The sequence below is a fragment of the Enhydra lutris genome, unplaced genomic scaffold (assembly GCF_002288905.1).
Source record: "Enhydra lutris kenyoni isolate GAN:26980312 unplaced genomic scaffold, ASM228890v2 scaffoldscaffold26, whole genome shotgun sequence".
Taxonomy (NCBI): Eukaryota; Metazoa; Chordata; class Mammalia; order Carnivora; family Mustelidae; genus Enhydra; species Enhydra lutris.
In genome coordinates this window covers 19,291,104-19,363,192 of record NW_019154110.1, presented here as the reverse complement: position 1 = coordinate 19,363,192, position 72,089 = coordinate 19,291,104, and the positions used below count along the sequence as shown (strand labels likewise).

Below are 72,089 nucleotides of genomic sequence, written 5' to 3'. Positions count from 1 at the left end.
TTGGCATATTGTTGAATATTTGTCAGAGGTAGTGAAAAATGGTTTAATTTACTGACAATGCAAAGGCTGTAATGATTATATTTAGTCTTTGTGTAATTATTTGTGTAACGACAAGTAACACTGTATATGTTTGAAGTATATGGCGTGATGACTTAATACACACATACACTGTGGAATTTTTGCCACAATTAAGTTAGCATATCCATCATTTCACATAGTTACCGTTTTGTGCATGTGCATGTGCGGTGAGAGAATGCTTTCAACTTTTGTTTTTAAAACGCTAAAGTTCAGAAGCATTTTAGCTTTCATTTTCTGGATTTCGTTCCAAGGCAGTGCTATGTTCACTGCATGATCGGTGACGTTTTCTCTAGCTTCCCGTTTTGTTTCATCTGCAGTGCTCCAGTTTTCAGTCTGGCAGCTGAGTCTCCATGAGGTGCATTTGACGTAGATCTGGTTTCCCCCGTACTATCCTCACTTGCCTAAAGGCAGTGGCAAACTTGTCTGATTCTTTGTATTCACAGTGACTGGTACAGAGCTTTGCATGAAGTAGGCTGTTATCAAATGTCCATTGAATTGCTGAAATGAATTCCAGTAGTATTTTTGGAAGGTTGAGTGCACAGAGTTCTCAGAGCATGCTGCCAGTAACTACTTATGAGATCACAGACAAATCATCATCTCTTTGAAGCTGAGTTTTATTTGTAAAAATCATGTGTTACACCAAATGCTCTCAAAGGATACATTTAGCTAGACTGACCATATAATATATAGCCCAAACTGGGATTTTTTAAGAGTAAGAGTGGGTGCCATTAGAAATTACACAAAGAAAACAGGCCAAAATCCAGTACTGTGATATACAGACGAGGCATCTGATCATACTATTTCTAGCTCATAAATTGTAAAGTTCCATAATGTTCCATTTTGTTCATTTTTAGCTTATAATATTAGCAATTAAGAATATAGAATGTTCCTTTCTCTGGCATATTTCATTTGGCATAATGTTCTAAAATATTCTATGATCTTACTCATGTGGAATCTTAAAAAAAAAAAGGCAAACTTTCATTTAAAAGTTGAATAAGTTCTAGGACTCTGATGTAAAGCCTAGTAAACTATAGTTAAGTGTGTTGTGTCACTGATATTTGCTGAGATCTTGAGCATTCTTACTACACACATAAACACACACACACACATACACACAATGCTATGTGTGTAGCACATAGCTACATTATGAAATTATTTCATAATGTATGTTATATAATAATTTCATAATGTATGTTTATATGAAATCATCATGCCATACACTTTAAATATATGGAATTTTATTTTTCAGTTATACTCAATAAAGCTGGAAAAACAAGAATATAAAATTTATAATCCAAAAGTCCTGAACAGCTTACAGACACTGTGATCTTGGGCAAATTTTTTTTGTCTTCATTGAGTCTCTATTTCCTCCATGTATGAGAAAAAATAATAATGTGTTTTTTCACATGGATATAACAAGAGTACAATAAAATCAGATCTATAAAAAGTTTAACATAGTGATTGCCACATATTAGTCAAAATGAATAACAAAAGTTATTGCTTTACTGCTATTATTAGTCAAGTTATTATAATAATTAAAATTATTATTTTTCTTTGGGCAACCAGTGTCTTTACATTTCATCATTGGCTGCACATATTACTTAATTTGATCTGCATATTACAATTTCATATATGGATTTGAAACAGTGTCAGTTTTTGGGCAAAATGTGCTGGTTACTCCATCTTAGGAGAATTTGTTAAACTTCTCATTGTCTGTCCAAATCATACATTATAGTGTTCGCTTACGGTAACCACTGTTACTATGACCTGCTTTGCAAGAATGTCTTCCTTCAAAGCACACTTCTTTTTGTACTTGTTTCCAAGTTCCTTTGTGAAAGAACTTCACCAGTCCATTGGGCGAAGCTAACTGTAGGCCTTATGGACCACCACTGAGGAGTGAATGATTACACAGTCTGGATTAAAGTAGTCCCAGGGAAGTGCAAATCTAGTGAGTCAGATGCCTCAGCTTATATCAAGAAGGTAACTTCTGGGAAGGAGCTTTTGTGTGAAACAGTCTTCAAAAAGAATTTCATGAGATAAGACTTTCTATAAGAAGACCCCAAACACTGATTGTGCAGAAGTGATGTATTTTTCTTACAAAATGTTCTAGTGCATTCACTTTGTTCTTTACTATCACTTTGAGAATGCTGAACTCCTTAGTGTTGGTGCTATAAATCTTCAACAGCAAGAAGGGATATCAGTCAATAAATACTTAACAACAGTATAAATTATGTACAGTAGAATAAGTGAGTATTTCAGGGAAACCCATAAACTAATGGGCCCTGCTTACAAAATGCCATAAAGGCTAAACATCCTGAATCTGTACAAATAGGGCGACATTACCTGAGAGAAATAATCCTTATAAAATCAACATTTCACAGTTTAGGAATGATTTTTGAAAAGCCAGTGGGTGATGGGCGTGAAAATCACTTGGTAACTGTAATCAAAATGTCTTTAAGTATATAACGTATAATATATTCTTTAGTCAGAATTTGGCTTGTAAAGTGTAAGGCAGTTTGGATAAACTGTGCAAGAGTTTCAATGAGAGTTTATATCTTACTATTTGAAGTATCTTTAGCGGGTTTACTGTTGAAATTATGCTGTAATTGATTCATTTGTCTTTTAATGCTTAGATCTGATTTACTAAACAAAGATTACTAATTGTTTTTTAGAATCATTATTTTTAGTGGTTTCTTTAATATCCAAAACAATACCAATGTTCTTAAAATTTATTACATTCAGGGGCGCCTGGGTGGCTCAGTCCTTAGGCGCCTTCCTTCTGCTCAGGTCATGATCCCAGGATCCTGGAGCCTCTCCTACTCCCCCTGCTTGTGTTCCCTCTCCTGCTCTCTCTCTCTCTGTCAAATAAATAATAAAATAGAATTTAAAAAAATGTATTATACTCAGCATGACAATAGAACATTTAATATTTAATTACAGTAATTATCTCAGCCCTTAAAGTTTTTCACTCCTTCCTTGAGATAGATAGTTGCTCCCTTTTACCTTTGTTTTATATTGTGTATCTATTTTATTATGAATTTTCCACTGTATCTCTTTTAGAGGAATGTTATGAGGCATATATTATAAGGTGCAATCGGCATCAGCATAGATCAAATGATAAAGAGTGGTTTCTAAGGGATTCAGAAACTGTCAGCGCCAAAGTTTTGCTGCCAACCCCAGAAATATTTAAATGAAGAATTCTCTTCAAATTAGTATTGGTAAAGAACTATAGCTAAGTACCTGGTGATTTAATAGCTACAGTTTTGCCTTTTCAAATGTTGACTCCCAGAGTAAAGTTCAGTAATTTCTTTGTAAAGGCATTCTAATAATCATCAGTGACTTTGCTCCAACGTGTTTCTGGGTTTGCTTTGAAAATTGAAACTGAAAATTTGAAAATCCTCTTAGATTAATTAATTAGATCTATGTTGTAAGCTGACTGAACAAGTGATGAAAACGTGGGCTAGGTCGCTTCATTTTACTTTGCCGTGGTCAGAACAGCAAACGTGTGGCGCAACTGAAGCAAGAATTTATGACTCCTTGGTCAGAATTTACACTCCTCAGTTAAACCTGTTGTAAGGTCCAAGAAAAACATGGTGTTCACACATTCTTAAATTGTTCTTTACATTCGGTTATCTGGTTAAAATTACTATGAAAACGTTTAGTAGGTAATAATAAACTCTTTGAAACTAATAACATTAATGAAAAGGGAAAGCTATACTTCTGTATTTATTACTCATAAAGTAATTCCATCTTATATTAACTAATTTTGTTTTACAATTTTTATTCACTTAACTATTTTGTGCAGATAACACAAGTACAGGGAAAATTGTACACATGCACGTGCATACACACTAACATGTGCAGTTCAAGGATTTGTCACAAAGTCTGCCGTCACAGGGTTCAAGAAATAGAATGTTTTGAGGACTTAGAAGTCTTCCTCATACCCTTCCTTTCCTCCAAAGGCAGCCCACACTTACAGTACGGGAATCAGTTTCACACATTAGTTTGGTTTTACCACATGCTAAATACTGTGATTTTGCTTGTTTTCTAAATGTTATATAAATGAAATCATGCAACAACTTTTTATGAAATTCGTACACTTTGTGCATTTGCATTGCTGTATAGTATTGAATTATATGAAGGTAGCACAGTTTATATATACTCTGTGGAAATATAAAGGTTATTTTCAGTATGGGGATATTATGAGTATTGCTACTATAAATATCTTGTTTGTTTATTTTGTGCACATATATGTGCTTTCAGGTTAGGTAGATAGTGAGTAATGGAGCTTAGGGTCTGTGGGTATGACTTTAATTCAGTATGGGTAGACGATACAAAATTATTTTCTAAAGGGACTGTGTACATCGATGGTCCTCCTAGAATTATAAGGGTTGTCACTGGTCCTCAGCCTCTCTGGCACCTGCTATTACTTTCTTATTTGTAGACATTCTGATGGGTGTGTAGTGATATCTCAATATGCTTTTAACTTCCAATTCTCACTTTTTCTAGAGATTGAACACTTGTATTTATTGGCCATTTGTATACCCTTTTTAGTGAAAGGTATTCAAATATTCAATCTTTCTGTGAGATGGCTTGTCTTTTTCTTGTTAGACACGAGACCTTTTTATATTTTGGAAGTGATTCTTTTGTGGATGTACAGCACACATAGATTCCCTCCCTCTGTGAATCACCAGCTTAAGGGTGACTTTTTTTTCAATGAAAAAAACTAAAAAATTTAATATGGTCAAATTGACCAGTATTTCATTTTTCCCTGGGTGTTTTTGCTGTTGTTCTGTTTACTAGGTTTTTCCCCACTCCAAGACATTAAAATGTTCTTCTGTATTAACTTCTAGAAACTTAATTTTTCTCATTTACAATTTAATTTGCTATATTCAACAGTTAAATTTTGTATACAATGTGAGATAGAGGTTAATTTCCTTTGTTGTTGTTCTTGTTATTCCATATAGTATTGTCCTGGTATAAATTTTTTTTTTTTAAACTGACTTTCCCAACTGTTTTGCCATGCCATTTTTATCATATATCAAGTGGCCATATATGCATGGGGCTTTATTCTGTTCTTTTGATTGGTTTGGTTATTCCTAAAAAATACCTCACTATCCTAGTACCTGCAATATTGTAATAAGCCTTGATATCTGGTATAGCAAGTCTCCCACCCTTTCTCTTCATTCAAATGTATTTGAGCCACCCTTAACCCTTTGGGTTTCTACGCATTTAAAAATCATCTTGTCAGATTTCAAAACAAAAAGTGCATGAGCTTTCATTTTGAATAAACTTTCCATAGAAGTAGGACATATGTGAAAAATATAAACAGAGTGTCCAGTTAGATTAATTTTTACCTGGTAAATATACCCATTTGGTAACTATCCCAATTAAAAAAAAAAGACTGTTGGGGCACCTGGGTGGCTCAGTGGGTTAAGCCTCTGCCTTTGGCTCACGTCATGATCTCAGGGTCCTGGGATCGAGCCCCACATCAGGCTCTCTGCTCAGTGGGGAGCCTGCTTCCCTCTCTCTCTCTGCCTGCCTCTCTGCCTATTTGTGATCTCTCTCTGTCAAATAAATAAATAAAATCTTAAAAAAACAAAACAAAACAAAACAAAAAACTGTTAGCCAGTATGCCAGAAGCTCCCTTATGCCCTTGGTAGTCAATATCGTCCTGCAAAGAAAACTGCTATTTTGATTTCATCACTACACTGTTAATTTCTCCTAGTCTTGGACTTTCTATTTGCTCATGAGCAAATGTATGATGTATCTAGGTGTGTTTTGTTTTTGTTTCTGTTTTGTTTTATTTGCTTGTCTTTTGCATTTAGCCTGGTTACTGTTTGCTGACCTTTTACATGTGTGGGTGGATGTCAGTGATCATATTTGGAAAATTATCTACTGGTATTTTTTCAAATTATTTTACCTGTTCTGTTTTCTTTCTCCTCTCTGTGTGAGGCCCCAGCTCCACGTATATCTTTCTAACCTATTTTTATTTCTCTTTCCTTTATTTTCTTTCCTGTGCTGCAATCTGTGTTTTCTCTACTGTCCTATCGTTTAATAATCTACTTTTTGTTGAGGCTAGTCTAGTTTTTCAAATAAGTTTTTGTAACTATTTCATGTTTTTCCTTTTAAGTCTTTTTCATGTTCTTTAATAAAAATACTCATGTTTTCTCTGTTTTCTTAAATATTTTGTAATTTAAAGAAATATTCCTGTCTGATAACTCTCATATCAGGATCACTTACTGGTTCTTTATTTTATTTCATTTGGGGATGGGGGAGATCATCCTTTCTTGGCATGCCTGGCAGTTTTTATTGAATGTCAACCATTGATTATGGGTAATCAATTAGGGGTTCAGGATGATAATCTTTTTTTGTTTCCTTCAGAGAGAGATTTAAAAAAAAAAAAAAAAAAAAGGCCTGGAAAGGAGATATTGTGCGGATGGAGTGTGGCGGATGGTTTCCTCTTACTCCTGAAGTTAAGACTTATTTCTAGTAAACGTTTTAACTTTTGAGTTTCCACCAAAAGCCTGGGGTATTACCAAGTTTCTTCCGCCCTCTTGGTTCTGAATCTCCACCTTTGTCTCCCAAATACTGTAAGATTCCTAAAATTTCTGCTTAGCTCTTTACGCAGCTAGTTCTATCTGCTTGTTCACATATCTCAAAGGAACAGGTTGGCAATTTTTCTCTATTCCAGGATGTTGGCTTAGCACCTCTGAGCTCCGACTTCCACATCTTGAGTCCCGTGAGGCTACTGAAGGCCTAAGCTGCTGAATTTTGCTTGGCCTCTGTTTCTTGTGCTGGAAACTAGCAAATGCCCATCTTGGCTCTCTCCAATCCTGGCTCTTTTAAATCCTCTTTTAAGTCTTCAGATATTTTTGTTTGTTTGTTTTCAGCTTTCAAAACTGTTCTGACTTGAAGAGTTGGTGTGGTAGATGCTTGTCTGTTAAGACCTGAAGCTGAAGCTTCTCATCTCTCCATAATCTAGATCATACCATTTCCCTCCATCTCAAGCACTTCACTGACTTCAAGAATTAATCCTTTTACTTTCTGTGCTTTTGAGTTTTCCCCATTCTGTATGCTCCTTCTCATAAATACTTAGGCAAGTCCAAAGCTCTCCAATTTTAAAAGTCTGTTCTTTAAACGCTCCAGGATCAGTGATTACCCTTTGACTCTTTTCTTCCCACTTCCTCACCTTCTGTGTATTCCTCAAAAAAATACATTCTGGCTTCCAATCCATGAACTCTAATGAATTTACTCTAGTTAGTGTTATCAGTTACCTATTTGATGCTAAACATCTTAATAGTTTCCTGATTTATTTTTCCTGATAAGTTATCAGATTTTTTTTTTTTTTTTTTTTTAAGAGAGAGTGCAGGTGCATGCAGTGATGCGGGAGTTGGGCAAGAGGGAGAGGGTAAGAGAGATGAATCTTAAGCAGCCTCCACTCCCAGTGCAGAACCCATCCCAGACTCTGTTTCACAACCCTAACATCATGACCTGAGTGAAAATCAAGGGTCCCATGCTTAACTGACTGAGCCACCCAGGTACCCCTTAGTTATGAGATTTCGACAACTACTCTTTCATCTCAAAATATTGCCATTCTCTGGACATTGCTTCCCCAGTAGCGTTCTCTGACTCTTTGTCTTACTTCTCTGGTAGCTCTCTTTCAGTTTTCTTTGTGAGTTCTCACTAATTTTCCCTTCTCATTTTTTTTAAGATCTGCTCTTATTTTCTAATACTTCATTCATATAAAATAATGTGTTCTCTGTATCTTTCTTCTCTCCCAGCAAAGTTAATTATCATTCTGATATTTGTGATTCTTGTTGTGTTTTTCTTTATAGTTTTCTATATATCTAAATATGTATCCAAATGCTGAAAGTTCTACGTGCTTTCAGTTTCATATTTATGGCAGCATGCTCTATGTATTCTTCCCTTTCTTTCCCTACTCCAGATAATTTGAGATTCATTCATCTTGAAATTGTAATTAATTTTCACTATTAGATGTTATTGAAATTCTACACACTATCAGGTTTTTTTTTTTTTTAGATGACCCCTTGGATTTTTTTCATTTTTTTCTTTGATGAAGAATACTAATATAAATGTTCTTATACATGTCTGGTATAAATGCATAAACATTTAGGTATGTATTTATTTTTTAAGGTATATACTTATAGTAACAATTGTTAAATTATGTGATATGAATACTTTCAACCTTACAAAAGAATTCCAAGGTGAATTTTTAAATTAATGTACCAATTTTCTCTTTTATCAGCATTATGCAGGAGTCCCTGTTGTTGTAATTGTTCTACGTCCTGACCAACACGTTGTATTCTCCTAACTTTTAATCTTTGTGAATCCATCGTTGCTCTTCCCATGTTTAAAATACTGGTATTTGGGGTGCCTGGGTGGCTCAGTGGGTTGGGGCCTCTGCCTTCAGCTCGGGTCATGATCCCAGGGTCCTGGGATGGAGCCCCACATGGGGCTCTCTGCTCAGCAGGGAGCCTGCTTCCCCCCTCCCTCTCTGCCTGCCTCTCTGCCTACTTGTGATCTCTGTCTGTCAAATAAATAAAATCTTTAAAAAAAAATGCTGGTATTTTTACTCATCACTTTTTAAGGTCACTCTGACATCATTCACAGGTGATAAAATCCTTTCCCACTGTTATACTTACCACTTAGTTTTTATGGCTATCAGTGCATACTTCCAGCTCAGAGTTTCTTGCTCTTAGTTTTGCATCCATTTCTAATTTTTTTTTGACACCTTCACTTGGATATCACACAAACAATGAAATTTCATTTTGTCCAAAAGTGAAGTTTGGTATCTCACAAGAATTGCTCTTCTTACGCTATCTAACTAAATAAATTGTACCACTGAACCCAAGTCACCCAAGTTAAAAATCTGGACATAATCTTGAATTTTTTCTTTCCTTGTTCAGCTACATTTAGTTAACCGCCAAGAATTCTTTGTTTTATCTCTAATTGGTCCTCTAATCCATTGACTTTTCTACATCTCTACTGAAAATACTATGCTTTCAGACATAAATAACCCAGATATCAGTCAATTATAATAATGATAGTGCAGAGGGACTTCCTGGTAGGGGATGTGCCCTACTCACATCCGAGTGGAAAAGATACTTTATTATTCTCATTAACTGAAAGAACTAAGAAAAAGTATAGGAAATAACTGAAGTTTATAGAAAATAAACTTAAGTTTAGATATATTAATATTTTGATATTTAAAAAGTCAGAATGGATTAATAAAGATAACAAAATTAAGTAAAGAACAGTGCAGACTATCTTGCTGTAACATGCATGGTGATAGCATTTTAATCACAGCGTCAAGCTACTTTCCTGCCTTGCCCTCGCTATCTTGTTTGGGCTGTGAGTGCTTATATAGCTTTGTAAATTTAAGTTTATGTGCTCCTTATTTTCCTTTGATAGCTCAGTATTTCGACTGCCTTTATTTTTTACCCCCCGCAAATATGATTGGTTACTCTTTATTGCAAAACGAAAGTCTCTCTCCTTGAATCTTGCTGGCAGGCTGTCAGCAATTACGCCTTCCTAACAGCCTGGAACCACTGGTATCTATCTTTCTGATCCTCTCCTTCAGTTTTTCATTCTCTCTCATTCTTACTCCAATACTCTCCAAAGAAACATCTGAATACAATTTATCTTCCCACATATGTCTATTTTCAGGGAGGAAAATGCACTAATGATACAAGAATACTTTTGTCTTTATATCAATGAATGATTTATAGTGGGTTCTCTTAATACATTATTCATTTGTATTCGATTTATGCATTAGTCTTGCTGATCTATACATATGTATCTATATAAATATAACTATGTATGAATATATATACATATATACACAAATACACATGCAGATATAAACACATACATACATACATATGCACACTAAAGAGAAAGATGGGTTCTCTCATCACTCACCTATTCTTGTATTACCTGTACTATTTAAGGCATATAATACCTGCTATTTTAACAAACAGATCCCCAAATCTTAGTGATGAGTGATTTAATCCAACTCAAGTTCATTTCTTGGTTATGTAAAATCCAATAGGATTAGCTTCTGTATAAAGCTTTAAAAGATGTTGCAGGCCAGTTAGAGATGTCCTGGTGGTCTTCCTGCTGCCTAAGACAAACCCTGTATTTAAGTTCCCTTGCTTACTAAACCTGACACCTACCAAAAAGAAAAAAAAAAAAAAAAAATCCAACAGGGTATGCTCTGCTATAAGCGAAAACTCCAGTGACTTCCACTGCACCAGTGGATTCTTTTGGAAGATGAGGGCGATGAGGGTGAAAATGATTGCATGTAAGGTTTTGATTTTAATTTATTTTTTTAATGGACCAAGAACAGAAATGACACCTATCAAGTCCGCGGTAGTTAAATTGGCCAAAACTGCATGAGAAGCTGTCAAAAGGTTTTCTGATTTGTACCAAGGAAGAAAGGGGAGTGAGTCCGTCTCTGCCACAGTGGAAAAGCAGCAAGCTGGACTCTTATTTGTGTTAAATCATTCACCCCATCCATCCCATACTGTCTTTTGTCATAATATCTATTTAAACCTCAACATGTATTTATATCCCTGATACTTGGGCATTACCTTTATAAACCCTGTGTTTCCTTTTTTTTTTTGGGAAGGAGAGCACGTTACTCAGTGGATTTGTATTCTGCTTCCTGTAAGTCTTTAGTATCATATTTTCTTGGCCTCAGAGTAATGACTTATGTTTGCTTGCTAAGTAATATTCTAAAGATTGGAGTATGAAATGTATTACTTTCTATGAGTTATTCAGAAAATATATTAATATGTAGATATTCGTATCTATATGGTGGTGTCTAGCTAGAAAAGCAGAAGAGGATTAACAATCTGAGCCTAAAAAAAAAAAAAAAAAGACTAGGAAAACACCGTGGTAGAAGACTGAATTATTCTGCTTGGTTTTGCCAATGATCAGATTCATGGGATTTGCTATTTTACTTTGCTTTATTGACATTGGCTAACCCCTTCATCAATTTTAGCTCATCAAATGTTTCCATATTTATAGAAAAAAACCTTTACTGGAATTTAAAGTAATCGACATAGTTGGGGGGGGGTGGTTATTATTACAATAGCTACCTAGTTTGAGTCTATTCTGAGAATAACCCATGGTTTCAATAAATTATGAAACAAACTTCAGTGTGCTATAAGTAAATCTTTTGATTGTTTTTAGTGTTTTATGAAGTTTATGTCTCTCCCCAAACTATTAAAAAAAAAAATTGCCTTCCAAAATTTCCTTCATACTGTCACCAGAGTGATCTACCTGGTATATAAATCTGATTATATTTTTTCTCTTCATAGAAACTTGTAGTGGCTACGTGTGATTACAGAATAATGGGAAACCTATATAATCCTGTCTCCTGATAGTCTGTGCTTTATGTGTCATAACCTAACAGTATGGGATTACTTACAGCAGAACGGGATGTTACGTTGAATCTTCCTGCTGTTGTTCATGATGTTCTCTTTATTTAAAATTTATTATCCCCTTGCCTGACTTCCTACCAATTCCTACTGATTGTTCACAGCATGAGTGCCACCTTCCCAAAGAAGTTTTTTTCTTATACTCCTGCTGACATAGGTTGAGTAATATTTTCCTTCATGTATGTTCCTTGTGTGATGTTATCATTTTATTTTGGAATTATTTTGCAATGTGTCTCATTGTTCTTCTAGACTGTAAACACTTACAAAATAAGAAAGGATCATTAATTTATCATAACTTATCCATAATTATATTCCTAATACAGAGTAGGTGTTCAATTAATATTATTTATTGAATTGTCTGAACCAATAGAAACATATCACAGGACATGGAAGTACTGTCCAGTGTTACAAAGATTATTGAAATCTCTATTTAATATCTCAATAATGCAGAGATCCCATGTATCTATTACTCTAAAGACAACAATAGTTATAATTTGGACTCTGATTTCCAAAATCAACAGCAATTCTTTGGCAGAATAATTGTTGTATCAGGTCCCCCGGGACAAACTTGCTTTTGGTTTGAAACTATAATAGTTAAAATTCTCTTCTCTCTAATCTGAATTACAAATAATACTATGAGTTGACCCAGTCTTATTTTAGAATGTCTGAAAGAAAAAGCAGCTATCTGTTGGGAGCAAGACTCATTGCATAAAACAGGCACAAAGGCAGATGCCTAAAATTTCTTACTCTTTGGAAAGAGGCATATAATATTTACGTACACATATATATGTAGTAATACACTGGGGGATATATTTCTTTTAAAAGGTATCAAGTTATCATTTGCCCATTGCTGCTGCCTTAGCCATGATCATCTAGGTTGTGTCCTGCTAACAAATTAACTCCTGGACATGAGTGATTTTGCTCATAAGATTTATTTCTCATTCATGCTAATTGTCCAGCTCATACCTGCAGAGTGCTTGCTCCACGCAGTCCCTCCGGGACCCAGGCTGACGGATATTCCCCAAGATGGATATTCTGCCTGGTGAGGTGAGGAGGATCATGCATGGCGTTCTCACACTGTTTTAAATATTCTTTAACAGCAAAGTGACATACGTTACTTGCACTTACAGCCGTTCGCCAGAGCTGGTGAGATTGAGCTAGGGACTCTGGAGGCCTATATGAAATAAATTGCGATCATTACTAAAGCTACCAAAGCTACCAAATAAGATCTCTGGAACAATAACTTGTATTTTAGAAGGCTTCTGTAGGTAGCAGAGGTTGCTTGCTATGTCCTGTTCTTGTACTATGAATAATCAATACATGTCTATAAAGAGAATAAAGGAAATGCTAGACTTGGGGGTCACAACAACTTTGTGAATAAACATTTAATTCACTAAAAAATGTTTAATAAGTTCTATGAATTGCAGAAGGAGGAAGGATTTAGGACCCAGACAGGCTGGTGAAACAGCATATCTAAGTGACTTGAGACAAGTCCTTTGACCACTTGAGGCCTCAGCATCTTCCTCAGTAGAATGTGGTTACTTTTACTTATTTCTCAGAATTAAAGGAGGGAACATGATGTGCCTAGAATAACTTTGTGGAAGTGTGACAAACAGAAATTACATCAACTATTCCCATATACATCTTTACTCCGGTCCCCTTCTGCGCAACAATATCACTAACCAAAATGTGGTGGTATCCTTTAGTGAGTACACAGACAAGGGGGAGGAGAGGCAACATACATCACACAACTGAATATATTACAATACAATGAGTACCCTAATAGGGGTAGCTGCTATTAGAATCCAGAGGAAAGAGTCATTAATTGGGAAAAAGTGAGCAGTAGAGATAAAGAGAAAGTCAGGAACATTTCAGTGATGAATATAAGTAAAATAAGAGACAGAAAATAATAAATAAGTAATAAATAAGTAAAACAGAGACAGAAAATAGGTATAGTAATTTATAACACATCAAAATGCTGTAATATTAAATATGATACATACAAAATACCCACAAGAATGTTTGGCATAGTGCTAGCAGTCGTCACATGGTAATTATTAATACTCTTTAAAATGTAAGGTTTTTACTATATAACCTCTGCAAAAAATCTCCATGATTATTATTACTACTATTATTATTTTATTTATTTATTTTTATTTTGCTTTAGGCTCTTGACATCGATTGGCACACAATATTGATACTCAGACTTTGTAAAAAACTGCATAAATCTTTCTTCGAAGAAAAACTTGTAGGGAAATCAACATATAAGACTGGTAGCTGTATACCTGATTAAGTCAAAGTGGGCATGAGAGAGGAGTCCTGTTAATTGGCCTTTGCATGTCTTGTTGGCTTGAGGCAACTCTGCAGGATGGTTAGGACGCTACATTTTGAGGAAAACAGCTCGATCAAAGGCTCTGATTTATTACTGTAGAGGAGATAGCCTTTTAATGAAGTAAGAGTCTTTGGAATACCTAATTTCATTTTGTCCTAAAATTCAAACCAGACATTTCTTAATCATTTGTTTTCATCATATAGTTGGACCTAGTTACAAATTACTTTTTTGTTACTTTTAATATATTATGTATAAGAAGTAGTTTTGCTTCCTGGTTTCCTAATCAATTTGGTTTTCTTGGCCATTTGTGCAGGTACCACACCAAGTTTCCTGGTGTAAGTTCATAATTATTTATATTGCCTAATTAGAAACTGGTATCTTTCTTCTATCCAAGAACTCTTTTGCCTTTTTAAATGATGAGAATTCATAGATATTGTGTCCTCAAATAACAGCTTTCTTTGTCAAAAATATTTTCTCATGAAACTCAACTCAAATTGTGTTGGGTCATCTACTACCTTTCAAGTTTTTTAAATCTCTCTTTCATGTTTTTCGTTTCTATCTCTCTGTATTATATTCAACTAATTTTCGCTCTTTCTTTTTTCCTTTTAGAGAGAGGGGGAGAGAGGGGCATGGGGGGTGCAGAGAGAGAGGAATAGAGAGAATCCCAAGCAGGTTCCACACCCAGTGTAGAGCCCGAGGAGGCTTGATTTCACAAGCCCAAGATCATGACCTAAGCCGAAATCAAGAGTTAGACATTCAACCAAGTGAGCCACTCAGGTACTCCAGTTTCTCTCTCTCTCTTTTTAAAATAATTACAACTTTATATTCCTTTTTAAATTTTCTAATGTTAATCTTTTACTTTATTGTTAAGTCACTGGCTCTGTTTAATATACCTATGAATTCTATTTTAATGATTATATTTTATATCTAGAAATTCAGTGTGTGTCTATGGAAAATCTGTCCACATTTATTTTATAGTATACTATTCTTTTGACTTGATTTCTAGTCCTTCAAAATATACCTGTCAGCGTTTTTTTTTGCAGGGGAAGGAACAGAGAGAGAAGGAGAGAGAGAGAATCCTAGCAGGCTCCATGTCCAGTGCAGAGCCTGAGGGGGCTTGATCTCATGATCCCGAGATCATGACCTGAACCAAAATCAAAAGTCGGATGTTTAACCAACTGAGCCACCCAGGCACTCCCATACCTGTCAGTGTTTTAAGCATACTATGTAATAGTCACTTTCAGATTATTCAGCTATGTAATAGTCACTTTCAGATTATTCAACTAGTCTCAGTTTTTGTGCTATTTTTATTTATGGGTAGACAGTTGATATTTTGTTTCCTCATGCACTCTGATTACTTTGTGTGTGTGTGTGTGTATGCATGTGTGCTTGAGTGTGTCCATGTGTGTGTATGTGCATGTGAACTCCTGTTCAGTTTTTTTTTTTTTTAATTCTGTTTGGTTTCTGTATCTCCTGAATTACCAAGGCATTTAAATAGCTTTGTTTGGTTCCTATTAGAGATCCCCATGAATTTCAGTGGCTCTACTGGATTTTGTATATTTCTTATTTTGTGGTTCTGTATCATGTATTATAAATTAGGATTCCGTACTCACATACATGAACTTTATATTTATTTACCCACCCAAAGCCCGGAAAGAAGAAAAACTTTTGTAACTTTTCTTTACTGGGATATTGGCTGAGATTTTTTTTTAGGTCATGAAGATTGGTAGTGTCTTGAGGGCTCAAGGCTTAAGCAACTGGTGAAGTTCTAGTTTCCTGTCTAACTCTTATTCTTAGTTATATCCTTAGAATGTCTTCCTGGTCTAAACATCTCATGGATACCTGCTTTATCAACCTTGCCTATCATTTTGGTTTTTATTTCTTTGTTTGAAGCACCTGGGGGACTGATTTGTCTTTTTTTAGCCTGACTTGGCTGTGTGTTTTAAATCTCTGGCCTCTACTTTCTGATGTAGACACTTCAGTTGCTGTTATGTTCCCCTTCTGTGTTGCAAGCACCTAGAAGGCTTTGAACATTTACCATGAGGGTTCTGCAAGTTTTATACTTTCCCCCCAACTCAAGCAATTAATCTCCTCTTTTTTATTTCTTAACCTCCTAAGTAATCGACCCCACAGGCTGTTTTTGTTTTTGTTTTTTTCATTATTCCTTTACCCTCCTCCATATTCCATCATGACCCCAACATAGCGGGCATCCCTTCCTTACTTTGTACCCACTGTGTATTTGTGCCCCTTCTGCTGGTCTTGGAATACACTTCCTATGCAGGTTCCTACTGTCTGCACTGTTTTTTTTCAATTCTTTGACTTGTCCACATATGTTTTGTAAAATAGGGGAAATGCTTTTTTTTTCCTTTTTATATTATACTAAAAAATGTAATGGCAGATCAGAGCTGTTTGTTCTCCAGTGTCTTGAACAGTCATAGGAAACCACTGTTAAATTTTTGTTTGTAGTTTTCCCTACCTCTGTATGATTGAGACACTTATCATTTGTGGGTTGGGTCAAAAGAGATAAAATTTCTCTAGCCATTCTTTCAGAGAGACTCCTGTCAGTTCAGTTCTGTCCTGTAGCTTGGATATGCATGGCAGTGACCAAAACAGAGACTCAAGGTGGGACCTCTGTTATTTATTAAAAACAAACCAACACGTTTATTGAGGTGAGAACTCTACTTGATGACTCATTTGGAACAGATACAGTATCAAAAGAAAAAAAATAATCTTACAATGGAGAAAACTGGCAGACATCACTTTAACAAAATGATCAGTTTTAACTGCTCAATAATGTTGACATGGGATTCTCCAATATGAGATGATAAAAAGGGGACTTCACTCCATGTATACTTCCAAAAAGCAATAAACCCAATATAGTTATGAGAAGGCATTAAGCAAACTCAAAATGAACATCACTTTAGGAATAACTGATTGGTTCTCTTAAGAGCATCAAGGTCATGGGAAACAGAGAAAGACTGAGAAACAAACAGTCACAAACTAAGGAGACATGACATGACAGAACACTGTAATATCTTTATCTAGATCAGATCAGATCAATATCTGACTTATCAATATCTAGATCTGATCCTGAAGAGAAAAATAGCTTTAGCGAGAAAACTGGTAAAATCTAATGAAATATTTTGTTTATATATTTGTATTATACCACCATTATGAATTTCTTAATTTCAATAAACATACCATGGTTTTTATGATGTAAACATTAGGGGAAGCTGAGTGAAGGTTACTAATACATTCTATTGTCTTTACCACTTTCCTGTAAACCTAAAATTATTTCGAATAAACAAATTTTAAAAAATAGAATACTACCTTTCATAATTAAAAAAAAAAAGTCATGTGACTGTACCCTTAGGCTGTCCTAGACCTGCTTTGAAGAACTAAACACCATTTTTCTAGAGAAGGAGTAATGCACTCAAATTCGAAGGATAATCTATTTTATTTTGGATAGTTTTTCCTGAAGGGAATGACCCCTGGTTAAGTCAACCATCAGGAGTCCTCATTTGCTGGAAGAATCTTATCACATTCATAGTGTCTCTACCAGAATTGGAACTTAAGGAACCAGTGACATACTTGGGTGGAGAAATTTTCTGACGAGATAAGCATAGATAACCTGATTTGTCACTTCGTAAGCCTTTTAAATTCTAAATCAGATAGTCACCTGAGGCTGGTTGTCCTGAATTATCTAATTCTAGATTTGAAACTGTCAGTCCTTTCATAAAGCAGAATAGTTCAATGGTGAATTTAAATTGAAAATATGAGAAAAAGTGCTCTCTAAGGGCAGAACACATTGATGAATTCTTGTGACATGTCCTGTAGCCTATTGCAGTACAGATGGGGCAGGCTGTCAAGCTTTTATATAAAATCTGATCCTACCAGCCAATACCAACAAAACTCTGATTTTCAGCTTGTCCTGTCCTGGCTGTTAGGAGTGGAGGAGTTGTGGGGTGCCTGGGTGGCTCAGTGGGTTAAAGCCTCTGCCTTCGGCTCAGGTCATGATCTCAGGGTCCTGGGATGGAGCCCCACATCGGGCTCTCTGCTTCTCCCTCTCTCTCTGCCTGCCTCTCTGCCTGCTTGTGATTTCTCTCTGTGTGTGTCAAATAAATAAAATCTTAAAAAAAAAAAAAAAAAGAGTGGAGGAGTTGTGTTGATAGAGCATTTTCTGCCTACTTTTCCTTCCAAGAGCTGGGACATCTTCAAAGAAATAGATGTGTGTATCTAGGGGTATTTCATTCTACCTCCTTGGAATAAAATGGGCTCTGGTTTTTCACTCAAGAGGTCTACTTACTGACAGATTAAATACCATATCCCTTTGACTTTATTTTCCTTTTAAAATCAATCGTTCTGTGTTTGGTCTCCTCTCTAAATTGCAGAAGCAGATTAATGCTGCAATTATCTGTATTAGTAATTGAATGACTCTGATGGGCAAACCTCAGAGACATATTGATTTCCCAACCTTTTTAAATAAATACCCCCCTCACCAGTCTCAAGGAAATAGCTGCCTTCTGCCCTAGACATTTCATAACAGAGTGGTTTCTTAGCAAAGAATTGAGGGAGGCCACATGGGTATTCACTGATGCGGACTTCCCTTGCTAAAGTATTTTTTTCCTTTTTAATCCTCATATTCCTTCTATTCTTTCCAGATAGTATAAACCTTACACTCTATCCTATCTTGTTAGACCCATCAAGATATGCTTTTCTTTCCGGCTTTCATCTCTCCATTTCAAGTTTGGAACTTATTCTTTGATGCCAAGCTGTAGATATGTCTAATAAGTAGGATGACTATATAGATTGTTAAATGAAGGCCCTTTTAAGATGAATTTGGGGCATTAAATAGGGGACAAATGGGATGGTAGGAAAAGAAGCATGAAGTGACATTGTCTAGGAGAATTGGACTTACGTCAGCCTCCTGATAAAACTTAATATGATACTTTCCTGTAAGGGAAAAGAAAGCTTAGTAGCGAAAAAACTTAAATAAAGCCAAAAAAAAATTCTAATCATTGAATTTCAAATATAAGTATTACATATAGGATTTTGATAACCAAAGGATGCCTTTCCTTCTAAAACTGTCTTCCATCTCCAGCTCTCCGTATTTTGAGAAATGCCAATAATATAGTTAGTAATAGATATAATGAAAAAGTGCTTGCATATGCCTAGTGCTTTAAAGTTTTAAACTAGTATAATAGCTATTTTCATACTTATTACATAGGAACTGTATTATACTTACTTGTATTAACATTGCTCCTTTTATAGATGAGATCGTTGAATCAAAACTCCAGCCTCGATGGCCATCCATTTCTTCTTTCAGTAGTTAAAAAGCAAAAACAAGTATACTGCATACCTTCATTCTCCTCTTTGTCAGACTCTGTGCTAGATACGAAGATGAAGATGATACAGACCCTTCTTTCAAGTTGCTTATTGTCTAATAGGAAGAGATAGATAGATATTATAGACACACTTTTTGTATCCAGCACACTTTGTATTAAACCTTAACAACCTACTTCCACTTGAGCTCTCCTTACGACAGCTGCCATGTTTTTTAGTGACTTCATAGTAGTTGTTGGACCTTTCTGACACAGCTTTTTTTGTTGTTGTTAATTCTCTTTTGTTGTTTGCTGAGAAATTGGACAAGAGCTCCTTTCCATGGAGCAGAAAAATAAAGGAAGTGAATTTCTGAATGTATTCTTCTCTAGAAAAAAGTGTGACATGATGGCAGCTATTGGAAACCAATGGACAGGTGAACCAGGTATGGATGTGGTGTCTTAGAAGTATGTATTCCTTATCAGAAAGGAATAAAGATACAAGATGAACACAAGTTGCAGCCTCAAAAGCTGTGGAGCAACACAAAGTAGGCTGAATTAGGTCATAAGGAACAAGAACTAGGTGGTTCAGGAGTGGGCAAAAGTATTTTCAAATAATTTCAGAAAAAAAAGTTTTTTTGTTTTTAAAATGGTGCTCATTGGGTTAGCTTGGTTTAAGAACTTTCACAACTACTTAATAGCAACAAGCCAAAGGAAAATGTAAAAAAAAAATCATGTTGGTCTTTTATACTCAAAGTAAGAACTATCGGGTCAGCATCATGGGCATCAGCTAGGAGTTTGTTAGAGATGTGGGATCTCAGGCCTGATCCCAGAACTCTTGAATCAGAATCTGTAATTTAGCAAGATGCCCAGGTAGTTCCCACACACATCAGACTCTGAGAGACACCTCTGTGGTAGGATCATTTATCTGATGCATCCTCAGACCACATTTCAAAAATTGAAGGTTTTCCCAAGAGCTTTGCAGTAGATCGAGCTCAGGTCTCTGTAACTCAGTGAGTGGTTTGAATAGGAAGTTGCTTGAAATTCCAGACAAAACAGAGGAAATTCTTCTTACTTTGTCTCACTTTTTCTGTGAGCACAATGGGTAATTACCAATGTTCTGTTCTGATGGGGGACCACGTAGGTCTGATCTCTGTTTTACCTAATATAGCTTGCAGGTCCTTTTCCAAATGTTCACTCTTGGGGCAGGCAGCTGAGGAAATGATTTACTGTTCTAGTTTGAGAGAGAGTCTATCTGTTTTCCTCGTGTTCTTGCACATTCACCACGGACAACATATTAACAAGGCCATGCTTTGGCAGTGCCATAGCCTAAAACTTTTAATAAAGGGTGTCATGGTGGTAGAGGAACCATTCTATTTCAATTTTGTTGTTTGCTTGAGTGAAACGGATATCGTTTGAGAAACTTGACAGATGGCAGTGTTTAAGAAAATTGCTTAGAGGAAGGGATATAAGGTTGATGACTTTTTAGGACAGTACAATGTCATGATTCTCCAAATCTAGGATAGCGTAAAGGGCAATATTATGAAATTAGATAGTCTGGTATTCGCTTATCTGTTTTCATCTTACGACCTGTATGACTTCAAGCAAGTTACTTAACATCTTCAAGTTTCCATTTTCTCATCTATAGATGGAGATAATTATACTTACCTTAAGGAGAGGTGTGAGATGTAATAAGATGATATATATAAAGTACCTGTGCATAATGCCCAGCCCTTTTTAGCCTTTTATAAATGTTAGATCTCCTCATTTATTGACATCCCATTTCTCTAAACTGATTAAAGTGTGGAGGAAAAGCCATTTGAGCTGTTTATTTTCTTATTATATCCTCTTGGAAAGCACAAACATCTAGGGAAAAGAAATTGCATAAATGGAATGAATATTACATTTTAAACATGATGATATATATTCAAACAACAGTGCTAGAATCTTATTAAGCTGGGAGCCCATTATAGTGCTATCCTTAAGTTCTGTGCTATGAAAATACCTAATATACTATCTTATGAAGTCTCAAAACAGCCTCAGACACATTTGCGAAGTACACAACATTTATTTCCCATGCGTCATCTACTTTGAGCCTTCTCTTTGCCATGTGGGCCCCACAGACAGTGACCCCCTGCTTCTGCCCCTACCACATACGCATATCATGCTCTTGAATTTATTTTTTCCCATTATCTTTCCTCCATAAAAATTACATATCCTGTGTTCCCTTTATATAATAGTGTTTTCAGTTATGAAGATAATAAGTAATAGAATAATTCCTACTAATAGTAATAAAGAATATTTTTGCCTTTATCTTAATAGGTATTATAGATGCATTTTAGCAGAGATTTCTGGAAGTGCTCTTTTCAACCCCCACAGGAATGACCTGAATGCTGTCCATATTAGGTACAGTGGCAAAGAGAGTGGGAGAAAACCTGTCACAGGAGGGGCCAGCAGGGAAGCTTCTAGCTTTCGTTTGATCACACACTATTAATGTGTGAGGCTTTCCCTATGTGACTTAGTCTTTAGTGATGCAATTTTTAAATACTTTTGCATCCATAATAATTTCTCCTTAAGAAACTTTTCACAGTATTCATAGATGTGCACTTTCATCAAGATTTTTCTCCATGAAATATACTATCCTTAAATGATTATAGAGATAGAATCATATTGTTCAGTGTTATGTTTAAGAAGGTTTGTGAAGGCAAGATCATAGGGTAGGTATTATAGAAGAGATAATGATTAGAATATACCTGTGAGTTTTGTTCATAGTTAAAGATTCCAAGCTAGAAAGGAATCAAATCTTAGAAGGACTCTAACTATTTCTGCCAAAACTGAATAGATAAATGTGTTTTTTTTTTCCTATCAAATATGTACTAAAAGATGGTTTATGCAGCCAGTGGAGTGGCAATCTGGGTCTTATTCCATAAAAAGCAGCATTATATTCTCATTATTAGCCTGTTCATTCGAATCTTGATTGATGGAAAAAATGGTCTTCTACAACTCTGTAGTAAGCTGTTAGTGCCACTGGTTTTGGAACTGCTTTGGGATGAGAAGTCCCTTCCACTATTTATGGAATTTGGACAAAACCAATAATATAGAGAGGCAGCCACAATAATAACTCAATCCTGATTATGTGAAAAGCTGAGAGTTCTGAGTTAATAATGTTCTCTAAGCAATGCCCTTAAATCTTCTTAAAGAGATGTTCTGTTGAAACCACTGCAAGGATCAATTTATCACCTGTATCTCTATAGTCTAGAATCTGTTGTTTGAATGAGTGATTCAAGTTCACTGAAGCCATCATTCTTCCTGTATTATTCACCAATATACTATACACCAACTCATTCTTTACTTACAGAGCACACTGCTGCCTGGGTCTGTCATAACCTTGCCAATTTTCCAATTGTTCAGGCACAAAATCTTTGCATTTAACATTGATATTTTGTTCCCTCAGAATTGTCAAGATTATATATTCACATAGAATTCATTTGCCGAAGTCAGCCTTCCACGTACCATACTCTTCATTAGAATCCCCATTAATGAGAATGGACCCCTCAATTGATATTTCAAATATGAATGTTACTGATTCATATTGAAATAGATTATTTTAGGTGGAAAACTCATAGATAGTAATGTTTTCCCCATCACACATGAGAATTATATCAGTTCTCTGTTTCTCAATGACTGTTGTTAAGTGGACTCAGAGGAGAAAACAAGACAAACCTGCTATAAGATTTAAGTTTCTGGCCAGAAGTCTTGGACACTGAGCTAAAATCAATCTTAAAAGAAATGCAGTATATCTGGTTGTGTAGTAATTTAGGCAGGCTTATGTTGAAAATACCAAATATGACAAAAACTGCTATTCTGAATTTCTTCCTTGCCCTACATCAAACCCCTTTTCCAATCATAGCTTGAGTTAGGGTCATTAGAAATATTAAGAGGTGGTTGTAATAACAAATCTCTAATGGCTCCATATTTAAAAGATTCTCAACTCAAAAGAATGATCAAGAGGCATTAATGCATTTTTATGGTTTTAATTTTAGTTCATCCAATCATTAACCAAACAAATATTTGTTGACCATCTTCTGGTATGTAAAAATGGATGAGAAACAGCCCCTTCCTTTCAGGAGCTCACAGTCTACTAGAAGTAAGTCAGGAATCATGTGATTACAAGAGAGTAAGACAGTTGATGGTAAATGTTACAATAAGCAAATGGAGAATGGAATCTATGCAAAAAATTCACTTGGACATGAACAAGGTGATATTTAGGGGAAAAAAGTACCAGGATTTCAGTTTGATCTGATTTTCTGGGATGGGGGCTTGCATTCTTATCTCTTCATTTGTTCAATAGACAGAGATAGTGTGCAGATGAAAGACAGTTTGATTTTAATTAGGAAGGGTAAATCTTGGCTTTCCCATCCATAACTATACAAATTTGGTTAAACCCATTACTTTTGGAAGTTCAGTTTCTTCTTAACAAAATATATAGACTAATACTGATCCAAAATACGTAATGTTTTTATAAGTAATATAAGTATAAGTAATGTGAAATAAGCATAAATATCTTGTTCATGGAAATAATTTACAGTGACAGCAATAGTAACAATAATACTACTATTATTAGTGACTGACCTTTGTACAGAGTTTGCAGTATGCCAGGCACTCAGCTAAGCACTTCACATGCAAGATCTTTAGTCCATGCAAACACTCTATAAGAAGATACTGTCCTTTTCTCTATTTTAACAAGGCTTATAAAGATTATTTTATTTGTCCATAGTGAGCTAGAATAACAATAATGGCCAACACATATTGAGTACTTACTAATCATCTGGCATTGTTTTAAAGCATTAGCTATCTCTGTTTGTTTATGCTTTCTGTGAGATAGAGTCTATTATTTTTTCATCTTTTACAAATGTCACGAGCTGAATGGTGTTCCCGTGAAAATTCAGATGTTCAAGACCTGAACCCCAGTATTTTAGAATCTGTGTTCGGAGATAGGGCCTTTTAAGAGGTGATTAAGTTAAAATGAGGTCCTTTGAGTGAGCTCCAATCCAATTGGACCGATGTCCTTACAAGTGGAGGAAATTTGAGCACACAGAGACACCAGGGGTGTATGCACACAGAGAAAAAGTCCATCGAAGTTGGAATTAGAATGAGGCCATCTTCAAGCCAAGATGCCAAATCTCATGAAACCTTATCTTGGTCTTCCAGTCTCTAGGACTGTGAGAAAATAAATTTCCATTGTTGAAACCACCCGCGCTGTGGTATTTTGTCATGGGAGCCCTCCAGACCAGTACCATAGGTGACTGCAGTGGCACAGAGAGTGGCACTGTTATGCATAGCTAAACAGTTCCTGTGCAGAGCAGCTGGACTCAAACCCAAGCGGTCTCGTGCCAGTGTCCCTACCCTTTATCTGTTCATGGAAAGCTTCTCATAACAGGTGTGGAAATTGAGGTAGCAAGTGGCTAAGTCATGTCCCTTAAATTGCACATCTGCACGATGTTAGAGCTAGGATTCATATCCAGGTCTGATTTCCTCCTAGTTAACTTAAAACTATTTTCACGAATCCTCAGATATCCAGTTTAGTTAAAAGCTACATTTCACTTAGTTTCAAATTTCCTATAAAAGAGGATTAAGGAAATGCCAGCTTTGACACATGTATACAGGCTACTAAGTTAATTTCCATAGATGAAAGATGGCAAAACTTAGCAAAGGAGCCCTGTAGTCACTTAAAGCATTAGTGTCATATTCTACATCCACTGCTAACTGCCCCTGGTAAGCCATACATCACACCATTCTTTGTGATATCAACTTAGACGCAAATCTTGTTTGTTGTGCTGATGTTGAAAGCCTTTTACTGCCTTCAGTAGCTACCAGAAGAACCATTACAATAGATGTCCTAAATTACAAAGGGCTTCTCAGGGGCTGACTCTTTATACATTTTAGCTAGTGACAGAAGGAGCATCCCTCTGGATTGATTATCACTTCTATAATGACTTAAGTCAGAGCTGCTGCTTCTCTGGCCCAAGACACTCCTTTCAGATCTCTGACCTCATTCTAGGGCACATACGGGAAAAGTTTCACATTCTAAGGGTTAGGAAAAAAGAAACCTTGTGAATGCCAAGCTAGATTCTCCACTTCAGAATTTTTCTCACAATGGCATACAAAAAGCTTTTCATGTTTAAATATACATTCCTTTTAACACAGTGAGTAATACTGAACATTACTAAATCAGCGACAACATTTTTCCATGGAGAAATCGGATCATATTACTTAACGTAAATACTACCAAGATGAAACATTTTGACAAAGTACCATATTATAGGCCTTTAATAGTTTGCTTTATAGCTCATCTAACATTTGAACGTTTTAGCTTACACAGAGCAGCTTTTAAATGAACATTTAAAGCTATTTTAAAAATGAGCAAGGTGAAAAAAATGTGTTTACTTATTCTTTTATATCATATCTTTCTCAAGTATCTTTTTGGATTGTAATTTAATTATTTAATATTAATAGCATTTAATACAAGTTATCGTATATTAACCAAATGCTCTGCTAAGCAATAATTATATAGTTCATGCAATTCTTAGAGCAGTCCTATGTGCTCAAGAATATTATCTCAGTTTTAAAAATGAGGAAAACACTATAATTACAGAATTTATATATAGAAGAGACAGGTTTGTACCCAGTCCTAATTCTAGAGGATCAGTACTTAATTTGCAGTTGTTGAATGGACATCATATCCACCCACCTATCTGTCCATTTGTCCATTTATATATCCCATAATCACTTATTGAGTGCCAAGTGTGTGCTAAGCACCATGTTAAGAACGGATGGGAGGAGTAGATAAACATGGTTACTGCCTTAAAGGAGAACACCAATTACTGAGCAGACGTGTGAAATGATGGTTCTTGTAGTATATATGATGTGGTTCCTCTATGCTTATGTATTTACAGTCATCTTCAACAGTATGTTCGACAGGATGTTCATTTCACAATATGCACAGAAAGAGTGGGAAACTGCTCACCACATCTCCTTCTTGTGGACTGTGTATTTCAGAGTTGCCTATTATAGGCTCTCATAAAGAACAAAACTGCCTAGAGTATTTCCTAACTTGTCCTGGGGACTCCTGTGTTTTCTAGAAATGCCATTAATATTCTAGGGAATTCATTTCTCATGGAACAATTAAAAAAAAAAAAAAAAACCTGGTCTAGGAGTATGTGTTGTTACATAATATTAACCTTGTGTCCTTTGCCAAGATAGTGTTTGGACCAAAATTGTTTATCATTAGCCTGAAGGACATTATGCACTTCCTACATTTTAAATTTGTAATCTCTGACATTGCTCTGAGTTGAAATGGTATTACTCTGGCCAGTTTCAAGCCTAGGAAATGGATTTACCTGTTTCCTGCTGTCCACCTGTCTTCTCTCCCTTCACTTTACCCTCCCCCCCGCCATTTGGCTAACTACTATCTCTAGGCCAGGAGGAGACAGAAAACAAAGAGGAGGAAAAATACAAGCAAGCTATTTCGTTTCATTTCACTGATTCTGAGCTATTCTGTAAATATTTTAAAGGGAGGATTTAGTCCCTATTACCTAAAAGGCAATTAGATTATTTGTGAAATAGTTGTAATTTTTTTCGGCTTTGTCTAGAGAGTGACTCTCACTGTGTTTCATGGAGAAATTAAAAAAAAACAACAACAACACTTTAAGAATCAATACAATGATAAGAGACTAGGAAATCTTAGGCAAAGTCTGGATAGAATCTGGTCCAGAATGCTCCCAATAGAGCAGGGACTTAGTATTATAGAAAGTCTGTAGTAGTGTAACGTAGCAATGATGCCAAAAACCAGAGTCAGAGGAGTTAGGTGTCTGTGGTTTTTCAGAATCAAGGCATTGACAGTATACCAACATTTACTTAATTATTACTATATGCCAAATGATGTAGTAAATGTAGACTTTTTAATAAATTGAGTTCTTCCCAAATTTTAATTCTGTGATATAGAACCCTCTTTTTTACAGATAAGGAAGATAAAGTTTTGTGATATTAACAAAGAGTTTTAAGTTATTTATTTATAAGTATGTTTCCATGCTGGGTGTGTGGGTTATAAAAGTAAAAAAAAATAATAATCCTATCATGACTCTTAAATTCACTTGAGTAAATGGACCCGTAAACGTAATTTTATTTGTTTTTAGTTCAATTATCTTCTTTTTTAAATTTAAATTCAATTAGCAAACTTAGAGTACATCATTAGTTTCAGATGTAGTGTTCAGTAATTTACCATGTGCGTATAACACCCAGTGCTCATCACATAATTTTAAAACAGTGTGCTGAGCCCCTGTGGTAAGAAGAGCTTGCTATAGGAACAAGTGTGTCGATGGAACTGTTGTCTACTAGAGCTGAGGACTTCACACAACCTCTTCAGACTTACGTGCTTCTTTCCATTAAAAACCCTGTCTATCTGCTCTCTCTTCCTGCATACCTACCTGCTTGTGGGAGTAGAGAAATACTCTTTTCTATTCTGAAATGTTATAAAAGAACAATAAGAGGAAGTCAATTTATGACAAAATAATAAATATCCCAGTATACAAATGCACAAAAGGAAATGCATTACAATTCAAAACTTCCATTTCCATTTTCTGTAATTACCCAGGGAAGAGCGTTTGTGTATGTGTGGAAGATAACCTTAGAGAGAATCATGCTCTAATTTGGTTACTGAAAATAAAAGTAACAGTCCATATTAGTCATTGAAAAAGAATCAAAGATGTATCACATTTTTTTTTTTAATGGGTTAGCTATTGAAAGGCCTGACCAAGGTTAATCCAGTCACTGGGGAAGGACTCCAAATTCTTGTTTTTGGCCATCACTAGAGCACTGTGTTGTTTGAAACCTGCCTCCACCCATAGGTGTATAGCTCTCCTGATGTGGTGAGTCCCCAGTTTCCCAGCCCGGTGTCTTCAAAGACAGTTCTCGCTCAGGTGCAGTCTGTACTTTCTGCTGAACCCCAGACAGGTCTCCTGTTGAACACTGCCCCACCAGTGTTACAAGCAGGCCCTTGGTAGCAGCTACCCCGTGAGCTCTGCACCAGGGACTTTCTGAATGTTACTTTACTGACCTTCACTCCTTAAACTTCAAAAAGCATGTAAGCCAATAATTCCTTGAAGTAAGCGTCCTAGTATTCTAGGCAGGGAGAGGATGCTCATTTACCTGGCCAAACCATAGCCTACCTACATTATAAGCGATAGTTAAGATACTATGGGCTAGGTTGATAACCTGGGGGAAGTAAGGGAGGCTTCAGGGAGAAGATGATAAGAGACTGGAATTAGAAAAGTCAAATAGGCAATAATCAAACAGAAAAATAAATCAGGTAGGGGATTTGGGGGGGTGGTGTTGTCACATGGCAGAGAGCAGAGAAGAAAAGCAAGCTTTCTTGCAACCCTTCATGGGGGCATTAATCCCATTCATTGGGGCTCACTGTTGTGACCTTGCCTAATTTTAGTTATCTCCCAAAGACCCACTTCCTAATACCATCTCATTGGTGGGTAGAGTTTCAACATGAATTTTGAGGGATACACAAGCATTCAGTCCAGAATATCTATCAGTGTTTTAGTAAGTAAAATAAAACACAGGCACCTGGGTGGCTCAGTCAGTTAAGTGTCTGCGTTCAGCTCAGATCATGATCTCAGGGTCCTGAGATCGAGCCCCATATCGGGCTCCCTGCTCAGTGGGGAGCTTGCTTCCGTGCTCCCTCTACCCCCAGCTTGTGCTCTCTCACTCTCTCTCTGTCAAATAAACAAATAAATATAAATAAACAAATAAATAAATCTTTAAAAAATAAATACAACTAAAAGAAATAATCACAAAACCATTACAACTAGCCACACTCAGATGATTTTCATAAACTTTACAGAGAAGGATGAATACCCAACTTTTGTATCAACATCGATGGAACTGGAGGGGATTATACTGAGTGAAATAAGTCCAGCAGATAAAGCCAATTATCATGTGGTTTCACTTATTTGTGGGATGTAAGGAATAGGATGGAGGACATTCGGAGAAGGAAAGGAAAAATGAAGGGGGGAAATCGGAGGGGGAGACAAACCATGAGAGACTATGGACTCTGAGAAACAAACAGGGTTTCAGAGGAGAGGGGGCTGGGGAGGTGGCTAGTCTGGTGATGGGTATTAAGGAGGGCACGAATTGCACGGAGCACTGGGTGTTACATGGAAACAGTGAATCACGGAACACTACATCAAAAACTGATGATGTACTCTGTGGTGATTAATATAACCAAATAAAGTAAAATTTAAAAAGAGAGTGTATTGATGATTATTAAAGCTTCACTTTAGGGGCGCCTGGGTGGCTCAGTGGGTTAAAGCCTCTGCCTTCAGCTCAGGTCATGATCTCAGGGTCCTGGGATCGAGTCCCACATCGGGCTCTCTGCTAGGCAGGGAGCCTGCTTCCTCCTCTCTCTCTCTCTACTTGTGATCTCTCTCTCTGTCAAATAAATAAAATCTTTAAAAAAAAAAAAAAAAAAGCTTCACTTTGACATAGCAGAAAAAGAAAACAAAGTCAGGTGTATTGAAATGATAATGGGCAATGCATTCATACAGTATGTGGCCAAGTTAGATTTTGATGGGTCTACATGGGATATGCCCTCATTCAATAAATCATAATATTGTTATTGAGAAATAATAATAATAGCTCATCTTTATCTCATTTAGACCTTAAATAACCTCAGAGGCTTATGACCCATTTAGGTTAAACAACTTTTGGTCTTTTATTAGGGAAATAACAAGTAAAACAAAGTTTTTGTATAACCATATTTTAATGATGTTCATGATCATGTCTATATATATTATAAGCTGCCTTTGTATTCATTTGCCATAGTTCTAACTTCATTCAAATTAATTTTCCTTAATCATAGCAAAAGCAACATTCATGCCTTACTAGGTACCTACTCTCTGCTTGACATAGTTTTCTCATTCTCTTTCACATAACTCCCCTCACTTGACTCTCACACTCCTAAACAACATCATCTTTGTAAGGAAACAAAAGCTCTGAAACAATGGTGTAAATTTATACCTTTTATATTCCCCAGAGCCATTGCTTAGATACAAGTCTTTTTTTTTTTTTTTTTCTGTCCTGTGCTTATAAACCCTTTTGCCTTTACACTGTACCATGCCAGAGAGCTGATGGGACAGAAGAGATCATCCATCGTAGTTTGTGATCAATGTTAGAATGGGCATGTAAATATTTTCTTTCTAGTCTAAGCTTCATGTCTAAAACCTCTAGTACTTTCCCATAAAACTAATTATTAGTAAGTGGTTTAATCTCTCCTCTCTGATCAGGCACCACATTCACAAACTAAGGGGTTGTTTAATTGATGACCCATTTGTTTCTGGAAGTGGCTTGTAATAGCATCTTCAGTGAGCTAATGCCATTATCCTAGGAGACATCACCGTTGTGTTCACAGTGTTTTATTCACCAGAGGCAAGGATCGGGACTGCTGGAACATTGTCTTTGTCAGTGACTTGCCACTTAGATAAACCATTGATTTTTTTCACCCTCCAGTCAACAGGCATTCTGTAGGTAAGCTCTTGCTCTATCATTCGTTTTCTATTAAGACTCCAGTGAGCTTTTGCCAACTGGAAACCCATCTGTCTTCTCCTTCTCCCTGTAAAGGTTGGTGCTGTGAGAGGCAGGAATACTGTCTGGCTGGGGAGGCAGAGTCAGAAGCCTAACTTCAGAATAGATTTATGCTAGAGGCAAATAGTGCATGTTAAAATGGGATGGCAATGTGTCCAGCAGATTCCCTCTTCTACTAAAAAAGTTGGGAATGGACCTTTACAAATGTGGTACTCTAGTAATAGCTGTTTGAAATGTTAGTCTTTTTTTTTTTTTTTAAGATTTTTTAAAAATTTATTCGACAGACAGAGATCTCAAGCAGGCAGAGAGGCAGGCAGAGAGAGAGAGAGGAGGAAGCAGGCTCCCCGAGGAGCAGAGAGCCCAATGCGAGGCTCGATCCCAGGACCCTGAGACCAAGACCTGAGCCGAGGGCAGGGGCTTTAACCCACTGAGCCACCCTGGCACCTTATCTCACTGAAAACCACATTCCATCTCTTTAACTTCCATTTGAGCCCTTCCTGTGTCTCCTAGAAATTTTCATCAGTTTTCTCTTTTTATTCATTTGCTCAATATATATTTGTTGAGATTCTGCTATGTGGCCATTTCCCGTGCTAGTCCCTGGAGAACCAAAGTGAAATCAGATAAAACTCCAGGCCTTACGAAGGGAGAAGTGATGTTCTATTTTGGAAGAGGGAAACAAAGAATGTGCGAGTGCGTGTAATCAGTACAGTTTAGAAGAGCTAGGGAGTGAAAAAATAGAGTGTTCAGGGTGGGAGAACATTCTCCCACAACCCCTGCTACTGCCTCTTGTTTGAGTCAGGGAAGTGGCCATCCATGCCACCCTCTGGCCTCTGTGTTTTACTTTTCTAGGCATAGAGAGGGAGAGAGCATCCTAACCCTGAATGCGCTTTACATGTCGAACTGGTTGTATTTACCCTGTTTTCCACCTGAAGAATCACATCAGATTTTGTTGAAAAGTTTTTTTTTGAAAGGAAAAACGGATATAAAAGTTGGTGTGTGTGTGTGGGGGTGGGCAGGATGCCTACAATGAGCCCAACAGGTTTATAATACCCTGGGCACTATTCTCTAAATAATAAAGTCCTACTGTCTCCAATTCCAGACTTAGAAAAAGTAGACATGCTTTTAGTGAGTCCCAGGTAGGCCCCCACTGGTTTCTCCAGGATCCTCTCCTACACTCCTTCCTGGAAATGTCCTGGATATATCTAGTTTTTCATCCCTTCCTAACTCTCTTCATTTTTTCCATTCAACACATACTGTCTGGATGCCTGTAATGTATGACAGGCACTATTTTAAGTGCTGGAAAAAGGGCAGAGAACAAGACTGGTGGAATCCTTTCTGGAAGAGAGGAGAGGGACAATGACCAGATGAGAAAAATGTGAGATGGCAATAAAATGCTAAACAGAGGATTAACATAAGAGCACAGAAATAAATAATCCAATGGCTGCTCTAATTTGAGGAGTTAAGGGAAATCATATCTGACTTGGTAATACATGATGTAAGATCAAAGGGACGGGAAAGGGCTAGCTATAGCATAATGAGGGAAGAACATTAACGGTAGAGGGATCAGCTAGTGCAAAGATCACAGGACATATTCTAGAAGCAGAAAGATCATTCCTGTGACTCAAGTACAGTGGGTGTAGGGGAGACTGGAATCAGAGTTGATCACAGGGTATGGCAGAGGTCAGGATACATGGAGATTCATGAATCCTATTAAAGAGTTTGGGCTTTCTTGGCTGCAGTCCAGGTAAAATGAGAAGCTATTGAAGACTTTTTTTTTTTTTTAAAGATTTTATTTATTTATTTGACAGAGAGATAGAGCACAAGAAGACAGAGCAGCAGACAGAGGAAGAGGGAGAAGCAGGTTCTCTGCTAAGCAGAAAGCCTGATGCGGGCCTTGATCCCAGAACCCTGGGATCATAACCTGAGCCAAAGGCAGGCGCTTAACTGAATGGGCCACCCAGGTGCCCCTATTGAAGACTTTCTTTCTTTCTTTTTTTTTTTTTATAAAGATTTTATTTATTTATTTGTCAGAGACGGAGAGAGAGTGAGCGAGCACAGGCAGACAGAGAGGCAGGCAGAGGCAGAGGGAGAAGCAGGCTCCCCGCCGAGCAAGGAGCCCGATGTGGGACTCGATCCCAGGACGCCGGGATCATGACCTGAGCTGAAGGCAGCTGCTCAACCAACCGAGCCACCCAGGTGTCCCCCTATTGAAGACTTTCAATCAGAAAGGCAGCAAAGCTGATTTATGTTCTAGATCAGTGCCTCTCAAATCCCTTGGAGACTTTGTTACAAGGCAGATTCTGGCTCCGAAGGTCTTGGGTGGGGACTGAGATTCTGCATTTCCCACCAGCTGCCAGTTGATGCTGCTGGTTTAGTCAGTCTTTAGAATAGTGGGGGTCTAGAAGATCACTGAATGTTGTGGGAGAATGCATTTCAGGGAGACAAGAATAAGCAGGAAGACCAGTTCAGAGGCTCATCTTGCAGCATTTCCAGTGAGAGATTATGGTGACTTGGACAATTACGTTGCTAGTAGTGGTGGAGAAAGTAGTTGTCTTCAGGAAATGTTGTGCAAGTGGACTTGACATAGATTATGAATAACAATGTAGTGAGAGGAGGGAGAGAAAATGAGAAATCAGTGAAAACTTCAAAAATTTTGGCTTGAGTAGTTACGTAGATGGTGATGCTATTTGCTCAGACAAGGGAGAGAGGTGAGCAGGAAGGACCGAGATTCCGTGAGTCCTTTCCCCGACCCATTCAGCATTAAGCACGGGACTTACGTGGGAAAATTTTTCTTAAAACGTATTTTACCACTTACCGTAAATGCTGAAGCTACAAAAGGAGGATGTCTATTCTTTGAAGAGTTTATCATCAAACTATGGGGCACATTACACATAATGATGCCAATAAATAAGAAACTTATTGACAGGTGAGTTTCTCAAATTCCATGTGTACATAAACAATGATAATTTGGGCACATGCTCAATGGAAAAATTATATATAGCAATGTCAGTTGAGCTCCACATGGTTAAATCTGGGTATTCATTTTGAGCAGTGAGCTTCATAAAATTAAAGAGGAGAAAAAATTGTTTACACATAAAACAACCAGCCAGAAATGGATTTTTTTATTGCCTACGTGTCATAAGAAAGGTTAGCTCCCCCTTTGCTTTGTCAAATGTGATTAATGAGATGGGAAAACATCTCCTTGAATTTAAAAAGTCTTAAATTACAAAGGGATACTATAATAAATCCAGGGAACTAGAAGCCAGCAGGCTTGTGGCTTCTAAGATCGGGGGGCCAGAGTTCGTTCTCTGAGGTGTGTCAAAGGAGTATTACCTAACTCTGCTAGGGAGGCTGTGTTTGAAGATGCTGATTTTTAGTTCACAAGTACTACTGTTTGAAACGGGAGATATTCTTGAGCTTTCGTAGAAATCTGTGAGTCTCACTGTGGGCTAGACAGAAAGTCTGCTAACAATGACGGCTTAGGTAATTTGTTTGGTCTCAGATCTTGCTTAACAGAAGGGGAAGAGTTGACAGAGAAACTCCATCTTTTGCCCAATACAGTAAAAGCACTCTAATTGGTAGCAAAACCTTGGCAGTTAAGCAATCATCCCAATTATCTGGAGCTGGTATGGCTGGAGGACATTGGATTTTCACAGAGTTATTGTTTAAAAAATATCAACTCACACCAGTAATTGGAAGATGATTGTAGGCCTAGTTATAAGTAGCAGGAATATTTCAGAGAAAGGGATAATGGGTAGAGGCGATAAGAAGTGTGTTTGTGGAGAGAGAGTGGGCAAGACCGTTCATCTGTTGAACTGTTTATAAAGAGTAGCCTGGAGAACTGCAGAATGCAAGTAAAAGATTCTCTCCTTTTTTCTCAGCTGAATGTAAAACATAGTAGGTTGGCAATTCATAGGTAAACCTTTCTTTGGAAGATACACAAGCCAAGTTCTGGTCAATTAGAAAGAATAATAAAGACCTCTAGGGGCGCCTGGGTGGCTCAGTGGGTTAAAGCCTCTGCCTTCGGCTCAGGTCATGATCCTGGGGTTCTGGGATCGAGCCCCACATTGGGCTCTCTGCTTGGCGGAGGGCCCGCTTCCTCCTCTCTCTCTCTCTCTCTCTCTCTGCCTGCCTGCCTGTCTGCCTACTTGTGATCTGTCAAATAAAAAAAAAAAAAAAAAAAACCTCTAGGTTTTGCAAAATGTTTTGAAGTTTACAAAGCAAAGCAACTCTTCCTAATAATCATTCTCTGTGGCCCCAGAACCCTTATGACTTTTGCTAGATTGTATTTAAGTCAGCTTGCTTCCCCACTGGGCTTTCCACTGTTGCTTTGGCACTCCTCAGTAGGGCCTCCGACAACATCGAACGAGTGAGTGAACCGAAGTGTTTTCGAAGTTACTATCTCATTTGACCCCGTTACAAAGATTTTTACCTTTAACTTCACTTCAACTTAAACACTTAAAAAGAAGAAAAATCAAATCAGCTATTCAGTAGGGATGTTAGGGTTCAGTGCAATGAATTTTCAGGTGTTGTGGAGCCAGGGCTAGAGCACAGTTGTTTTCATTCCCAAACTTTCTCTCTTTCCATTTTTATCTGAAGATTTTCTGGGACAAAAACTGAGTAGGCTTCCTCACTGCTCAGCCAGGCGGGGAGTGAAATAATCACTTGATTATTTTAAACAGGCTTGAGTACTCCAGTCTTTTTCCTAGGAGTGTCTTCTGGTTCCTCACAGTCCAGTACCCTGCCAACTGCCCACATCATTGAATGATTTTGTGGCTTCTGTGTTAGAAGATCCTAGTAACCAGAGATGTCCCATTTCAGTATTTTAAATGACCTTAAAGAAAAGGGAAAAAAAAATTATCTGTAGGGAATTATGTACTGTGATCTGGGCTCTTTACCTATGCTCTCTGTGTGGTAGCTCTTATGCTTGCTTATAGGACATACACACATACACACACACAGTAAAAATCTCTCCACCATTCAAAATGCTTATAAAATATGAAGTATGAAGTAAAACTCTCTGCTTCTTCAGTCCCACCCAATCCTCATTTTCTTTAGATTCTTCAAGACTTTTTCCAATGCCTTTCAGATAGAGCGTCTCCTACTAATTTCTTCTCTGTTCCCTTATATTCTCACCTACAACAAAATGGGAGAAAATTATACTTACTCATCAGCAGCTTTCTTTCTTTCTTTCTTTCTTTTTTTTTTTCCTTCCACTTAATTATACATCATTCATGGCTACACAAATTTAACCTTTAATACAGCCTTGGAGAGAAAGTGTGATTCTGTTCAATTACCCACACAAGGACATTGAAGATCAGAAATTTCAAAAATTCTGCCCAAGGCCACAGAGTAAATAGCAGAGTCAAGGTACAGACCCAATTCTGCCTTATTCCACGTCTGCACTCTTTTCTGTGAAGCAGGGAGTCTCCCTCAGAGCAGAGAGAGCAAACTCGCCCACCGCCTTCATTGTTTTATGCACAGTCTGCTGATTACCATCAGATGTGCTAAGTCTGTATCATGTTTGGATCTGCTCCACCAAACTTGGGTCTCCCTGAATTCCACCTGTTACTGAGCCCACTCCAAAAGCAAAAGCTGTGAACATTTTGAGAGGCACAGCCAGCAGAGGCAGCTGCAGGGCTGGTCGGGACTGGCATCTTCACCAAGGCTGACAGCAACTGCAGTGATGCTGGAGAGATGCCCGTGGCTTCTGAGCCAGTTCTCTGTGCTCTGTTGCTGGCATCAGGGTGATTCCAGACCTGGTCATGTGCATCCAAGCATTGTTCACTTAGTGCTGGGTTAACACAGTGCCATTAACATCTGAACCACACCATATGCTTTGCTTTTATGTAGACTCCTGCATGCTGGGAGGGTTGGACTTTTCGAGTTGACTCTTTCTGTCATATCCTAAAGGCAATGAGATACACTCTCGTCTCAGGCATGTGACCTCATTAGCATGTAAGCCCAGTTTTTTTTTTTTTAATTTTCTATTTATTTATTTATTTTTATTTTTATTTTTTTTTAAATTTTGTTTTTTATAAACATATAATATATTTTTATCCCCAGGGGTACAGGTCTGTGAATCGCCAGGTTTACACACTTCACAGCACTCACCATAGCACATACCCTCCCCAATGTCCATAACACCACCCCCCCACCCCCCCTCCCCCCATCAACCCTCAGTTTGTTTTGTGAGATTAAGAGTCACTTATGGTTTGTATAAGCCCAGTTTTTAATGACTAGCCCTCTACGTGGTGCACAGAGACTGCTCCACCCCTTTTGGCTGATAGACGGAAGGGACCCGTATTGGGTGGTACTGCAGGATCCTACAGTAGGTTTCAGTTGCTAACAGGGTCCAAGGTCAGGGCTATAAGGGATTCCTCTCAGAACTACTTGACTGAGCCTTCTGTAGCCTACAGGAAAAAACTTGCAACTTGGGAAAAGAAAACCGGGTCCTTGTCTTAGATCTATTTGTGGCTGTAGGACTACAGACGAGTCACTTAATCCATGTCTCTGACTTTTCATCTTCATAAAAAAGGGAGGAGATGCTAATATAATAGCTCTATTTCAGAGTCCTTATGTGCAGTGAATGAAAATAAATGTCAACGTGGTTTCCTAACTAACCACATAAAACAAATCAATGTTGGGTATATAGAATTTTTCATCTAATGGTTTGAAACTACACAAAAGATCAGGCACAGTCGTTGTTGTTAAGATACTTAGACAGATAATCATGGCAACAGGGTAAATGTGAAATCATTGGAAACATAGAATTTCCCTAATGTCCCAGCAGCCAGGTGAGCTTGGAGGAGCACTGGGTTTATCAAGGAGGGAGTCTTCTGAAGGAGATGGAATAGTGATGCTCATACAGTTGAAAAGGTAACTAATTTCTGAAAGCTTTTTCCAGCTTTTGCGAATGCCAAAATTAATTTCTCTTGACTAATGCTATTTTGGACTCTGAAAACCATGTGGACTCTGTTTCCTAAATCCTTCCATACACTGGTTCTTTAAGTAAAGCCAACCTGCTCATGCATCACAGGACAGATGGAAAAATGAGTCAGTCCTTAGCTACAGCCCATCCTACACCATCTCTTTCTCTGTGCCTTGTTCTCTGTTTCTGGTTCGCTACTCTTGTATCTTTGGTTTTAGATAACGTTTCTGAATTCTCCATTGTCTTGAGACTTTCTTCTCTACATTGATTCTCTGCAAGAGTCATGGAAAAAAAAAGCTAGCTTCACTCCCTGACTCTCACATGGACTCTCAGTCTCCCCATTGTAAGAGGAAGAAGAGAGAGAGTTCTGATTTCTGCATAGAGATGGGGACTGGACATGTAACTGTGTTCTTATTTACCATCTCTCAAGATTCCTCTTTTACATCTCCATTTGTTCTTTTGTTTAACTGCTAAGTTCCTAGGGGAATAATTGACACTTTACTTGTTTATGTACACTAGGTGATCTGCGGCATTTTACATGTGAACCTATACCCAGTAAGACTGGAAAATATTTTTATTTTATTTTTATTCATTCATTTAATTAATTAATTAATTAATTTGACAGAGAGAGAGAGAGAGAGAGAGAGATCACAAGTAGGCAGAGAGGCAGGAAGAGAGAGGAGGAAGCAGGCTTCCCGCTGAGCAGAGAGCCTGATGCGGGGCTCAATCCCAGGACACTGGGATCATGACCTGAACTGAAGACAGGCCTTAACCCACTGAACCACCCAGGCGCCCCTGGAAAAATATTTTTAAAGAAAAGATAGAGTGATCAAAATGCAGTAGTGGGCAGGAAAAGGAACTTTGGAAAACCAAGGCTACAAAGAGTTACAACAGTTGAATCCATCATTTATGGTCTATGTTTCCTAGCTTCTAAAGGAAAGACACTTGATGTGTCATGAAGTTCTCATTCTTTTCCTAGTAGGAAATGGGTAAGTTCATAAATTAAAAACAGGTTATATCTTGGTTTGGGTTCTGAGGGAAAAAATAGTTTTTAGTAGATTCACATAGAGGATTTTGAATAAAAATAATGGATAAGGGGCGCCTGGGTGGCTCAGTGGGTTAAAGCCTCTGCCTTCGGCTCAGGTCGTGATCCCAGGGTCCTGGGATCGAGTCCCACATCGGGCTCTCTGCTCATCAGGGAGCCTGCTTCCTCCTCTCTCTCTGCCTGCCTGTCTGCCTACTTGTGATCTCTGTCAAATAAATAAATCTTTAAAAAAAAAAAATGGATAATATTTTCAATAGGTGTATTTCTTCCTTCCCTCAAATAAAAGTTTTATTTTTATTTGCACTATTTCTAATGTTGAAACTTTGTAAAATTTGAGAAAGTGTATTGCATCTTGTTCTTTACAAATTATTCTACCCATACCAGAAAGAGGGGATTTACCTTAAAGCAAATGGTGCCTAAGCTTCAGAGCCCCTCACAACCCAGGCCCTTTTAGAAATCCTGCACCTATTTGTTTTTGTAATTTATTCTGTTTTTCTTAAGGAGGGTCCCCTAGTTGTTTGTCATTGTCCTCCAGACCAGTGTCTACTCCAAATTTCATGTAATCTAGGTAGTCTCTTTAAAGTAGTTGTAGAACTTGAGGAATGACTAACAGACAAATTTTATGGATGAGCCTTCTAAAATATCAAATGTCAATTCTGGGCCATTAACGTTATCTTTATGGCAGTCAAAAATAGCTGAGCTTTCATATCAATATCCATAGGAAAGCTCTTCATTATTGTTGATGGAAAGTATCCAGAAACCCTAGATAATTTGGTTTTATTCAATGGCTCTTTATTAAAAGCTCACAATAGATTTGTTACTGTGTTCAATGCAGTCAGTACTAAAATTAAGGGCATGATTCCTACTTTTAAAGAACTCCTGGTTTAATAGGAAATAAATATGCATTACAGTATAACATCCTGAGTACTATAATTACAGTCTATATAGGAAGTAATGAGAGAATTAAAGAAAAAATATGCAAACTATGCTTAACTTTGCTGGAAGTCTTAGAAAGGGACTCACCCATAAATAGAATTAACAAATATAACATTTTGCTCTGAAAATTGGTAATTACCTCAAATTTCCTAGTCATTTTGGCGATACTTTTAAAATACTTGATAGTGATCCTTAAGGATAGTAAAAAAGAATTAGGCAATCAAAAAAGAATAGGAGAGAATTTATAGATATATATGAATCCTTCAGAAAGATAAGAGAATCTGAGGCATTTGGGCTTTGACTGGCCAGGTGGAAGGGAGCTAAGGTTAAGTTGGAGAGGCTATCTGGCCCAGGTCTGAGGATCCTGAGTAGTCCTGCAGTACGTGTACGGATATCTGATTTACAGATTTTTGGATTAAGTATTTCAAGTAAACAAGGATCCTGCCGAGGTTTTTCTATGTAAACTGTCAACTTCTGTTGCATCTCCAGAGCCATGACTATGTAAGGAATCAATATATGTATTAAATCTTTCTGTGTCACTTGGCGTGTTTCTTTGCCAGTAAATCTGGAGCTCAGATACATTTTTTGATACACAAGGACTCACCAGCTTTCATCTTACGGTGGGCTTTCTACAGAGTTCTTCAGTGTTGATGTTGCCACTGCTAAGATAAGAAGCCCAGTATTGCTAGGGATACCAGGGAAGCCTTCCTTTGCATCTACTACAGTGTCTATTGGGATATCTTCTTGTGTCCAGAGTGCTAGTCCCTTGAGTTGAAGCTCAGAAATCTCTCTCTTGCTGTACTGTGTTCTGATTGCTCCAGAATGGTTGAACCTCTGCCTCTGTATCCCCCATGCATAGGCCTGGTGTCATAACTAAAATCTACACATCAGAGCATTGTTACTGTTCATTTCTTCTGCACCCTCCAGATCATAAACATGTAAGAGCTACCATCACATGTTGTGGCTAATCTTGATCCTATTCTTGTTCTTCTCACTGCCATTAGTGGAGATAATTATCTTACTTCTGTGGTTCTCCAAAGAGAACCATAGGATGACAACTTTCTTGGCATTATATTCACTTAAGAGTGGTTCATTCCAGAATGTTCTTCAGCATTACATTTCCTTATATTCATTTATGTCGTCAGTTCTCCCAGGGCACCTAGATGGTTGCAGCAGGAGAGGGTAGAGGGTTTACATCCTTCTTGATAGCAGCACTCTCAAATTGCCCTTATCCACAACCCCTCAACTGAGCGCAAGGCCTAGCACTCTGGCCTCAACTCTTCCCAGGCATGTGGTAATATTCATCGGAGAAGCCTTGTTTCCCTAGCTGGGTATCTGTATCTTGATTAAAAAATCTGAGTCATTCAGAAAGACTTACGGGTAAACCAGATAAGAGTTTGTATCCTTCCTTTTTCTTGATTTCCACATGACACTACCTCAACCCCCACCTCTTAGCAACCTTCAAGCTTTGCATATCAGTAATTTATCTTGCTGTAGGAAGAAAAAAAGTGCTACCTCACCACATAGCACAGAGACCCACATATGCATTAGTTTATATTTAAGGACACAGACGTAAACCTCAACAAGTCTGTGGTCTCACGGGGAGTGTGAAAGCTGAATAAATGTTTATACAATATTGTGATACTGTATAGAAATATGGGCTGTAACGAAACAATACTTTGAAGAACTGTGGAAATAATACTTCCTAAAACAAATATAGCAGAACACAACCTTTAATGGATTACCTTTTATCTGTGCTGGACCAATCCAAATAGATTGTTTAGAAAAGCACAGAGCATGGAGTCAGGAAGTTTTTAGTCTTTCAGATTGGATCTGGAAATAATCTCCCCCCTTCCTATATTTGCAGGTGCTTCTAAATTGAAATTATTCCACCTCCACAAAGATGAAAGCCACCACACGTCTTCCTGTCTCAGCAACTTTTGCTGGGAAGTTGCCCAGACCTGAATAATATCAGATCCTGTATTTTCCTTTATAAGAAAAAAAAATTATATGATTCAATAAAAACCTTCCCTGAAGAACAGAATTATAGTATTTCAGTGACAATCTGTTATTGTGCTGTTTTCTAAATGAGTTGATTAAAATTCAAGGGATCCTAAGTTCTGCATCTCCCCTTCCCCCCACATTGCTCTCCTGTGTTTACTGCCTAACTTGTTGAGTTCCTAACCGAAAAAGTTTTTTTCTTCTGTAGGAATCCTTTGAATGGAGAGGATGAAGTGAGCCAGTTATAAATGACTCTAAATGTTAAAACTCTTAAGAATTTTTTTTTAGCATTCAAAATCAATGTTCAAATTTCCCAATACATTTCAAAAATAAAACAGGATATACTTCCGTGGTTCAATATTTTTATTCTAAAAAATATTAAATTAAACTCAAGAGAGAGAGAGGTAGAAAAGGAGATTATCAATTATCAATTGATTATCAATTATTCTCACTTCGTAGGTGAGAAGGTCACGGCATAAAGTTAGTGATTTTCGCAGTGTTACCGAGCTCCTGCTGGAGTTATATCCATTTGAACCAACTTATCTTTCCAAGCCTGTTCTCTTTAAGAATCACTAAAGTGGCTGTTACTATATCTAGATACTATTCTAAGCACTTGACAAATGCTGTCACAATCCTATGAAGCGGTACAGTCATAATCTCCAGATGCGGATGTTGAGAATCAAGGACAGGGTATCTCTATATAGCAGAGCTGGGGTTCAGACCTTCTGAAGGAAGCAGCCACGCTGTGTTGTACTGTCTTCTCATTGTGCTGGAGGTTTTTAATCATACGTCTGCACTAGAATCATATGGGATAGTTTAAAAATCTCTGACCTCTATTCAGATCCATGAAGTGAGACTCTATGGGGGTTAGACCAGGGGGTGGGTGTATTTTCAAAGCTTCCCAGTTGATTCCATGTGCAGCCAGGTGTGAGGACCTCTGTGCATCAGGAAGTTTCAGGAGAGCACAGGGGACAAGAGCACGAACTGTACATAATACGATGATCCTGGGTTCAATTCTTAATCTTTTCACCTAGTAGAATTGTAATGATGAGGAAGTTACCTTGCTTGCCGTGTCTTGGTTTTCTCATCTATCAATTGGGAATAATAATATATCATGTGTACTTGATGGGTTTGCCGTGGAGTTAGTATTTAAGAGCCTAATCACATTTACTGGCATGTGATAAACATTTAATAGATATTAACTAAGAAGAGCTTTGTGCATCCTTTTGGGAATTGAATAGATCTGGGGAGGGTTTGGGCTGCAGTCATTTGACAGGATATGGGGAAGATAATGCTGGTTGGTGATCTGGCTTCTGCTTATTCTCTGTTTTATAGTATTTCATTTCATGGTGTTCAGGATGTCCAAAGTCATTCCTGTAGTGATTTAGGAGGTCCTTGAATGTTGATTCATTAACTCTGATTCACATGTTGTAATTATCATTTTTATTTTATGTAACTTTTATTAAAATGTCTATAAAATTTGAGTATAATTATTGTGCAACAAATACTGGTTAAACAGTGGACATGCTATTCAATTAAATGTTCATATTGTCTCTGTGAATTAGCTACATGCCTTTCAGATTTTACTAGGTAGGAAATTGAGACACAATAGCTAATATGTTTTACAATATCAGGTCCTGTGTACGCCCTACCCCATCTTGTTCTGTTCTCAACCACCATAACACATTTCAGGATTTTCTTCCAACAGTGTCTTAGTTCTGTAACTGATGTCTGGATTAGTCAACAATTGCCACTTGTAGTGCTGTCTAACAAAAAATAGCACAAAACAAGACTCACTGTCCTCTAAAAAGCATTGTTTTGTTTTTGTTTTCCCATTCATGCAGCTGCAGCTTGGCGGTGGCTTGTTGGAAATGGCTGGATTTGCTTGTTTGGCTCCAGGCCTAGGACAGGTTCATGTGAGTTTTGTGCGTCCCTCATTCTTCTGGGACTCTGGGTCACTTAGGACATGTTCTTCTATGGTCACAGCAGAAATGAAAGTGAGGCAAGCAAAAAAAACAAAAAAACAAAACAACAACAACAAAAAAAACAACCACTACTTGTAAGGCTTGGATCCAAGTTGGCCCACTGTCACTTCCACTCACCATATAGATCAAGCATTGGTGAGGAGAGACGCATTCTCTGCCTCTTGTAGGAGGAACTGCAGAGTCAAATTGAAAAGAACAGAGAGGCAGGGAGCAGTAAAGAATCACAATCAATGATCACTAATCCCTTTCAGTTAGTAAGTGGCATAGCTAATAGCTGAAACTGAAGTCTCTCTTAATACAGAATGGAGTGTCTTTTGTGAAATCTTTCATTGAGAAATTAGGACTGATAATATTGAAAGGCTGAGGAAAATGACCAAATGAATCCTCCGAGGCTCTCTTCCACTCCCTTTATCTGTTAAAGTTAGGATTAATAGTTTTATTAGTTTTAATTAATTTATAGGATCCCCCAAATTTGAATGTTTACCAATTGGTAATTCATGGGATTACCTATCTATACAAGGTCAGGGGTGTGGTGTACACGTTAGTCAGAAGCAAGCATACGTGCACATACTCACAATTACTTTGAAGATTATAGTAATGGTAGGCTATTTCTCCTCTATCTCAGTCTTTTTTGGCTCCTTTTAGTTGATTGCGTGAGGGAGTTAGGCTAGTCCAACTTAAAAGCAGACCCCGAATGGTTACATTATATCAGCTGTGAGGTTTTTAAACTTGTGACAAGGGACAGAAAGGAAATCCTACTCATTGCAAGGATATACTCACTTAAGCGTCAGTGGGCCAGAAGCACTTAAAGCCATGAACCTTCAGCTGGTCATCATCTTTAGCCAGTCCAGTCTCTCTGAGGAAATGGCACATGTTCTTGCGCTGGTCACCCTGTAGCTGAATTACTTCTACATATTCTGGATGATCAATTACAGTACCGTTGCAGGCAAATTTCTTAAATGCCTTCACTAGTTTCTTTTTATCGTAATCATCAATGATCCCTTGGACAGTGGTAAGGGTCTTCCTGTCATTTCTCTGTTGAATTCTTATATGGATATAATGCTCAGTGCTAGCAGGAAGCAGATCATCACCCTTACTTGCATCAGCAAAGGGTCGAAAAGTGGAGGTTCTGGATAGCAGACATACGGACTGAGCATAGGATTTCTTTTCCTCCATGGAAAAGATGGAATGTTGCTGCGGGAGGAGGCAGGGAGTGGAGGAAGGGGTGCAGGGGGGTGGGGCCCGAGTCTCAGGAAGGGAGGGATCTCAAGGGGGAAACTCTTTTGAGGCCTCCATGGTTGCGGCTGCACACTGACTGGGGCCTCTCCTCTTTTAAACTTTACCCATTAATACTTTAAGCTCTACTCGCATTTTGGAAATCAAGTTTGCATTTTTTAGTACATCGATGAAGGTAATTCTAATTTGCTTTCTATAGTGTGTCAGTGGAGATACAGCTCTTCTCCATTTTTGTATATATCCCAATGCATTTGTTAATGTGATGGAAACTTTTTTATACAAGAAAAGCAAACAGGTTAGCTCTAAATGAGTGGTCAAAAATTTGATTTAAAAAAAATTATGAAAAAGGGTATCATACGTATGTATATATGTATACACACATGTATATTTATAGAGAGAGAGAAAAAGAGGGAGGGAGGGAGGGAACTGGCACTCTCCTTTTCTAGGTTTGGTTGGAATATGAATTTGGGAAACATTGTACCTTAAGACCTGAATTTATTGTTTCCATTTAATCGAGAAACTGTTCTTTGGTAAGTTGCTTTACCCCTGATTTTGCATGTGTGTCATTGTTAAAATTTGAGGGGATGGGGGCACCTGGGTGGCTCAGTGGGTTAAAGCCTCTGCCTTTGGCTCAGATCATGATCCCAGGGTCCTGGGATCGAGCCCCACATCGGGCTCTCTGCTCAGCGAGGAGCCTGCTTCCTCCTCTCTCTCTGCCTCTCTGCCTACTTGTGATCTCTGTCTGTCAAATAAATAAATAAAATCTTTAAAAAATTTTGAGGGGATAGAAGTGAAAGAAAGGGGATTTTCTAACATATTTAATTCCTTAAAAAAAAAAAAAAATCTCAGCATGAATGGAAAAGGCCTGGGAAATTTTCATTTTCTTTTAAAGCCAGGATATATTAACTATATTGAACCACAAAGTGCTACACCCTGATATGAAATTCATTTTCCCTAGTGATCCTATTTCCTCAAATATAGCATGTTCTGTATTTATATGTTGGATTAAAAGCCAAACCTATCTGAAGCTCTCTAGGTTTTCAAATCAGTAACAGAGGAGAGCAGGAATGGTGTTTTTAGATTCCAGAAAAGAATCAATCATTTCAGTAATAAATGTCAAAGTCTCTCATCTTTAATTCCTGTAAGAGAAGACACATTTGAGGCTTGAGTTTACCAGATAATCTGATAGAGTGTATTTTTATGTGCGGCTGACTCGTTTAGTCCTTATTAGAAACGCACAACTTTATTCTAAAGGATCAGTTATAAAGAAGATGCTTTAAAAGAGAAAAGCCACGGTTGACCCATAAATGACTTGGAACAAAATTTTCATGTTGACATTGTTCCTTTTTTTTGAGATGGAAAAATAGGCGTGCCTGGGTGGCTCAGGATTAAGCATCTGGTACTTATCCAATACAATCATGCCTTCCTCATCTATTAGCTTAAATAGTTCTCACAGTCCCTCCTGTTCAGTGGTTTGGGTAACTGAGTTATATCTTGTAGAGGAAATCAAGGTAGATGTTTAATTTTTTTAATTTGCTGGTGTTTGTATATGCCAAAGATCTACCAATACCCCATCATCATCATCATCATCATCATCTCAAGGATTTAAACACAGTTAATATGTTTAAATCCACCAATTATTGTTGATCTCAGTGATCAAATGTCTCAACTCAGACCAGTGGGAGCTTCTAGTTAACTCTGAATCCTTTAAACCCACCAAAATAGTATTAGGAATGTTCCCTGCTTGTCATCTGTATGAGGAGATGTTCCGCATTTATCTTCTACATGTGCTGCGCTAGACGTCATATTACACATCCACAGGTGCCTTGGTGTAGATGATAGTTGGAGACAAAAATCTGGGTACATGGTTGCTTATTGCCACTACGTCAGTCATTGTTTAGAAGACTTTTCAGTGGACAGAGCTGGGATATGGGAAAATGGTTTATGAATTTATATTGATGTACTTTAAATTCTGGGTTTCAGAGTTGTCACTTAACCTCTTCTATCTTCCCTCCATAGTTCTTTTTCTCTGTGTTGAAAGCGAGTTCTTTAAGATGCCAAAAGATTTTGGCATTTTCTTTTTCTTTTCCTTTTTTTTTTTTTTTTCTAAGAATCAGCTATTTTCTTTATCCCACTTTTGTCACACAAAAATACCAGCGCCACCAACAACATTATGACTGACAAGTTTAAATATGTTTCACATTTGTTTTTGTCCTTAGGACATATACCATTCAGGATATACCTCATTAGGGATATATAGTCAATTTACAGTGTTTCACAGCCACTTAGAGTTGTTCCTCCTTTCCTCTTACCACATCAGCCTGATGCACAGTTAGCTCATTTGTTTCATTTTGCTTCTGTTTTTTTGGGGACTTTTCAAAAGTTATTTCTGTTTTAAAATTATGTAAAATATACCAGGCTCCAAAGAAGGCCAATATAGTGACATACATATTGAGAGAAGTTTAGTCTGCATAACTGTCCTAGTTACCATATTGCCTCCTTCCCTTTAATAGGTAAAACATTTGTTTTAACGTTATCTTTTATTTCGCTGTTTAGTGTTGTTATATGCAGACATTTATCTACCATTTCCCTCTTTATACACATGGATACACACATACTTGTTCTTATCAGAAATGGGAGAATATTATATGCACTTACCTCTATCTCACTTTTTCATGTAACCTTAAATGTTGAATGCCATTCCATTTTAATATCCACAGAGATACCTCATTCCATTTTTCCAGCTGCATTTTTCTCATAGCTGCATTGCATGAATATTTCATAGTATATTCAGTGGGCCCCCTTTTGGTGGGCAATTGTGCTTTCATTATTTTGTTACTAAAATTACTGGTTCTTAAATAGCTTTCCTTAATTTTGCTCATGTAATTTTTGTATATGTTGCCAATTTTACTCCATAAGAGTAGTAACATTTGTATTCCCACTAGCAATATCTGAGAGTTTTTTTCTGTACAGCTTTGCCAGCAGAGTCAATTGTCAAGCTTTTGATTTTTTGCCAATTTGATAAGTGAGAAATGCTAACTCAGTGAGGTATTAATTTGCATCTGTCTTATTATAAGTGAGGTTGAGCATCCTTAATATGTTTAAGTTCCATTTGCATTTTTCTGTGAAGGTCATTTCATATTTCTAGCAAATTTTCTCTAATTTAGCTGGTATTTCTCCTTTTTATTTTTAAAAGCCTTTAAAACATGATAAATATTAACTTTATTTATAATTTAAACTACAAATATTTTCTGCAGATTGTCATTTTACTTACTTTGCCTTTGATGTTCTGCCATGCAATTTATTATTTACTTTTATACAATTAAATGTTGATAGCTGTTTTCTTTTGGCTTCTGTTTTGAGTCATAGTTAGGAAAGTTTTATCACTCCATGGTTACGGAGAAATTCGTCCATGTATGAGACTGATCTTATGAATAATTGACCATTTATTTTACATCTGTCAACTTTAATGGGAAGGTCATCATGAGAATATTATGTCTAGATCTCATTCCTGGCCACACCACCAAACTAGTTCTGTGAGTATGAATATACTACTAAAAGAAATGGAGACTTCAATAGCTTTTTCAAAATTGGGCTATTAACTATCATAGGGATTATTATCAGGATTAATTGAGAATATAAAATTCCATACATACATTCCTTATCATAGCAGTTTCTTTAAATTTTCTTTTGATTTTGAATTTCCTTTGTGTATGAATTTTTGATATAAGAGAAATTATTTGGGCTTGGCCCCTCCAAAGGTAAAGTTATTTCTTGGCTCAAAATCTGTTAACACATTAATAATCATAGCTTATGGGTCACCAGAGTGGCTCAGTTGTTAAGCGTCTGCCTTTAGCTCAGGTCATGGTCCTAGGATCGAGCCCTACATTAGGCTCCTTGCTCAGCAGGAAGCCTGCTTCTCCCTCTCCCTTTATCCCACCCTCCTCCTGCTTGTGTTCCTGCTCTTGCTATCTCTCTCTCTGTCAAATAAATAAATAAAATATTTGATTATGGCTTATGCATTTATATCAATTAAATTTCCATTTTTCAGTTCCTCAGTAACAAAGAAGACTATCATTTTTGGAAGGAATGAATGAATTTCAAGTAAAGATTAAACCCGACATTTTGTTTCAGTTTCTCAGAACCCGGCTCACATTCTCAAATTTATTTTATAATGTTCTTTATAATATTTGATGGTGCTCCTTAGTGCCTTACCCTCATCAGTTTATTCCCATGTGCCTTATGTGCTGGCATTCAGGACTCCTTGACGTCCTTGGAAATCTTTCTCACCTTTAGACATTGATTTACTCCAAAGCTTACTGGAGTGCTTATATGTACCAGGAACTCTTCTAAATCCTGGAGTTCACTCCTGCTGCCATCATACTTGACTCTTGATGCTCCTTTGTTGAAATGTGCAACATTCTTCCTCCCTCTTAGAACACTACTCAGTAATTTATAGAGAGCATCTGGCTGTTACCTCTATTCAGTCTATAATATCTACAGTGTTTCATTGAATAAAGCCCCTTTTTAACATTAGGAATTTTTTATACTATTTATTGAAATGTAACATAGTGCAAAAAAGTACATAAATCAAAAATATTGAGCCAATGAACTTTCATGGAGTTAACAATCTGTGTAACCAACCCAAGATCAAGTCATACACCATTACTAACACCTGAGAATCTCCCTTCACGCTCATTCCAGATGAATACTCCTTCCAAAGGTATCCTATCCACTAACCTGAATTAAAACACCATAGATTGTTTTTGCCTCTCCCCACCCCTTTTTTCTGAAATTTGTATGAACGGAATTTTATAACATGCTCTTTTGTTCCTGGATTTTCCAGGAACTTACAATGGATTAATATCGGCTTCTGGTTTTTGACTCCTAGATGTTGCTGTATGAACATTCTTGTACATTCGTTTTGTTGAATATATGAATGCACTTTTGTTGAGTATATAGCTAATAGTGGAACCAATGAGTTATTGTGTGTATGTTTGTGTGTATGTATTCATTTTTAGAGGATAATACCGAACAGTTTTCTAGAGTAGTTATACAAATTAATAATCTATGTACAACAGCAGTATTACAGTTGTAGCCATAATTCTAGTTGTTTCACATCCTTGTTAGCACTTGGTTGTTTTTTTCCTTTCCTTTTCCTTTCCTGTTCCCTTTCCCTTTCTCTCTCTCTCTCTGTGTGTGTCTCTTTCTCTCTCTCTTTCATTTTTACAGCTCAGGTATGTCATTTTGGTTTGGACACCTTTCTTACATGTTTATGGCCATATTGGGCATTTGGCTTTATGCATGAATTCTACCAAATGTTCAAAGAACAATACTGATTCTTCTTGGGGCGCCTGGGTGGCTCAGTTAGTTGAGCATCTGACTCTTGGTTTTGGCTCAGGTCATGATACCAGGGTTGTGAAATCAAGCCCCATATGGGGGACCACACTTATTGCAGAGTCTGCTTGAGATTCTTGCCTCCTCTGCTCTTCCTCTCTCTCTCTCTCTCTCCCTCTCTCTCTCTCTCAAATAAATAAATAAATAAATAAAATCTTTTTAAAGATTTTCCAAAAAATCTCAAATAAATAAAATCTTTAAAAAATCATTATAAGAGGGGCGCCTGGGTGGCTCAGTGGGTTAAAGCCTCTGCCTTTGGCTCAGGTCATGATCCCGGGGTCCTGGGATCGAGCCCCACATCGGGCTCTCTGCTCAGCGGAGAGCCTGCTTCCTCCTCTCTCTCTCTCTCTCTCTCTCTCTCTCTCTGCCTGCCTGTCTGCCTACTTGTGATCTCTGTAAAATAAATAAAAAAATCTTAAAAAAAAAATCATTATAAGAATACTGATTCTTCTTAAACTCTTCCGAAAAATAGAAGAAAAAGGAACATTTTCAAACTCATTTTATGAGGCCAGCATCACCATAATACCACAACCAAACAAAGACACTACAAGAAAAAAAAACAACATAGACCAATATCCTTGATAAATATGCATGCAAAAATCCTCAATAAAATACTAGCAAACTGAATTCAACAATGTCATAAAAGGATCATACCTCATGACTATGTGAAACTTATCCTTGTGACGCAAGGATAGTTCAACATATGAGAAGCAATCAGTGTGACACACCACATTAACAAACAAACAGACAAGCAAAACCTGTATGATTATCCCGATAGACGCACGATGGGCATCTGATGATGTTGCACATCTATTCATGGCTAAAAGTCTCGGCAAAATAGGTAAAGAAAGAACTTACCTCAACACAATAAAGGCCATATGAAAAGTTCACTGCTAGTATTATGATCAGTGGGGAAAAGTTAAAACTAAATTTGTAAGATTTATAGAAGGGAAGGATGCCCATTCTTACCACTTCTCTTCAACATAGTACTGGACGTCCTAGGCAGAGGAATTAATCAAGAAAAAGAGAATAAAAAGCATCCAAAAAGAAAGGGAAAAGTAAAACTATCTGTGTAGATGCCATGATTGTGGGTGTAGAAAACCCTAAAGACTCCCAACAGAAAAGCTATTAGAATTGTTAAATTCAGTAAAGTTGCAAGATACAAAATCAACATTAAAAAGTCAGTTGCATTTCTACATACAAATAATGATTTATCCAAAAAGGAAGTTAATAAAACAATCTCATTCACAATAGCAACACAAATAAAATATTGAAGAATAAACTTTACCCAAAGAAATGAAAGGCTTGTACACTGAAAATTACAAAATATTGATAGAAGAAAGAAGGCACAGATAAATGGAAAGACATCCCTTATTCATGGATTGGAACAACTGCTATCATTAAAATGTCCATACTGCTTAAAGCAGCTTGCCTCTTACTTTCTTCACTGTGTCAGTCTTTTCCATTTAAATATTCTGTATTTTTTTCTTGAAACTATATTGTCTCTTCACATTTAAATTTATAAACCATCCGGAATTGATGTTGTGTATAGTGTGAGGATTTCTAAAAGAATGGAATTTATATAAAAATGAACATTTGTAATAGCACAGTTTCCTACATATATTTAACCCTTTCACTTTAATGCCTGCCAGTTCTCCCACTTGGGCCCCAGATGTAGGAGATAGTCATGAGTCTTGGAATTTATCCACACATGAGAGATGTAGCACACACTGATGATAGCATGAATGGCTTCTGCTGTTTTCAGACTCAGAAACTGCTAGTTAATCATTGTTCTCAGAGTTATCAGAATAATGATAAGGGGCGTTTGCTATGTGTTTGCATGTGCCAGGAAATGATCCAGACAATTCATAGATTCTACTCCATTTAATTGTTACAACAATTCTGTTGTTACATTTTCCCGTTTTGCAGATGAGGCGTTGAGTGAATAAGTGGTTTTCACTGGTCACATCTGGTAAGCGTGACAACTGGGATATGATTACATGATGTAAACTGAGGCCGCCACATTTCTGTGCCACTAAGGACTATGCAGAATTGCTTTTCACCACAGATTGTATTGGGCCTTCCCTGTAAAGGACTGATGCTATGCTCTGTTAATGAGAGTATCAGCAGTCTCCCTTCCTCCTACACATGGTAAACTCAGAGGATACTTTGTTTCTTCTCAATCAGTTCTTCCTTTCAAGAATTCTGTTAAATAGTGGTAATCAAGTTATTCTTGGATCAGCTAATTACCCTTATTTATACAGGACATTTAAAAACACAGAACTTTCTTTCAGAATGTATTGACCAGTACCTGTTTACTCTTGCCTGTGCTGCACGATGGAGTCTAGATTAAAAGATTCCCACCATACGAACCCCAGTCTTTGCTCTAATTTTCAAAGCGATAAACATCTTGACAATATTCTGCGGAGAAAAAATTGTCTTACAAGATATAATACAAGCTTTACTTTTTCATGCCAAACTTCAAAAAGCCTTTAATACATATCGTTTAAGAAATAATCTTTATGTTAACTAATATTTCAAGAATTCACTCAAATATCACCTGTTTTTTTTTCTTTTATTTTTTATAAACATATAATATATTTTTATCCCCAGGGGTACAGGTCTGTGAATCGCCAGGTTGACACACTTCACAGCACTCACCATAGCACATACCCTCCCCAATGTCCATAACCCCACCCCCCCAACCCCCCTCCCCCCATCAACCCTCAGTTTGTTTTGTGAGATTAAGAGTCACTTATGGTTTGTCTCCCTCCCAATCCCATCTTGTTTCATTTACTCTTCTCCTACCCCCTTAACCCCCCATGTTGCATCTCCTCTCCCTCATATCAGGGAGATCATATGATAGTTGTCTTTCTCCGATTGACTTACTTCACTAAGCGTGATACCCTCTAGTTCCATCCACGTTGTCGCAAATGGCAAGATTTCATTTCTTTTGATGGCTGCATAGTATTCTATTGTGTATATATACCACATCTTCTTTATCCATTCATCTGTTGATGGACATCTAGGTTCTTTCCATAATTTGGCTATTATAGACTTTCTGCTATAAACATTCGGGTGCACGTGCCCCTTCGGATCACTACGTTTGTGTCTTTAGGGTAAATACCCAGTAGTGCAATTGCTGGGTCATAGGGTAGTTCTATTTTCAACATTTTGAGGAACCTCCATGCTGTTTTCCAGAGTGGTTGCACCAGCTTGCATTCCCACCAACAGTGTAGCAGGGTTCCCCTTTCTCCGCATCCTCGCCAGCATCTGTCATTTCCTGACTTGTTAATTTTAGCCATTCTGACTGGTGTGAGGTGGTATCTCATTGTGGTTTTGATATGTATTTCCCTGATACCGAGTGTAAATATCACCTGTTTTTTACCCCTACTTTTGCTGCCCCTGTAGTAAAGTTCCCTGTTTCCTGTAGTAATTTATGCTCTCATTCTGTAGTACTTAAAGAGGGCTGTAGAACTTAACACATTGGATTATAGCTACTTGATTTGCCTATTCTCAAAGTCGGATTATGGAAGATCAGAGTTGCCACTAGGGTGTATAGAGCCCCAGGAAAATACTTTTGAGGGGTTCCTGTTTATACAAACAATTTGCTTTGAAAATACATTATAAATCTAATGGCCCATGTAAGTTATAGTGATTATTGATATATACTTAGAATTATTGGCAGAGCAGAGGTAGTTTGCTTATTGTCCCATCAGGGTTTGTGAAAATTCTTCTGGTCTCTAGATACCTTCTCTCCCTATTCTAGTTAAAGAACCAACTCTTCTTATTTTTCATTGTCTGATATGTTTTCTGTGGCTAATTTGTATCTCTCACCACTACAAAAAGTTAGCAAAGCTGTTATTTCTTACAATGCCATGGCTCTTTGGGACCAGTTAATATAGAAACAATATAGATCTTCTTGCCTCAGCAGTTCCCTGATACAATTTGTTTCATGCTGACTACATTATTGTTCATGACATTGCATCATCCTTCACGCTTCCTGTGAAAACTGGCTTCCAGTGACTTTTTCAAAGATGGTTACTGTGCTTTGTTGATGATGAACACAAAGACAAATCTTATTCAGGCTACAAGGAAAATGTGAAAGATGGTTTGTTTTTGTGCATGTGTATGTGTGACATGAATCTGATCCCTTGTAAACATAGAACAACACATCTTCCAAACAAGTATTCTCAAAATCTTAGGCTGCATTCATAGTGTTTCTAGAATATCTCTTTCAATGTGATGACACTCCTGCCTTCCACACGGTACCGCCTACAAGGTTGGATAGTCTAGAAGCCTCTGGATGGAATAAGAGCAGTTCCATTTGCATAAGAAATTCCCATCCTTCTCCTGGCGTAGCTCAAGAATGACCTAGGGGAGCACAGATTCACCACATTTATCTGAGGCAAGAGAGCATCAGAAGAGCCCCTTGGCAATATGGAGCAGGAATCTGGAAAATCCTCAGAAGAGATAGGCATGACCATCCTGAAGGAATGATTGACTGAGGACATGGAGCTTTCAGAGGGACTGGAGTTACTAACTGGGGGTTTGCAGCAGAAGGTAGGGTAGGAGATAGCCAATAGGAAAAGGATGCCTTGCATCATCCTCATTGACCTCAGGCTATAAATTAGAGGTACAGTAGAAACCAGAATGTGGATATGCAAGAGCCAGTGACAGGCATCCACCTCAGTAGGATGGCACTATCAGCCCCAGGTAATCTCAACCTCTGGGGAGGGACTTATACATTTTCAGGAAGTACTATGGAGGGGTGCCTAGGTAGCTCAGTTGGTTATGTGTAGGACTGTTGATTTCTGCTCAGGTCATGATCTCAGCATTGAGGGATGAGCTGTATTGGGCTCTGTGTTGGGTGTGCAGCCTGCTTGGGATTCTTTCTCTCCCTCTCCCTTCCCCCCTCCCCACCCTGCACTTGCATGTGCTCTCTCTGTCTGTCTCTCTTAAAATAAAAAAAATAATTTTTTTTTAAAAAAGGAAGCCACTATGGATACTGGTATATTGGCACTGAAAGTATCAGTACAAAATGAGATACATAGATGCCTTGAGGCATGGATCGAGGAAGCCCAGGCTTCCCCTGGTCTCAGAGTAGTACTGGTGACAAGAATAGATAAAAATCTATGTTCACATCTTAAATCTACAATTCACTAATTACATGAGTAAGGGCAAATTCTCTCTCTGTAAAATAAAATTCTGTTTATAGTTTGAATGGTTCTCACGATAATCAGAAATCGAAATGGAAACAATTGAGATGGTTTATTTGGTCACCGGTAGCTGTGGCTGTACCATGGTTTGTTTGTTTGGTTTGTTTGTTTGTTTTTTTACAGTCATCTCTCCTGTCCTACTGCCAGCAGAGTATATGTGCATTTTTTCATGAGACCCAGATGGACTATTTCTCTGGTTATCTTAATTGTTCTAAAGGTAGATACCTAATCCACTCTGGGCTAATATTCTAAGACTTTGGACATTCTCCTGATAATACTTGGTTTAGGGCAGAACCCCTGAGGACTCTTTTTTTTTTAATATTTTATTTATTTATTTGACAGAGAGTGAGCACTCAGCAGGCAGAGAGACAGGCAGAGGGAGAGGGAGAAGAATACTCCTTGCTGAGCGGAGGCCCCTATGCAGGGCTCATCCCAGGACCCTGGGACAATGAGCTGAGATGAAGGCAGATGCTTAACTGACTGAGCCACGCAGGTGCTCCCCATGAGGACTCTTCTTAAGGATGTCTCACTTTTGTAGAGTTGGGGTTTAGAAAATCTTTTTTTATCTGGAAGCAAGACTGAGGAGATGCAGCCCTCAAGGTACTGGCAGTCTTTCCCCTCAGCCCCTTAAACAAATCAATAAGCATTATTGCCGTAAAGAAGGCAATAAGCAAAATAACAACTAGGAGAGAGAAAGAGTCATGTGGAATTTTATCCCTGATTGTCTCAAAACTTAATCCTGTTTACTAGTTATTATTCAATACATTTCCTCTTGTCGTTTAAGCTGGTTCAAATGAGATTGTTTTGTGCAAATAGAATACATGCTCTAATGTATAAAATAAGTAGCATGATGCCTATTTAGGTAAACTTCCAAAAATTGGTTGTAATTATTCATAGTAGTATTAGTTGTCTGCTCAGTACTAGTAATAGTTCTGGTAGGCATGTATTTATCTATGCCTGATTATAACTGTCTGGCTGCCTTCTTCTTACTCACCCTTCCTCCCATGTACTCTCAAGTGAAACTTTGAGATCCATCATCTGATGCCCAAACCCAGAACTCAGTGTTCAAGAGAATAGAAACTTAGCACAAAATCATTTAAAGTGATTTAGATTCAGTCTTTGAGAAACAGGAATGATGGCCAAGATTTTCCCAATATTTCAGGTTTTGGCTGCTTCAGATTTCCCTATAGTTATTTCATAGTGAAATTGTGCCTAGTATCTCACCATGACAGGGACCAGTGGTATCGTAATTTGTATTTATACAGACTTGAACATGTTGCGGTTGAAAAACTTTATCAACTTTATATGGGGTAGTTTAAAAAATTCTATGATAACAAGGCTTGCCAGTATTTCTATATTTATTAACCAACTAGATTATTAAGTGAAATAGAATTTTTAAAGGTATAATTATATTAGCAAACCCCTAATAAAACAACTAACTTCAAATAGTAATTCTGGGTTATACACTTTTTACAACTATGAAGAAACACTTTATTTTTTTTTTTTTTCCCTTTTGCTTTGGGAGATTTTTTGCAGGGCTTTCTATGCCGAAACTAATTGTTTCCATGGAGAAATAAATAATAAATTCTGTGATTCCTGTATATTTAGGAAAATGCAGAAAAATGTCAAACTTATTCTTCTTTAATATAACCTACCTTTTCTTTCTTTTTTTAATAACTGCCTTGGTTAGTAAAGGCAGTTTTGTTTTTTTTTTTAAAGATTTTATTTATTTGACAGAGAGAGATCACAAGTGGGCGGAGAGGCAGGCAGAGAGAGAGAGAGGAGGAAGCAGGCTCCCTGCAGAGCAGAGAGCCCGATGTGGGACTCGATCCCAGGACCCTGAGATCATGATCTGAGCTGAAGGCAGAGGTTTAACCACTGAGCCACCCAGGTGCCCCTAACCTACCTTTTCTATCAGTGAAAATATATTTTGTCCTTAAATGCAACCATTATTTGTTTAAATCAGCTGTAAGTCTCAAATTATGTAAACTTTTGATATATTGTCTGTAATTTATCAGCATTTAGGTGAATTGAATCCCCAAATTGTCAGAGGTTTTGTAATTAATCCTGATTGTAAGAGTTGAAATTCATCATTACATGACTCTGAATCTTTCATTCATTTTCTCTTCAATTGATCATCAAGTAGCTAAATGAAACTGCTTTCTCCTCCCCAACATTCCTACATCATTACCTGCTTACTCATTCCACTTGGCATGGAACAACTGGAATACAATATATTTTAAGGCTTTCAGAAAATCTAACAAGCTATCTTCTAAAAAAATAATATTTAAAAATTTCTTTAGAGCCAGAACTTAAGCTGCAGGGGACCATACATTAGCCCTATGTCATTAAGCCTCAGGGCTATTTATCAGGTCTGTTTTGTTTTTTTTTTTTTTCCTCACTATAGGCTGCAGAGACTTTAATTGTTTGCCTCTTAGTCAATGGTTCTTGTGATTCTATTCCTTTAGAAACTGGCTCTGAAGAAAAATATGGTATCCATAGCTTCCTCCTTTTTTGACTGCCCCTTAAGATAAACCTAAAGACTCCTCTGGTGAAGAAAAGGGAAGCTGGGGAATAAGCCCAAGAAATAATAGCAACAAAACCAAGAGGGAATTATAGTGCTTCCAGCATCTCATAAAACTCTGTATTATCATGAATCTTACATCCAGAGGCCTTTCTGAGATAGTAGCTTTATGTGCGGATAGATTTCTTCTAGCCAGTTTTATTCACCTAAGGACAAGACCCATAAATTGGCCCTGTTCTTTGGACTTTTTTAGAAAAGACCACAGTTGTTCTAGTCTCTATAATAATCCCCCTACCAAGCCATGGACAATGTGGACACTCTCCCTCTGTGTACGCTTTCCAGATGTAGTCTTTACCCCAGGAAATTAACCCAGAAGCTTTAATGGATGCTAAGGGTTTAACACTTCATCCTAATACAGGGAAACTTTTATCATTTATATGAAAGTGAGATTCCCTAACGTCTGAACATTAAGAAAGTGAGTGAATGGAAATTTCAGAAACAATGCTAAGGATAGAAAGAGGGCTCTGTAGAAGCATATGAGACTTTACATTTCCATGACCTGGCGGATCCTTATTAATCCGTTTATGTTGTTCTTAAAATCCTTGGAAACTTTTTTAATAGATTTTTATTTGTTTATTTCACAGACAGATAACAAGTAGGCAGAGAGGCAGGCAGAGAGAGAGAGAGAGAGAGAGAGAGAGAGAGAGAGGAGGAGGCAGGCTCCCTGCTGAGCAGAGAGCCCGATGTGGGACTCGATCCCAGGACCCTGGGATCATGACCTGAGCCGAAGGCAGAGGCTTTAACCATTGAGCTACTCAGGCGCCCCTTGGAATCTTTTGTAGATACTGGTTTCATTGATCTGGAGTAGGAACTGAGACCGCCTTTCTAAAAGATCCCAGTTACTGCAAATACTGCGGTCTTGAGACCACAATGGAGGAACAAGGATCCAGAGAACATGGGTTAATAGGAAAGATCAACGAACCCAGGGTGTGCAGTGGGTGGTGTGAGAGCCTGCATGGTTACCTTCTCTGTGTTTACAGTAAACATCCCTTTCTGCTTCTCACAGGACTGGGAAGTCTTTCTAGGAATGACTGATGTATTATCCCTTGCTGGATATAATTTAGTGGGTGAGATAACCTCTTATCAAGATGCTATGGAGAATATTCATTTAATTGGAGGAGGAAAAAAGTCCTCCTCCTATACTATTTTTAGAAAAATAATGTGACTGCTAATGGTTTAAAAGCTTTGAACTAACTTTAAAAATGGATCTAAGCAATTTAATAAACTAAAAGTTTTTTCCTTAAATTAGCAAACATTGATTTTGCCACATAGACCTAAACTGAAGCAAAATGAGACTGTGTTTTGTTTTGCTTTCCCTTATTTTGTTTAGTGTGAATATTGATGTTCCTTACTGCCGAAATAGTAATGCATGTGTTTATGGAGTGCTGCTCTGTCCACAAAAGGGTATTTATTGTTTAATAGCTGGTATGTGCCTTCATATTTCTTTTATAAAAATTTGAAAAATTCTTTTTTTTTTAAAGATTTTATTTATTTATTTGACAGACAGAGATCGCAAGTAGGCAGAGAGGCAGGCAGAGAGAGAGAGGGAAGCCAGCTCCCTGCTGAGCAGAGAGCCCGATGCGGGACTTGATCCCAGGACCCTGAGATCATGACCTGAGCCGAAGGCAGCGGCTTAACCCACTGAACCACCCAGGTGCCCGAAATTTGAAAAATTCTTAACTCTGAAAACCATCTATACTCAAAAGATTTCCATAAAAGAGTAACACCTGTATCTCATGTGTGTAAAAATGAAGTGCCCTAGATGCCTAGTTTAAGGTCTCTAGGACCCTCATTTTAATACAGTTCATGACTTCTCTAAATATTTATATGTATGTTAGTTTGTTTTGGCTACAAGAAGCAAATACTTAATTGACTTCTGGCCTCTTAAACTAGTTGTTCCAAAATAAATTTGGAAAAAATAATGTTTTGTATTACAAGATTTAAAGATACTAAAAGAGAGAATTTGCAGTTATTTTGGTGAAAATAATATGGGTATACACTAAACCTGTTCCCAGTGAGTATCAATCACTGTTGTACCCTACAGCAAGTATCAGTCTCCACTTTACATTTGTCAATATTTAACTACTCAATTAATAGGGTTTGATATTTGTCCATACAGTAATCAATACCTATTTAATGTTTAAAGGAGCAAAAGATTCTTTTGCTTCTCAACTATTCCCTCCTCCCATGAAGTTGTTGGCCTTTAATTAAGTTTTCTGTAATTATTGTTAATTTTTAAATTTAAGCTCATGATTTTTAAATCCTTGAATTTTCCAAAGCTCTTGTCCTGTTTGCAATTTTACCACACTTATCTTTATTGTATGGGGGCAGGATATAGAAGGATACTGGTATTCATCAAGACAAAATTTTTTGTTGACCATTGTTTGTAAAATACTGATTAAAAGTAGTAATATTGATGATGAACATTGTCATCAAGATGGCCAGTGACACTGAAGGAGTGCTGAATTTATGTTAGATATGTTTGTTTTCAGTATAAATGAGATGTTGAATATATAAATAAAAGAGGATTGATTTTTACATGTCTTTAATACCATTTGTGTAAATTCACAAATTAACCACTTACATAAATGCACACATACATGCACACACACATACAAATGTGTCAAGTTGTCTAGATTTTAGAGGTACAAATTATGCTTACTTTATTTTAAAGTAAAAGTGGCTAATTAAATGAAATCCCATTGAGTGATTTTTAATCAGTTATTGTTCATAATTCAGATTTCAGTCACTAACAAGATTTCAAACTAGTAAAAGCTTAGTGGACCAAATATGATACTAAGAATTATCATTAAATGTCTAAAGAGTAATGGTTACTTTTTATCTCTAAGTACTTCATATCGTCAGTTACCAATGTTGACTCTCATACATTGTTTAAAATTAGCGCCATAGAATTCCATAGACAACACCTGAGAACCCATGTAGAACAGTTGTCCTTTATTTCTCATAACTGGAAGAATAGATTGTGTCATACTGTAGGGACTGTACAGTGACTTGAAAGAAAAAAATAAAAGTCACCTAAAACCTCACCAGCTCAGTAGTAAGGCTGATGGCAACATTGTTTAAGTCCACTTAGCTCTCTGGTCATCAGATCACACCTCTGTTTGGATTTAGTATGCCCATTCCTGTTGAGAGGATCGGGATAGCACACTGGAGAACAATGGAGAGAAACTCAAAATGCTTGCCTGGAGATACAAATGGCCATGAGTGACAATACTATATTAACAATATTATTTCCAATCTGTAAATCTTTTTTTTTTTTTTTTAAGATTTTACTTATTTATTTATTTCACAGACAGAGATCACAAGTAGGCAGAGAGGCAGGCAGAAAGAGAGAGAAAGGAGGGAAGCAGGCTCCATGCCGAGCAGAGAGCCCGATGCAGGGCTCGATCCCAGGATCCCGGGATCATGACTTGAGCCAAAGGCAGAGGCTTTAACCCACTGAGCCATCCAGGCTCCCCCATTCTCTTATTCTTAAATGAAGATGAGTTCCTTCCTGGATACTCCTTTTATGTCCTCGATTTTGTTGCATCGTTGGTGTTCTCTTCTCTTTTTTGCTAAGCTTGTTTGGATGCTTCTGGGCATTAGCTCATCTATCTCCACTCCTTCCAATAGGAATTAAAGTTTCAATGAAAAATTAATTCTCCATGTCACCCTTGTTCTTGCAGAGCTCCAAATCTGGACATGCAGATTAGTCCACAGTCCTTTTGTTAGATGTGTAAAAAGTGTTCAAAGGAAATGAGAGAATGCCCAAGAGGAAAGAAGAGTCAGTAGGGGTATGGTAACTGGTTGGTTGGGTTTTTAAAGATGTGTCTTATGCAAGAGGAATTAAACTTAAGAGTCTAAAAGTAGGAAATCGGGGTGCCTGGGTGGCTCAATGAGTTAAAGCCTCTGCCTTTGGCTCAGGTCATGATCTCAGGGTCCTGGGATCGAGCCTGCATTGGGCTCTCTGCCCAGCAGGGAACCTGCTTCCTACTCTCTCTCTGCCTGCCTCTCTGCGTACTTGTGATCTCTCTATCAAATAAATAAATAAAATCTTTTAAAAAAATAATTTTCCAGGAATCTCAGACAAAGGTAGATTTGACCAAAATGCTTGCTAGCAATAGATTTTGCATAATATTAACTGTGTGGTTGTAATAGTAAAGATGAAAGGAAATAAAGAAGAAATGGTACTGCGATAAAAATCACCCCTATTGGAAAGAAAATTTTGAGAACTGGCACAAAGCACAAGTTGCAGATTAAGTACAAAATGACAGAGGGGAACCACTGGACAAATGTGGCATGATCTGAACATTATAACAAGTACTGCAAGTGACTTATCAAGAAAGTATACGAAAGCCAGGAGCTCAAAATAGCAGAGCATCTCCCTCTATAAGGAGGAGATGGAGGGGATAAAAATGAGAGAGAAAACAAAGTGTTGCTCATCAGATACCATTGAAAGTTGTTAGGACAGTAACTCATTATCCTGAAAATTTATAATTAATAGGAATTTAACATCTATTCTACTTCTGTGACGTATGTTTCTGGGTTACCAAATAAGTCTAGTGAATGAAGAAAATTTTTCTATAGAGAAGAATTTGAGCTAATAAGTACAGAAGGAAATGCAGAATTAGAATGTGGAATTATAGAATTAGAAAATCACAATTTTACAACCCTTAATTTAATACCATCAATAGATGGTGTGCTGGGTTGTGTTATGTCAGCATGGCGAAGGCCACCAATTGCGCTTAACTAGAATTCCCTTCTTTGTGTGGGTATATATTAGAGTTGCGTCAAAAAAGGTAACATGTCCAAAGTTTAGAAGGCAGTGTGAAGCCAAAACTATAAATTTCAGAGGGTCAATGTGAGTAAACATGGTGACAGACCAATGCAGGTTATCTATCCAACCATATATATCCTCATTTTCCTTTGCTGTGCATTCGGCTCATTTTCCTAAGTGCTGGCCTGGGGACCAACCATGGCCCCAGTCTAACTGGAAGGTGTTGAGCTGCAGATCATAGATGCGAATGCAGGAGGAGCATGGTCTCCCAGAGATTCCACCTAATCTCTCTTGAAGCCCCCTTTTCATCTGACTTTGGTGGCTGTGCACAGTTGCCCTTTCTGACCTTGCTGTTGCAGGTTTTCAGGCAGATAAGTTACTGATTGTTTCTTTGGTCCTGACACGTCCCTTCTAGATTTGTGCCTTTCCAGCTCCCCCATCATTTGCAAAGGTCAAATTTTTTTGCCTATCATTAGAACCATAAATAGAAAGAATGGCTCAGTTTTTTGACGGAATTCTGATTGATCCAGGTGATAAAATCAATGAAGGTAGAGGTGATTAGCGATCTTACATTGAAGGATCAGGCAGTCCAGCCTTGAATCCCTTGCTCATTTTTACATCAAGGAAGTGAGACAATAAAAATTTACAAATCTTCTGTATGAGTCCACAGACGACCTAGTCAGGCCAAAGGAAAATAATGAGCCCAAGTCTAATCAAGTCCTTAGATTTGACTTCCTGTGTTCAGGAGATAACAGAATAGTAAAGCAAGATCATGTGTGACTGCTACCACAAGAAAAAATCAGCCAGTTCTAGAATATAAATGTTCTGTAAGGTAACTGCTGAATTATTTTCAGCAAGTCAGTGTCATAACCAAAGAATGGGGATGGAGAGTGAAAGAGAGCGAGAGATTGGTATAGATGAAAAAGAACCTAAAAAATATTTAAGACATATAACAACAAATGTAATGAGCAGTACATTGTTGGATCCTGATTCCAATAAATTGATTATAAAAAGATGTTTCTAGGTAGTCAGGGAAATTTATGTGGACGAATAACATTTGATGATTTCAAGAAGTCATGATTAACTGTGTTTTGCATAATAATGTCATGTGGTTAGGTAAGGATATTCTATAGTGGTTTTGGATGTATAATGAAATACTTAGGAATGGAATGCCATGACATCTGGATTTCCTTTACTGTCTAAGCAAACATGGGAGTAGGGTGCAGAAACAGTTACGGCATGTGAGGATGGTTGTTGAAACTAGATGAAGGGTTCACAGGGATTTTGTTTTGCTCTTATTTTTTTTAACATTTGTAATTTTTCTAATAAAAATTGAAGGGGCATTGGAAGAGATACTGAGTTGCCTGTCATTAACGCTTTTCTAAAGCGTTACCTGGATATGCCAGCCTATGCATTTTAAATATAGTAACTCCTTATGCTGAAGAACTTGGACTTGGGAATCAATTGGAGTTTAAACCACAGCCCATCGCCTCAATTTCTGTCTCTTCTACAGTGCCTCTCTTATGAGCTGTAGGATCTTAGGTGAATCCTTTTCCTAACAGTCTCAGTTGGATCAACTGTAAAATTCTGGATAATACCTACATCAAAGGGACATTTATAAATGACATCGTACATGTCAGAGCACAGTGCCTGACTCATAATAAGCACTCAGTAAGTGTTATTATTCATACTAAACTTTTATACTATTTTATCGTTAATATTTTTACTATTTTGTCATTAGTATTTTTGTATACTGGGTGAATAATTGAAAGCCTGCACCTTGAAGATGTGCTCTAGAATGTGCAAAATTGCCTATAAAAAGGATGGTGTGATCTGAATTGTGAGATGGTAAGAGTTGTCAAGGCATGAATACATTGCAACCCTTTCCAGCTACTCTCCCCTCTTTCATTGCCTTCTGAGTCTTTGCATTTGGCTCCTTGGTTTTTCTGCTTCTTCAGCGCCTGGCACACAAAATGACTTCCACTGCTAACTCAGCTGGGCTCGGTACAGTCTTACATTAATCTGACCTTTGTGCCCTTGCTTCAGGACTTTCTTCCATCAACCATCTCACATTTCACTCAGGGTTTCATTTAGTTCTTGCCACAACCCCCTTCTAGATTGCAGTCTTAAATAATTAAGTGCTGGGGAAAAAAAATGGGTTGTTGAAATGGATGAGCGTTTAGGTCCCTTCCAGCCAAATATATGATCGCATCATATCCTGTAGACAATACCACTTCACCAAAGTGCTCTAGAGCAGACCAGTCAAAGCAACTTTCATATCCAGATTTTCTGGAAATTAATTTTTAGTTTTCTAGAAACCTTTAATTTTAGTTGATTTAGAAGTTTTCAATTTTCTGGAAAGCGCATTTTTAAAAAGTTTAAAAAAGCAGATGGAATTAATTTTGACGTATTTCATTTATTTCACTATATCTCTATTATCATTTCATTATGTAATTAATTCCATGGGATGTTTCTTTTTTTTCTTCCATACCAAATTTTTGTAAACTGTGTGTAATTATATACATTCACAGATACCTCCATTTGGACTAGGCATATCTCATATGCTAATGACCACATGTGCCCGGAGGCTAAGTAATGGCTGTTACAGCTCTTGAGAGCAGTCTGTTAAGCCATACTATTGAAACAATGGTAATTTGTACATAAGTGAGCAAAATGTTATAATTAGAAATTAACCCAGCCTTGTTATTTCATGGGGAAATACCAATCCTAAAATCATGTGCAGTTTGGAAATATATTTCCTTAGAGGCTTGATTTAGAATAGAAAATACAAAAATAGAGGCACCTGGGTGGCTCAGTGGATTAAGCCTCTGCCTTCAGCTCAGGTCATGGTCTCAGGGTCCTGGGATTGAGCCCCCCCCCCATTGGGCTCTCTGCTCAGCAGGGAGTCTGCTTCCCCCTCCTCCTCTCTCTCTGCCTACCTCTCTGCCTACTTGTGGTCTCTGTGTGTCAAATAAATAAATAAAATCTTTAAAAAAAAAAAAGAAAATACAAAAATAAGTAAATAAAGGAAAAATCAGATAGTAGCAATCATTCATTTATTGAACAGTCACCGTACTAAGGACATGGTAGGGATGTTCCATTTGGTACTTAAAGCAGTTTGCGTAGTGCAGTGGTGTTGTGTCCCTGTTTTATAGCTAAGGGAGCAGAAATGCAATGACATTTTGTAATTTCTGGAGATCATACCTCTGGCAAGATTTGGGCTCCCTGGAATTCTAAACTTATATCTGACTGACTCTAATTCCCAGAGAACTTCTGTGACTGAACGAGGGGGAAAAAAAATTATATTGTTTAGACTAGGACATGGACAAAGGGAAAAAAAGGGTAGAAAACGGTATTGCTGTAGATACGGAGCAAATGATGGTGATGATGCAGAAAACAGAGGTTAGAAGATTAGGGTAACCACAGATTTTCTTGCATCACTTTGAGGTTCCCAGTCTGTCACAACAGATTTTTTCACCTAAAAATTTTCTTGAGTCCATGCTTTTGTGTGGAGTGTCTGTAATTACGGAATTTACTCTTAGTTAAATTTAGAATGGCTTAATGGATGGCTCTCTCTAAAGCCTATTACTGTATACCTAAGGTCATCACAATATTAATGGTTTCTTAAAAAGGAAAGTGTCTTAAGACTACTAATAAACACCACGTGTGATGCATATTTTATGCCAGTCACTTAAAATTTATAATGTATGTTGCTAAAACATTTATTCAATATTGATAGCTCATTTTATGCCACTTCTAATGGGTATTACAAATATATTAAATGGCTCAAATGCATACACCCTTTCTATCAACATTCACTTAATGTTAATGCTTTCTAAAACATTCATGGAATAATAATAACCGCTCACATTCAAAATTATTTATAATCCCCCTGCAGTAAGTTGCTGATTCACCAACGGCAACATGTTAATACATCAAAATTACTGTACAACAAATGCAAAGATAAGATGACAGTCTGCCCCATGAATTAAAATGATGACCTCAGATCTGATATGATTTCTGTCCTATAGTACCCATTTGGTAAGCTGGACACCAGTTATCCAGGAAGAGTGTATACTGGCGCGTATTTGAATCCTTGGCTTTTCTTTCTGTCTGTCCTTTTGATGACCACATAAGTGCCACAAAAACAAATGGACCGACCATCAGTTTTTTCCCCCAAATAATACATGCTTGCGTGAATAATTACAAAGATGAAATAAATGATTTGGAAGTATTTAGTAAGTTATTCAAAAACGTTGTGGGAAGCCTGACTGTAAGCAACAAAATGGCTAGGTTCTTGTGCTACAAGGAATAGGATATGGCCACAGTGTCTGAGGAGATGACAGTGATGAAGATTGTGACACGATGAAGATGAAGATGAAGATATTTGACATCAAGTCACAATAAAGCAGTAGTTAGTATCATAGTTGTAAAGATGTAATAAGTGTTGTAACACAACTCTTGGAACTAAATTTCTCTTAAGGAGAAAGTTAGAGAAAGAGACTAAATTTCTCTAAGGCAGTAGAGGCTGAATTCAGAAAGGAAATGATATTTGAGCTGGGTCTTGAAAATGAATCGATAGATAATAGCCTGCTTTGTTCAAGAATGGTAACTATTGTGTGTAGTTAAAGCAGATAGGATAAGAAAGGAAAGTAACCGAAGATAAAACTGTATAGTTAGTCTGGTGCCAGAAAGAAAATAATTTTACGTGCCCCACCAAGCATTCTCTCCCACTGGCAAGGGAGTGAAATTCATGATTTTGAAATATATGACTAACATGCTTGGAACTCTGTGTTTATATTTATGGTAACTGGTAATATGGAGGAGAATGTGTTAGAGGGAGGACAGAACAAATGCACTGAGATATGGTAGAGCGTAAATGAGATGTATTCCACAGATGTAGATGACGTAGACACACACATTTTGGCCCAGGTATTAGTCTTTTTAATAAGGAGCCATGAAAACATTACTTTGGAAATAAAAGATAAATCAATTTCAATTGCTGGATCAGGAAAAATAAGTTTGTTTTTGGTTGGTTTTGTCTGAACAATGCTCATTGCTTTTTATAATGTTGTTGACAGTAACAGAAATGAGAAAGATAAAGAATGCAGGATCTATTCATGGTATGGGAGAGTCTACCTGTGCTGGCGCAGTTATATTTCTACGCCAAAGATGTTGACATTTTATTTATCACAGTTCTGCCCAAACGCTAATCCACTCTGGATTAATTGCTTCCAAAACTGTATTTTAAATGTTGAAGCTGTAGTGAAATAATTAACTATGTGACCATTTATCATATCATGTTTTAATGCCAAAGGGACATTATGAGCAATGAGTATTTATCGATGTTCTAATTGTAACTGAGCAGTGATGCCCTTGTTTATTATTATTATTATTTTAAAACAGCATTTTAACACCTGGCATCCATAAAAAAAATTTTTCCTTTTAAAGCTTTCCTGCCCTGGGATCAGGCTGGCATCGAGAGCCCATGGATTACAGAAAATTAACCACCTTTGTGATAAAAGGTGAAGGGGGTATGGAACTCCAGCCTGCCCTAAATAGAGGACAGGTTTTCTCAACCTCAGCATTATTAAACTTTTGATATAAGTCATTGTAGGATGTTTAACAGCATCCCTGACCTCTACCTCTTATATGTCCACAGCACTCACCTATAGTTCCAACAACCCAAAATGTCTCTAGACATTGCCCAGTATTGCCACTGATACAAGGTAATGTCAAAACATCCCTTCACTTGAAAGGTACACCAATGAAATAACCCATCATGTGTTTTTACCACTAATTATTTAATCTTCAAAAATAAACAGTTACAAACAAAACCACAGGAGATCCCCTAAACATAATATTAGCCAGAGCTAAATTGTGAATGTATGGGGATATATTTTGGCTTTTTGTCCATCAGGAATGGTGTTCAGTTAACCCTTATTTTTATCCATCTGTCTGTATAACTGGCACAATTAACCTCATCTCGCTGGAATAGCCAAAAATTACATGTCTTTACCTATAAATCCTTTGCTAACTAAGTATATTCTGTATTTCCATATTCAGATGGATTTTTATAAAAACTAAGTTCAGATTAGTGTCTAGCTTCTTTCTCCTCTCCCAACTACACATTGGTGAACACTAACTTGTTTTTTCTTTCTCTAGCTTGGGGAAAGGGGTAAGATTGGAAAACATGTCTAGACTTTCTTCTAAGAAAGTCATGATCTTAATTTAGAAAAAAAGCTGTAACAACATCAAAACTGCCTTCTTTGAAAGGGGAAAAATACAAATTATATCTTTCAGAATAAGAAATTATTAATCGAATTATAGAAAAATGGTGGGGTAGAGAAATGAAGGGTGAGTCACCAAATTTAAGTATCATTTATCCTGGGTACTCAGTCTACTTGATTCCTATCATAAAAGAAAGGAAGGGGGAGGGGTGCCTGGGTGTCTTATTTGGTTAAGCTTCTGCCTTTGGATCAGGTCATGATCCAGGGTCCTCTGATCTAGGCCTTCCTCGGGCTCCCTGCTCTGGGGGAGCCTGTTTCTCCTCCTTTTCTCCTCTTCCCCCCAACTCATATTCACTCTCTCTTATGTTGTCTGTCAATTAAATAAATAAAATCTTTTTTTTAAATTTGTATTTGCATTTGTATTTTTTAAATTTATTGAAGTATAGTTGATACAGAATGTTACATTGTTTCCAGGTTGTACACCATAGTGATTTGATAACTCTTAAAAAAAAAGAGAGAGAGAGAAAGAAAGGAAGGGAGGTTAACCCTGTAAGTAGGGAAAAGCTATGGGCATTGTGACATAAGAACAGCATGGTTTCCAAATCCTAAATGGGCTGATTTCTAGCAGAGATTCTGGCCAAGTTGCAAACTTTCTGGCTCTCAGTTTCTTCAGTACAGGATACTGTCATCTTTTAGATTTGATTTAGAGATTAAAATAATGATAGTTAGCCCTCATCAGTAACTTCTATATACCACACATGTTGTCTAAATGATCTCTGTGTGTTATTTTAATTAAGATAATCACCAGCCAATGAAGTTGGTGTTACTATTATAGCTGTTTTGTAGAAAAAGAAGCAGAAAAGCAGAGAGAGGTTATACATCATAATCCATGAAACTGAGATTGAAATTCAGTCATTGAAACTCCAGTGTAGTAGCTCTTGAAGTTATAATATGTTATAAAGGACCTAAAAAAACAAAACAACAAAAAACCCCAAAAAACAAAATAAAACAAAAAACAAGGTCTTGCATGTAGCTAATTAGCAATGATAGTTCTCTACCTTCACCTTAATACATGAAGAAAGAGAAATCGCCAATGTCTGATGATTCTCCCCTTTGTGACCATCTCCTCAGGGCATCACCTTAGTTCAGGTCTTCGTACATTTTTGCTCAACTCCAGTCAAGTTTGTATATTGCTGCCAGAGATTTCTAAGCCAGAACTCTGATCATTTCTTCAGTGTCCTTCGAGAGTTTTCTCCGGCTTCTGGGATAAATCTAAATGTCCTTTTTCATTTAGCAACATCTACATAATTTAAGATTTGTGTATCTTAGACCCAGTAATTTTGCATCCAGGTATATCCTAGATAAACTCTTATGTGTATCTACCCGGAGACATTTACAAAATGTTCAGTGTAACATTTTTTGTAATAGTGAAAAATTGTAAATAACCTGAGTGACATTTTTTCAGAACAATGACTAGAGAAATTATGATATATTCAAGTAATTTAGCACTATCCATTTTTATATATTTTAACCCACTGAGCCACCCAGGCGCCCCTCCATTTTTATATATTTTAAATGAATGTCCTGCCTTTATATAAAAGTACACTATTTTCTTAAAAAAAGAACAATAAAAAACAAGAATGCATACAGCATAATATGTAGTTATGTATCATCTACAAAGAGACAGTAATATAGTTTAGCATTACATCGCTGTGTAGCAAAATTGGGGTCAATTGTTACCTATAGTGATCATGAGGAGAAGGTGAATGAAGAATTTTATAGACAGAGTACTTTAAAAGTATTTCTAATTTAATTTTTAAGATGGATGGCAGGCACTGTTTATTGTGTCATATTTTAGATCTTTTTTGCATGCTTTAAATAGTTAATGGTCTCAAAAAAATGAGTAACTGAGAATAAGCTTATGAAAAAAGGCATACCATCAATTGATCTTTGTGTATCTTCCCAGTATTATTTATTGGCAAGCTACCGATGCTTGTCCCAGTCATCATGGTGAACCATGTACAGGTTTTTGAGCACATTATTCTCTTTTCTGTATGGCTTACATGAAGCTGACATACTTTCCATTCACGTTACTCCTACTAACTTTTAAGGCTCAGCTCAGAGCTCTTATACTCCAGGACGATTTCCTTGAAGTCTTTAGTCTGGATAATGCCTGTGCTCTGATTTCTCATAGCACCATTTCTCCTTCTGTGTCAGTTCTTAAAACAATAGCTGTTAACTCGTTACCACATTGCATAGCCAGCGGAGGTTGGCAGGGGGGCTTTGCTTAAATAGGTATTGAGGAACCCAGATGATGGAGCCTACAGCTGGACCAGTGCCCTTGCAATCACTGTGCCAGGAAGAAAGGAACATGGTAGACCATGGCCTGACTCCTAGGACTAACCAGAAATGATCAAAACCAGGTGCGCTCACATTCATTGACCAAAGCAACTCAGATGGTCTCTGCTAACCTCAAATGGAAAGGGAAGTACAGTCATCACAATGTGGTTAAAAGGTGAGAGCGGATATGTGTAAAATATGTGAGGATTCCTAATGACAGTCACAGTAAAACGTTTCGTGGTGTATTGCCATGAATTATTTCCTCTCCTGCACAGAAATTTTGTCTTAATCATTTTGCTATGTCTACCACCTTCTCACAAAGTCAAAAGAGTATTTGTTGCTTTGATAAGTAAATAGGACCTCACTAAATTATGCTACTTTTAGATTGGTCATGCAAAAAATAGTATTTGTGAGCGACTCTTAGAATTTAGTTATTGGCTTGTTTTCCGAACCTGTCATGCTTGGTTGACTGTAGGGTTATCAACCTATAAATTTTCAGAGCAGGCCGTATTTAGTTCAGTCTCCCCACAGAGGAAGGGGTACCTCAGCACCTATTCACTTTT

At 37.3% G+C, this 72,089-nt stretch overlaps 1 pseudogene; it reads right to left on the bottom strand.

Annotated features, from left to right (window-relative positions):
- Positions 1 to 44,523: 44,523 nt before the first annotated feature.
- Positions 44,524 to 44,887, bottom strand: LOC111151470 (annotated as a pseudogene).
- Between the last annotated feature and the right edge of the window lie 27,202 nt (positions 44,888 to 72,089).